The sequence below is a fragment of the Haliotis asinina genome, chromosome 5 (genome assembly GCF_037392515.1).
Source record: "Haliotis asinina isolate JCU_RB_2024 chromosome 5, JCU_Hal_asi_v2, whole genome shotgun sequence".
Classification (NCBI taxonomy): Eukaryota; Metazoa; Mollusca; class Gastropoda; order Lepetellida; family Haliotidae; genus Haliotis; species Haliotis asinina.
The window spans coordinates 15325717-15386664 of record NC_090284.1 but is presented as its reverse complement, the minus strand read 5'-3'; the positions used below and the strand labels follow the sequence as shown (position 1 = coordinate 15386664).

The 60948-nt window shown below is 38.2% G+C and overlaps 4 protein-coding genes across 13 annotated transcripts in view; 2 read left to right on the top strand and 2 right to left on the bottom strand.

The window, feature by feature from the left end:
* The first annotated feature begins 845 nt into the window (after positions 1 to 845).
* LOC137284062 (nuclear factor NF-kappa-B p105 subunit-like) lies at positions 846 to 31378 on the top strand. Of its 2 annotated transcripts, none has more exons than XM_067815722.1 (21): positions 846 to 1077; positions 8329 to 8460; positions 9463 to 9602; positions 10412 to 10560; positions 11671 to 11804; positions 11934 to 12092; positions 12434 to 12538; positions 13890 to 13984; positions 14198 to 14336; positions 15039 to 15221; positions 15554 to 15598; positions 16164 to 16631; positions 17287 to 17446; positions 17780 to 17897; positions 18839 to 19061; positions 19728 to 19897; positions 20787 to 21026; positions 23237 to 23420; positions 24128 to 24309; positions 26134 to 26236; positions 26978 to 31372. In XM_067815722.1, exons 2-21 carry the CDS (start codon positions 8331 to 8333, stop codon positions 27070 to 27072), a joined length of 3222 nt encoding a protein of 1073 aa, XP_067671823.1. In that variant the 5' UTR covers positions 846 to 1077; positions 8329 to 8330; the 3' UTR covers positions 27073 to 31372. The 2 variants fall into 2 exon arrangements, with proteins under 2 accessions (XP_067671823.1, XP_067671822.1); XM_067815721.1 differs by lacking the exon at positions 846 to 1077 and adding an exon at positions 1125 to 1347 and having other exon boundaries at positions 26978 to 31378.
* Positions 31379 to 32380: 1002 nt separating this feature from the next.
* LOC137284065 (uncharacterized) lies at positions 32381 to 47080 on the bottom strand. 6 transcript variants are annotated; one of them, XM_067815730.1, is made up of 3 exons: positions 47036 to 47080; positions 35278 to 35711; positions 32381 to 33429 (listed from the first exon to the last, which is right to left on the bottom strand). In XM_067815730.1, exons 2-3 carry the CDS (start codon positions 35708 to 35710, stop codon positions 33023 to 33025), a joined length of 840 nt encoding a protein of 279 aa, XP_067671831.1. In that variant the 5' UTR covers position 35711; positions 47036 to 47080; the 3' UTR covers positions 32381 to 33022. The 6 variants fall into 6 exon arrangements, with proteins under 6 accessions (XP_067671831.1, XP_067671826.1, XP_067671827.1 ...); XM_067815725.1 differs by lacking the exon at positions 47036 to 47080 and adding an exon at positions 36937 to 36997; XM_067815726.1 differs by lacking the exon at positions 47036 to 47080 and adding an exon at positions 36748 to 36984.
* Positions 43440 to 54865, top strand: LOC137284067 (zinc finger CCHC domain-containing protein 24-like). 4 transcript variants are annotated; one of them, XM_067815731.1, is made up of 5 exons: positions 43440 to 44239; positions 45799 to 45996; positions 51163 to 51327; positions 51766 to 51789; positions 52071 to 54865. In XM_067815731.1, exons 1-5 carry the CDS (start codon positions 43910 to 43912, stop codon positions 52182 to 52184), a joined length of 831 nt encoding a protein of 276 aa, XP_067671832.1. In that variant the 5' UTR covers positions 43440 to 43909; the 3' UTR covers positions 52185 to 54865. The 4 variants fall into 4 exon arrangements, with proteins under 4 accessions (XP_067671832.1, XP_067671835.1, XP_067671833.1 ...); XM_067815732.1 differs by having other exon boundaries at positions 43865 to 44239; positions 45799 to 45987; XM_067815734.1 differs by lacking the exon at positions 51766 to 51789 and having other exon boundaries at positions 43815 to 44239.
* Positions 54866 to 60051: 5186 nt separating this feature from the next.
* LOC137284063 (microsomal triglyceride transfer protein large subunit-like) overlaps positions 60052 to 60948 on the bottom strand; it is a 41186-nt gene continuing 40289 nt past the window's right edge. The window contains exon 19 of the mRNA XM_067815723.1: positions 60052 to 60261. The gene's annotated coding sequence lies outside the window, so the exon portion shown is untranslated. The remainder of the gene's footprint in view (positions 60262 to 60948) is intronic.

The window sequence follows — 60948 nt, the reverse complement described above, 5'->3', positions numbered from 1 at the left end:
AGTAAATAGATACACAAATGAATGAAATACATAATTTATTAAAAGTCCTGCATTAAACGATTTTTTAGTCTCAATTATCATGATAATGCATAAACCTTTATGGGTAACAACTTTTTGTGTATTACACAGAGTGACTTCAGTGTAGATCTAGATTCTTACACCGTTTTCAAGGTTAAATGTGTTTAAAGATTCACGTTTAGCTTGAAAATGGTGAAATGGTGAATCTACACAAAAATGTTGCCCAGTACAAAAAACAAGAAGTCGTTATCGATGAAGTATGCCTTATTTCTGGCTCAGCAACTTCAAGGATGCTGCATCATGATAGTTAATAGATACATAAACACATGAAATTCATTATTTACTGTAACCTCTGTATGTGCTGCACAGAAGTTTTGGAAATATTTGTTCCAGTCTTAGGTTGAACATTGGAATGCAGGATGAATATTTGTATCTTTCATTCCTTGATATGTTTTCACATAAAAATATATCAATCTGCATAGATTATCATATGAATCTATTGAACAACATGTGCATTTAAGACACACTACGGAATAAAAATTCCATATTTATGCACGTCAAGAAATCAGATTAGAATACTGGTACACGTATTAAATCGGTTATATCGTGCATATGTCTTTTTTCCAGAAAGAACTTCACCCACGCTTCGTTTTCGACTGACTCACAGCACGTTGGTGTTGATGATTTGGAGATTTTACGTACGCTTTCCGACATGACGCGTACTTTGCACGCAGCAGACTAATGATTCTATAAATAGAACTGATCGTCTCATGGACCAATCAGATGACAGTCACGTGGTAGGTTTGGGCCAATGCACGAAATGCGGGGATTCCCCGATAGGAATCCCCAATGGCGGATGCAGAGTAACGACCGCAAATACAAATTGTAATTACCAGATTTCATAGCGCTGAGAACGTTTCGAAATCACAACATTTGCTAGTATTATCGAGTGAAAAGGGAGACATCATCCCAACATTAGATGCGCCCACTGGGCCTTCTGTACATCAAGAAATAAAACCATATACTACGCCCAGCATTCAGTGGTTGGTCGAGACACAGGCAAGTTTTGCTTTCATGTTCCTGCTTTGTTGCTATATTTACACACTAGACAACAGGATTCTCGGAATTCACACGTACATTTTATATACTTCGTCGATTTCGGAGGATAAGATTTGGATGTAGACCATTCATCTGTGTGTTTGTGATCAGTGTACTATGTTGACAGCATGGGTGATTTACAATTACAGATGCAACGACAAAGTTTGTTTGGCATGAAAGACGTGTATTTTACAGAATGTCTGCCACCTGCAGTGGTACAGAATGGCCCAGGTGATTTACAGTACTGACACACTTGCTTAACTTATTGTTCACAAATAATTACTGTAATCGCACGCAAGTTTGTTTCCCTTTATGAATGAGTATATACCCTGTACTGAATACCTAACATGCATTAGTTTGAATGAACCCAACCTGAGGTATATTCAGGAAGTAAATAGACAAGGGATTTGTCTTGGATTCCAAAGTAAGTGGTTACTGGAAAGCAATAATGATTTTGTTCAAAACAGAATTTTTAATGAATATCTGAATATCTGAAGTCAGTTGCAGCTTACTTGGGGCTGAAGATATGCCACAAAGATGGCCTTAGTAAACTCATATGTGGGTGCTGAATTTTTACATGCACAAAGGTTATAAAACAAGTATTGCCCCATATATTTTCAACAAATTGAAATCACCTTTGAAGAATCAAACTGTTTGGATATTTTGAGGCAAATTATTAAAATGTATGAAATTTCCTTTCTTTAATTTGACCATGCATGTACCGCTGTAACACAAGTAGGTTTCTGTAAAAGAAACTCCAATTCAGATTTAGCATACAGTAGTGTTGTCACTATTTTATTCTAGTAATCATGAGTCACCCACAAATATTACAAATTTCTACATTAGGTTAACACAAAAAATAGGGTCAATATCATGGCTAAGCGTCACTGTTTTACACCCCCCATTGCAGCATAATGCCTATCTTATCAGAGACATGACAGTTAAGGTTCGAGTTGAAGGATACTTAACAAACTGTAAGATGGTATTCTCCTACAGTTGAGTTACTGTCTTATCTGTGGTATTTTGGTCATGTGCAGTTGTAGAGTTTTTCTGCAAGCTATTGAAGTACTGACATCCACATTAGCAAGGTTAAACTACCAGTTTGTTTCCTGTCATGACATAAACTCGTGGTGCAAATTAATCCCCAGCTCAGAGGAGCTCCAGGAATTGGTAAATGCAAGGCACAACTGATTGAAGAGATTGCTAATTTTTGTTTTATTACAAATCGTATGGTTACCAATAGACACCCAAAGTTTCCTTTTCATATTTATTATTCTTTCTGCTCATTATTCCTATAGACATGACACAGAGTGTTCCATAGGAGAGGTATTCTACGGGTGATGAAACTTTTTTTAAAAAAGTGAAATTTAAATAGTCAAAAAAAAAAAGAAAGGAAGAAAGAAAGTTTCTAGATGAATAGCACGGCAAAGCTGTGATTATGTTTAATGGTCAAAATTTTTGCACTCACATACATGTCAGGGACTGAAATGCAAATTTTTAACAACTGATAAATTAAGCATGCTTTTGTGAAAAGAAGTGTGTCAGTACCATTTGATGATCATAATAGCAATTATGACATCCCAGTTTGTTGTTTTGGTATACGTCATGTAAACCCGTAAGCCTGAGTTGGATTTCCTGAACACTATCATGCTAAGAAAAGCAGTTAATTTCTCCTGGGCCAATAAAATAACCCTGAAGTTAAATTATCGTCTAAAACAGGAATTTATCTCATGTGCACTGGTATTCAAAATGGCCCACTGATTTTAAGCTGTGCGATTGGGATTGTCATCAATAAATTGTTTGATGTGGCACAACGATATGTTTTGAATTGGTCAAATGTATCACTTTATTCATTGAATAATGGTGAGAATTACTTAAATAATTTCATCATTTTTCATCAATGTCATTTAAGTATTTACCATACTGTGGAATCCAAATTAAGCACAGTTTTAATCACTTCATATTGTGTATGAGTATGTATGTACATGTATATCACTAATGTATATGATTTAGTATTTTATGTAATGTGATATTCACAAACTGTATCTCATCAGTACTGAAAAGTCAATCACATTGTCAAGTCAAGAACATAAGATGTTAGATTCCTATAACCTGTCCATCAGTTGATTGTAAACTTTGAAGTGATCACTGTGTTGCCTTTTGTATTTGTATGTTAGCAGTTGACTTTTATCCATATGAGTTGTTCTTGAGAGCTTTTAAGATATATGATATTTTAAGTTTATTACATCAAAACACTGCTTCACAAAAATTATCACGGCCATACTCTCAAAACAGACCAACAAACATTCATAAATATATTGGTAAATTGCCTATCCAACAGTTTAATATTTGCAAATAAAATTTAGAATTGCTATATTTTGAAATATTTGACATGGTGACTTATCATGATGATAAGATCAATTTCACCATTGTCCTCAACCTGAAGGAGCCAAAAGGTTGCTCTAATTGTATGTCTCAGGTATCCATTTTGAAAAACTGCATGACTGCAGTCAAAAATGACACTCACAAAATGGCAATTCAGATCTCTCACGAATAGAGCATGACTATGGTTTTATGCCACTTTTAGCCATATTCCAGCAATATCATTGAAGGAAACACCAGAATTGGACATCATACATTGTGCCCATGTGGGTATTCAAGCCTAGTTCTTAAGTGATCGTTTAACCACAAGGATACCCAACTGTCCCACATGTCAATAAGACTCATGAGGTACTCAGGTAGAACTGGTCTTCAGCAACCCATGATTGACACAAAAGGTGACTATGCGTGTCGTAAGTGGCGATTAACAGCGATTTCACTGAATTGGTTGACACATGTCATCAGTTCCCAGTTGCACAGATCGATGCTCATGCTGTAGATCACTGGATTGTCTGGTCCAGACTCCTATTTACAGACCGCCACCATATAGCTGGAATATTGCTGCATGCAATGTTAAACTAAACTCACTCGCTCATGAATAAAAGAATGTAGTCTGAAATTGTAAACAAAAAATTGATAAAAAGCCAGAACTGTCATTCCCTATACTACTGGCCCAGTTCCTTGAAGCTATCTTAATGCTAAAACAATCCTAACGCCTATACTTCAATATGAATTGAAAATGATTTGTACCAGACAGCCCTGTCCTCAGTAAGTCTTGGTGACTGTGTAGTTTCAATTCAACATTAACATATTTCTTTGGGTATAGCCAATGAGTAAGGAAAATATTTGGATGCAGAAACAAATGCTGTTTATAAGAAACTGAGACAGTCTTTTATTTGCTAACATTTCCACCCTAACTTGTTTGGTTTTAACCACCTTAATCAAATAAGGAAAACAACCACAATGGATCACATAAACAGTGTGGAGTATGACAGGATAATCTTGTGTGGGAATTACCCATGATTGTCTCATGTTCAGAATAACCGTGTTAATTTCATGTCAAATATACCCACAATAATCTCTTGTCAAAATAGTCATGATAATCTCATGTAGAAAATAGCCATTATAAATGTAGAAATGTTCAGATTTATACAAATGACAGAATCCAGTAAGACTAACACAAAGGGTTATCAGTGTCAGGTTCAATGTCTAACTGCAACATGACATGTACAAGGGATTTCCTGTAGCACTAAGGTGGGAACGGGCAAGCTCAAAATGGGACAAGTAAAATAGTACATGTATTTGGATGGCAGTTTCCAAAGGAAAATGTTTTAATCAGCAAGCAGTTTAACAGCCTTGCTAATCACTCGTGTTAAGGTGATATTATGCAATAATTAATTAATTTACATTTGTAGAGCTTGTTATAAATAACATCTTGTACAAAGCAAAAGGCAAGGCACTTTCCTTGTTATGAGGAAAATATTTTGTATAGCTCCCACAATGTTGTAATTAATATTGTGTTGCATCATACAGTGACCTTGACACGGTAGGGTAGATTTAATGAGGTCTGAGTTATTGGTAGTTATAGGAATACTGTAAAGGTAGATATACTGTAAGTGTTGAGTAGATAAATGAGTACTGGTAATGGAACACAGGCAGATGATGAGGTTGAAGTGTTATGGCTGATCACCATTGATGTTTCATGGATGGATATTTAGTCTTTCTTGGAAAGATGATGTTACATGGATATGTTTCATGAATGGATGTTGATTGATGTTACATGGATATGTTTCATGAATGAGTGTTGATTGATGTTTCATGAATGGATGTGGACTGAGGTTTCATGAATGGATGTTGATTGATGTTACATGGAGATGTTTCATGAATGGATGTTGACTGATGTTACATGGATATGTTTCATGAATGGATGTTGACTGATGTTACATGGATATGTTTCATGAATGAGTGTTGATTGATGTTTCATGAATGGATGTGGACTGAGGTTTCATGAATGGATGTTGATTGATGTTACATGGAGATGTTTCATGAATGGATGTTGACTGATGTTACATGGATATGTTTCATGAATGGATGTTGACTGATGTTACATGGAGATGTTTCATGAATGAGTGTTGATTGATGTTTCATGAATGGATGTGGACTGAGGTTTCATGAATGGATGTTGATTGATGTTACATGGAGATGTTTCATGAATGGATGTTGACTGATGTTACATGGATATGTTTCATGAATGGATGTTGATTGATGTTACATGGAGATGTTTCATGAATGGATGTTGATTGATGTTACATGGATATGTTTCATGAATGGATGTTGATTGATGTTACATGGATATGTTTCATGAATGAGTGTTGATTGATGTTTCATGAATGGATGTGGACTGAGGTTTCATGAATGGATGTTGATTGATGTTACATGGAGATGTTTCATGAATGGATGTTGACTGATGTTACATGGATATGTTTCATGAATGGATGTTGACTGATGTTACATGGATATGTTTCATGAATGAGTGTTGATTGATGTTTCATGAATGGATGTGGACTGAGGTTTCATGAATGGATGTTGATTGATGTTACATGGAGATGTTTCATGAATGGATGTTGACTGATGTTACATGGATATGTTTCATGAATGGATGTTGACTGATGTTACATGGAGATGTTTCATGAATGAGTGTTGATTGATGTTTCATGAATGGATGTGGACTGAGGTTTCATGAATGGATGTTGATTGATGTTACATGGATATGTTTCATGAATGGATGTTGACTGATGTTACATGGATATGTTTCATGAATGAGTGTTGATTGATGTTTCATGAATGGATGTGGACTGAGGTTTCATGAATGGATGTTGATTGATGTTACATGGAGATGTTTCATGAATGGATGTTGACTGATGTTACATGGATATGTTTCATGAATGGATGTTGATTGATGTTACATGGAGATGTTTCATGAATGGATGTTGATTGATGTTACATGGAGATGTTTCATGAATGGATGTTGATTGATGTTACATGGATATGTTTCATGAATGAGTGTTGATTGATGTTTCATGAATGGATGTGGACTGAGGTTTCATGAATGGATGTTGATTGATGTTACATGGAGATGTTTCATGAATGGATGTTGACTGATGTTACATGGATATGTTTCATGAATGGATGTTGACTGATGTTACATGGATATGTTTCATGAATGAGTGTTGATTGATGTTTCATGAATGGATGTGGACTGAGGTTTCATGAATGGATGTTGATTGATGTTACATGGAGATGTTTCATGAATGGATGTTGACTGATGTTACATGGATATGTTTCATGAATGGATGTTGACTGATGTTACATGGATATGTTTCATGAATGAGTGTTGATTGATGTTTCATGAATGGATGTGGACTGAGGTTTCATGAATGGATGTTGATTGATGTTACATGGAGATGTTTCATGAATGGATGTTGACTGATGTTACATGGATATGTTTCATGAATGGATGTTGATTGATGTTACATGGAGATGTTTCATGAATGGATGTTGACTGATGTTACATGGAGATGTTTCATGAATGGATGTTGACTGATGTTACATGGAGATGTTTCATGAATGGATGTTGACTGATGTTACATGGATATGTTTCATGAATGAGTGTTGATTGATGTTTCATGAATGGATGTGGACTGAGGTTTCATGAATGGATGTTGATTGATGTTACATGGAGATGTTTCATGAATGGATGTTGACTGATGTTACATGGATATGTTTCATGAATGGATGTTGATTGATGTTACATGGATATGTTTCATGAATGGATGTTGATTGATGTTACATGGAGATGTTTCATGAATGGATGTTGATTGATGTTACATGGAGATGTTTCATGAATGGATGTTGATTGATGTTACATGGAGATGTTTCATGAATGGATGTTGATTGATGTTACATGGAGATGTTTCATGAATGGATGTTGATTGATGTTACATGGAGATGTTTCATGAATGGATGTTGATTGATGTTACATGGATATGTTTCATGAATGGATGTTGATTGATGTTACATGGATATGTTTCATGAATGGATGTTGATTGATGTTACATGGATATGTTTCATGAATGGATGTTGATTGATGTTACATGGAGATGTTTCATGAATGGATGTTGATTGATGTTACATGGAGATGTTTCATGAATGGATGTTGATTGATGTTACATGGAGATGTTTCATGAATGGATGTTGATTGATGTTACATGGAGATGTTTCATGAATGGATGTTGACTGATGTTACATGGATATGTTTCATGAATGGATGTTGACTGATAGTTAATGAATGGATATTGACTGATGTTATTTGTGGATGGATGTTGACTGATGTTATTTATGAGTGGATGTTAACGCGACATTTCATGGATGGAAGTTGACAGTGGATGTTGAATTCATCCATGGATATTGTTAAATGGATGTTGACAGATATATGTAGACTAACATTTAATGGATGGATATTCCTTAATGATTCAACCCATAAAGATCTGGGTTAGACATGATCTTCAGTAACCCATGCTTGTTTTAAGAGACGACGAACAGGATTCGGTGGTCAGGCTTGCCGACATGTCATCGTATCCTATTTGCATAAATTGATGCTCATGTTGTTCTCCACTGGAGTATTGCTAAATGCGACATAAAACTAAACTTAATCAATCCTTAATGATTTAGCATTGGATCTTGTCCGAAGGATGTTGACAATCAGACTGTGACAAAAAAGGATATCAGATATTGCCCAGTGTTTCATAAATTGGTCTTTACCGATGTTTTCAGGGATGGATGACGCTGGCGACTCTAATGACTCGGTGGAAGTCCCACTAGAGCAGTCCCACCTCCCTGTTGACCTCCAGACCAAATTTGTCGACAATGGCGACTACCATATGATGAATGGAAATGGGGCATTGGGTAAGTGATGATATACACTATCAAAGTATAAACTTCTTTTAATATTGAAATAATACCTTAATTTGTTACCATGGCTATCCAACCATCATCACAGAATCCTTTGACATTGCAGTGGGAATATCCTTGGTAAAACCATTCATTCCTAAAACCCGGGTTGGATTATGCAAATCGGTGCAATATGTTAAGCTAATATTTTGTGTTCCCCAACTTGATAAACAGGAATATTACCAAAAGCTGTGTAAAACAAAGCTCACACATCATGTGGTAGACAAAATACGAAAGGATTGTGAATTTGAAAGAAGACGCTTGACTGATTCTGAGTCAGCATACCCAGTTCTGTCTGAGTCAAGCCAGCATATCCAAGGGTTGACTCTTGTGAATTCCTTTCAATCTATTAGCCTCTGATTTAGATATGCTGTGGCTAGTCCATACAAAGACTAAAACATACTGACAATTTTGCCAAGACACCAGTATTTAGTAAGTAAAGAAGAAATGTTTGCACAGGAGACAAAGATTGTGTCCCATCACACATGTGACAACCATTTTACCAGCTGTCGGTTGTAATGGGTATTAGTCAGACATATATGGTTGTTACTGCCCAGCAATGTTTCTGGAACTGCCTACATATTTCTTTGTCTCCAAATCTGCTACAAAATTACAGTAAGCATTAAAGTTCCTTTACCTGAATATATTCAACTAATGTCATCATTTTACACAGGTGACTATTTATTCCTCTATAATGTTATGGTATATGCTTACTGATTTGATTTATCACAAATTATGCTATTGGATCAAACACAATGTTTGAATTCCAAAATTTTGAAAAGTGTGATGATAATCACCCGAACTGTCTGCCAAGGTGACTAAATAAGCTCCTATGAGTTTTACTCAGCTGATGTCACGTAAAATTTCATTCAGTCATCTACTTCTGAAGGTGAGACACAAGTGCATGTATGATTTGGTATTATTAGTGTGAGTCCTAAAAAGCTGTTATGTGTCCAGAGTTCCAGCCACACATCAAGATCATTGAAGAGCCCCAACAGCGAGGATTCCGCTTTCGCTATGAGTGTGAGGGCCCCTCCCATGGGGGCTTGCAGGGGGAGAAAAGTGAGAAGAGCAGGAAGTCCTACCCCAGCATCAAGGTAGGGGTTGTCATCACAGGTTGTCATGACAGTTCTAAAGACAGGGTATCCTAGCATGTATTCATGCAGCAAGGTAGGAGGTATTGCCTCAAGGGTATCCTCAGAAAGAAAAAAGATTGGGGTTCTCACCTGTGGGATATTCATGCAGCAAGGGAGGAGATGTTACCTCAAGGGTATCCTCAGAACAGCAAGATAGGATGTGTTACCTCAAGGTTTTCCTCAGAACAGGATAGGGGTGTTCACTTCAGGTATATTATTGCAAAATAGGGCATCACAAGAGTATTATGGTCATATGCTGTGTCTCAATGGTCAGTGGACAGACTTTCCACCTGGAGAGCAGAAGGTCAGATGATAGCAGATGGAATTTGTTGTTGCCCTGGCTGAAGCTTCTTAACTTGCTTAATGTAATAAAATTGGACTTAATGGGACTGCATGTGGAGTGTATGAGTGGGGTATCAGTGTTGAACTGTAATATGACATCTCAGTGGTGGCACTGTAAAATACAGACAGTACAAGCATGTGATGTATCATGTTGCCATTACATTCAGTAATTTTGTCAGTGTCAAACCTCATCATATCTCACCTGACCAGGTGTTAGTCATATGCTCGTAATCTAGTTTCATATCAATATTGGTGTGATGGGGTACCCAAGTGATTAAAGCATTCACTCATAATACCAAAGACCAGGGTTTAATTTCCAACATGGGTATAATATGTGAAGTGCATTTCTGGTGTTTCTAGTCATATTACTGGACTATTGCTAAAAGTAGCATAAAACCATACTCATTTATGTCAATATTTCATGGCAGATTGAGAACTACAATGGTCCAGCTAAGATTGTGGTGACCCTGGTGACAGACGAGGATCAACCAAAACACCATGCCCACAAGCTCGTGGGAAGAAACTGTCAAAATGGAATCTGTGTACAAGAAGTACAGTCAACCAGTGGCACTATTTCGTAAGTGTTTCATGGTAATCCATCAGATCCTACTATTCCCCTATACTACAAGACACAAACAGTTGGAGTCACAGAACAAACCTCCACCATGTTCTCTCTCAATGACAAGACACTGACTGTTTGAATCACAGGACAACTCACCATATTCCCTTGTTCCCATATCCCATGACATGACTGCTTTGTCTTTTCTGAGATACGAAGTAAATAAGTTTGGACCAAAAACACCTTCTTCCTCAGAACATCTAATATGTCCAGTGAACAATGTATCAATTCTTTGAAGGGCAAAGACATGATGAAGGAGCAAGCATCCTCTTCAAAGTGTTATTCAAAATAAAGAAGTTGACATCCTTAAATCTTGCTTTTCTTTTTATGTCTAATTGTGAAAATGAATAAATATCAACATCTTTTTAATTACTTTACAGCATAGGCAATTTAAAGGCCACGTACAACCCAAAAATCAAACATAATTAAAACACAGTTGTTCAAGATACTGAAACCAGTCAGAGCAGTTGTGTGTGCACTCATGTGTAACGATGCCCTGTCATTGGCCACTAGTTCATTTGCTGATACGCTTATCTGGCTTTTTGTTTATGGCTTATAAACATGATAGGTGTTTATTTCAAATTGCATGTGGTCAGTGATTGAAGTTGTGCATGGTATATTGTCATTAGCAGGCAGACATATAGGTGTCAATAATTCAGACATTGAGCCTGCGAATTACAATCAACACGTTTTTTTATGTAACAAGTAGATTATTTACTTGTTTATGTACACAACCAACTTTAGACTACTGCTCTCAACCTCATACTCCAAGCAGGCATATAGTTTCAAGCTCTGCGAACATACTCACGTTATGAGTGCAGCATTATGAGTGCAGCGCAGCATAGCTGTTGAAACCGCTTTTTCCCCCAGCGCAGGACGAAAATTACTGAATCATTTGAAGTCAGATTTCGCGGGCTTTTTTCATAGCACTATGTTTCAACTTGGTTGAATTGGCATTTTTGATGATTTGTGCAAGCACCAACTATCACCCACCCCCTCCCTTATTTCCCCCGAAACATTGTGCCACATACTCAAAGTGATGATGCTGAACTCTTTTCGTGTTTCCAGCTTTCCCAATCTGTGTGTGCTGCATGTCACACGGAAGAAGGCGACTGAGGTGTTGGAGGGCCGCATTCTTGAGTCTCTCATCCTTGAGAGGAAGGTCCAGCAAGGGCACATGAATGCTGATATAGCCATCACAAGTAGGTTTGGGCATTGTGGGATGATTCAGCAATAGACTAGGAGGTTTTTCTTACAAACACATGTGTAGTAGTCTGTGTTGATTATACAATATACAGGAATACTAATTCTTATCCTTGTGTATCTGGTAGAGGAGGACAAAGACAAAGCCCGGAAGCAGGCACAAGAGCAGGCCAAGAACATGTCACTCAACGTGGTGAGGCTGTGTTTCCAGGTGTATCTGATGGATGAAAAGAAAAACTTTACTAAACATCTGCCGCAAGTAGTATCCAGGCCTATCTATGACAGCAGTAAGTAGCTCCAATCAGACTCAGTGAACTTAGTTCATGTTTTTTGTCCCTGCTTTAAACCAAGCATGGAAGTCAAATGATTTTGATGGTTTAGAAACCCCAAGACCCTAAAACTTTCTCATTGACTCCCTTCTTTCCTGTCTGAGGGTCAGTGAGGGTAGCCTAATGGTTAATGTGATCGCTCTTCAAGCCAAAGACAAAAGCCAGTTCCCTACATGGGTATTGTGTGTGAAACCAATTTCTAGTGTCTCCCCACTGTGACATTTCTGGAATGCTTCTAAAAGTGGCATAAATCTGTACTTACTCACTCACTCACACACTCCCTTATTCCCTGTCTGCAGAATCCCCTGGTGCATCTGCACTCAAAATCTGCAGGATGGACAAGTACGGTGGCTGCTGTACTGGCAATGAGGAGGTGTTCCTCCTGTGCGAGAAGGTTCAGAAAGGTGGGTGCTTTCTTCATAACAAAATGTGTTCTGAATTAAGTGTTTATAAGTATCGTGTTAGCAGTATTTTCAATTATGAATTGCACAGTATTGTTTAAGAATGTTTTACACCATGCCTGAGATTAAAGACAGGAAGCATTCACTTTCAAAATCAGCTGATAAACTGTTATCATTGAGCATCAATCATCTACAGATTTATTATTATGCTTTATTTTATATTATGTCAATCCAATAGATTTTTATCCCCCCGGCATAAAATGCCGGGGGATATAGTCGAGGCCTTGTCTGTCCGTCCTGCCTGTCTGTCCGTAATTATTTTGTTTCCGGAGCATAACTCATAAACCGTTCAATATTTTAGACCAAACTTGATAGATATAGTAATCTCAGCCTATGGTTGTGCCTGTTGCTATTTGCAGACTTTTGGCATTAAATTTTTTTTTTTGTTTTTCCATGGAACATTTTGGTGTTAGTCTTATGGTGGGGTGGGCTTTGTTTCCGGAGCAGAACTCAAAAACCGTTCAATATTTTTCTGTAAGACTTGGTAGATATATCACTCAGAACCTGTAGTGGTGCCTTTTGCTATGTACAGGATCTTGTGATGTATCATTTTCTCGGTTTCCGTGAAACGTTTTGGACCTAGTCTGAAAAGTGAGAGGTGTGTTTCATTTCAGACCAGAACTCAAAAACTTCTTAATATCTGTCTTTAAAACTTGGCAGATATGTGTGGCGGACCGCAAAGTGGTGCCTTTTGGTTTTTAAAGGTTTTTGTGATTTATTTTTTTCTTGGTTTCCATGGAAACGTTTCAGACTTAGTCTCAAAATGGAGGGATGGGCTTCGTTTCCAGAGCACAACTCGAAAACTAGTTCATATCTTTCAACAGATCTTGGCAGATACATGAGACAGATCTTGAAATTGTGACTTTTGCTGATTACAGATATATGGCATTTATAAGCTTCATGAATTCCATGGAAACAATTCAAACTTAGCCTAAAAAAACAATGAGTAACAGTCAGATGATTTGTCCTTTCAAGCATGTGGGGGCCAGGGGGATATGTTATCTTCTGATGACTCTTGTCATAAGATTTCATAGAAAATATTATCTCTCAGGATATCAGACTGTCACTTATAGTAAATATTAAGATCATTTCCACGGTAATGCTACGACTGGAAACTGGACAGTGAATATCGGATGAGCATCACGGGTACAATAAATTGTATCAGTCTTATGTCTAGCTTCTCATATCCCACTGAAACAGTGCTATAGGCTTTTCTCTACTTATAAGACAGAGCTAGAGTCAAATGTTTGATGTCATGTGATTGAGGGTAGGAAACCTTTTGATGTTTTCACAGATGACATCTCAGTGAGGTTTGTGGAGTTCAGTAAGGATGGGTCAGTCTTGTGGGAGGCTTTCGGTAACTTCAGCCCCCTTGATGTACACAGACAGGTGAGAGATTTGACAGTGGATTTACATAAAAGTGTGCACACTGGTTTTTAGGTGAAAATGTGAAGACAAACCAGTCTGAAATTGGTTTCTTTTATTAGTGTCATTTGCAACAGTGTGTTTATGTTGACAGTGTGCTCACAATCAGTGTTACAAAATGACAACATAGATGGTGTATGTATGGCTGTGTGATATGATGCTGACTTCCTATTACAGTATGCCATCGTGTTCCGCACCCCTCCTTATCGAAACACATCCATTGACAAAGCCGTCAACGTGATGATAATGCTGCAGAGGAAGAGTGACCAGGAGACAAGCGAAGCCAAGGCCTTCACATACTATCCCCGCAATCTTGGTAGGTGCCATCATTGTCTGTATCAGTAAGTGCCCATCACTGTGTTTATCTCAGCTGGTGCTCATCATTGTGTTTATCTCACCAGGGGCCCATCATTGTGTTTATCTCAGCAGGTGCCCATCATGGTGTTTATCTCAGCAGGGGCCCATCATTGTGTTTATCTCAGCAGGGGCCCATCATTGTGTTTATCTCAGCAGGTGCTCATCATTGTGTTTATCTCAGCAGGGGCCCATCATTGTGTTTATCTCAGCAGGTGCTCATCATGGTGTTTATCTCAGCAGGGGCCCATCATTGTGTTTATCTCAGCAGGTGCCCATCATTGTGTTTATCTCAGCAGGTGCTCATCATTGTGTTTATCTCAGCAGGGGCCCATCATTCTGTTTATCTCAGCAGGTGCTTATCATTGTGTTTATCTCAGTAGGTGCCCATCATGGTGTTTATCTCAGCAGGTGCTCATCATTGTGTTTATCTCAGCAGGTGCCCATCATGGTGTTTATCTCAGCAGGGGCCCATCATTGTGTTTATCTCAGCAGGGGCCCATCATGGTGTTTATCTCTGTAGGTGCCCATCATTGTGTTTATCTCAGCAGGTGCCCATCATTGTGTTTATCATAGCAGGTACCCATTTTATATATGCCATGTTCTGGAAACGTACATGTGTAATATCTACATGTTTGTATCATATATTCTGTTCTGTCCCCAGACAAAGATGGTATTGCAAGGAAGAAGAGGAAGGCCATGCCATCACTGGATGGTTTTGGGGGACCATACTTTGGGGGAGCAGGGGGAGGATTTGGCAGCTCGAGGGGTGGGGGAGGTTTCGGTGGGTCTGATGGTGGTGGGGGTGGAGGACAAGTACCACACAGGGTTTTACTGCCTAATGGAAGTAAGTACAATCGTCTATCTAGAACAATTCTTGAGATCTAATGAATCTATTCTTCTATATGCAGAATAAGTTGTGAATCAAATCTGTGTATTATTTAGTGTTGTTTATTGAACTTCCACATTGTTTAATGTTTATTGAGATAAAAATACTGAATAGTTGTTTCCATGTCGCTTGATGGACCAATTCCATATGTTGATGGAATTTTGCTTCAGTTATCTCCATGTCTTGGACCGTCTTATATATGAAATAAGTATCATATTTTTAATCTATATGTAAAATTTGCTGCTTCAGGTTTTATATTTTGTTAATTTGTTAGTGCCTGATATTTTCAGATGTGGTGTACCAAGATGGAAATGTTCCATCCACCATTGAACAAGGTAGGAACAGTCAGCTTTCCTCTGCAAGTCTACTTCTGTATCTGGTAGTGGACTCACTCGCTCAACCAGTCACTCAACCACTCTCTTACTCAACTCACTCACTCACTCACTCACTCAACCACTCAACTAATCACTACCACCTCCATGGTGTAGTGGTTAGAGCATCCGCCCAAGGTTGTGGGTTCATTCCCCGGTTGTGTCATACTGAAAGATGTTAAAATATGGTACTTCATTGTCCTTGTCTGGTGCTCGGCATTAATGGTAGCTAGGAATGGTTGACTTGGAGTCAGTATAATGTGTCTGAGTGGGGTATTGTGGCATGGTATCTCAGTTAGGTAGCACTATTACAAGCAGCCACACATACACATTCATGCGCCTCGTCATGTGAGCGAAATATTCTCAAGGACGTTTTTGTTGATGCTTCTGATGCTATCTTTTGAAATTCCATTGTTCTAACCCATGTATTTGAATGAGACCTCAGAAAAGAAGGTTTGAGGAAGTGTGCAATGTGAAGATTATTACAACATTGACAACCTCTTGAAATCTTGTATGTTTGGAATTACAGCCATACAAGAATGCTACGACAGCCCAGTCAACAGTCCATATCGCACAGACTTGGATGAACTGGACAGTCCCTATGCTGATCTGTCCATGGACTGTGAGCCAATAAAGACATCCCATCACACAACCATCACAGATGTGACAAAGCCACATTCACTCAAACAGAAGGGACAAAGTAGGGGAACCATAAAAGTGGCAGACATCCATGATGCAACAGCCAAGATGGCTGCAGTAAAGCTGAGTGACACACCTAAGAACCCTGGCAGTGAGCCAACAGAGAAAGGGTCAGAGGATGTGAAGGACAGCGAGGTCAAGGACTCAGGGTCAGACACCAGCAGTTCTAATGCACCCACAGAGGGAGCTCGAACGGATGAGGGATTCTCAGAGTCATCCTCCATTCCTGGAGATTTGTCGCCGAAGAAGGCACCTGATGGTGATGACAAACCTGCCCCTCAAAGAGACCCCAAACAAGGTTGGTAGTAGATTTATGCTTTTGCACATAAAAAGTGTATTTAGCAACAACATGCTGCGTTTGATTTGTTTATTTGTTGTTTAGTGAGGGACACTGCAATAGTCCAGCTATATTTCGGTGGTCTGTAAGTGTCTAGAACTGACATTCCATTGATTAAATCCGTTACATTGATCCATGATGGATGTGATGATGTGTCTACCAAGAGAGCAAACTGGACCACCTTTTCCTGTTAGTCCTCAAGCATAGGTTGTTGACGACCAACTCAAACCAGGATCTCCTTAGGTATTTGCCATTGTGCAAAGTGGTTTCTAAATTTTTCTGGTAGTGGACTCCAGTATGCCTGAAAGATACTAGTCCACAAGATAGGTCACAAGCCCGAAATCTGAATGCAGTCATGGGTATCATCATTAAGCTGCTAATATGATAAACATTTTTACCATTTTTATAAACTTGCATGATTGAAAAGTGTATTGTAACTTTACAAGTCGGAGAGCGTGATATATGTACATAACAACCCAATGAAAAAGAACTAGCCAGTCATGGCAGTGACTATGGGTTCCGACTGGATTTTTATAAATTTTGTGTCACAGAATAAAGATGTGGTTCTGAACAATGATTCTAAGCCACTATCAAATACCTGTTACAATTTGTTCAGTTCAAGGCAAGATAGAATTGAGCAAGAGGAAAGATGAAGCTATCCGCATGGCACAGCGAACAGCTGTTGCCCTCCGAGAATACGCTGAGACAGGGGACATCCGCTATTTGCTGCTGGTACAGCGCCATCTAGCATCCATACAAAATGAAAATGGAGATCTGTAAGCATTGTTTGTTTCTTTAAAAAAATCAAAATAACAGTTCAGATTTTGCAAGATGTCATTTGCAATTGAAAATTCCCCACCACAATACATTGAGAGGAAAACTATTCATACGATGTCAACAGACGTTTCAAAGATATGAAAAAAGTATTGATGTCTTATTTTGGTATAAAATGTAATTTGGCGTAAGGTGACAAGACTCCCCCCTTGATCTGTTTTGGTGATAGACAGGAGTTATCCCCCTTCCTTGTACCAGCAGGTGTTGTTGATGAAAGCATTAACTCATACATATACATATTTTGAAACTCATTGCTCTTTCTTGTACCTGTACAGCCCAATTCACCTGGCAGTCATCAACAACCAAGTGATAGCTTTGCAGTACCTGCTTGACGTCATGGGAACACTCCCAAAGTCTAGATCCAGGGTCAATGCCTTCAATCTCCTCCGACAGGTCAGTTGCAACATCACCAACTACTTCCCAACACACATTTCATGGCAGTCAACATTGTACTTCAGTTCTTTTCTATTCTATCCACATGATGTTGGTAATTTATTTATTTCTTGTGTGTTGAAGCCAGTTCTTATAAATTTTGTGCCAACGTTGTTATGCTTTACAAAAATCATAGAAAGTTTTTCACAAATGAATGTCCCAAAGTGAGCTGAATTTGATGTTCTTGTGATTTCAATGATTGCATTGCTTGAGCTATATCAGGGGAGTATGTGTGCAATCAGAGTGCACAGACATGTTAATCGGTAGGGCATGTGCCCAGTCGCTGTCATGAGAAGTTTTATTGAGCAAATTAAAGTCTGGAAGTTTAGTTATATAAAAAGCAAACAAACTACATCCTTATTTACCCAAGATCATTAGCAGCATTTCAGACACAAAATAAGTTGCTTGTATAACAAAAAAAAATGGCAAGCAAAATTCAGCAAGATCAGTCGTCTGCTAGTGACAGGCAATATATAAATAGGAGGTCATGTGATCAAAACACTCTCCCACAGTGCGGAGAGCTGCAGTTCACCAATAAAATGCCATCAATGCTCTATATAGGAAACACTTGATATTTCCATGTAAAATAGATGAACATACCCAAACACATTATAAATAATGTATTCTCAACATTGTTGTTAATACTTGTCCCTTAACATGCTTTGTAATTGCATTATTGCATTATTAACGCTGACATAGCTGAACTATATGTTTCTATGTATAATTACTAGTATTGTTTGGAAACTACAGTGATTTTATTGTTCTTGTGTGGCATTTTAGAAAATACAGTTTACTTATGTCAGGTATAGATTTATAAAAATTGTCAGAAAAATTTCATTAATTGCATGATAAGTTTTGCATGATTAATTAAGTATTTTCCTAATTTTTGTTCACACCCACAGACTGCCCTCCATCTAGCTGTCATCACAAAGCAAAAGAATGTCATTGAGATTCTTCTCCATGCTGGTGGAGACCCCAGCCTCTGTGATCGTCATGGCAACACACCAGCACATCTGGCAGTGTTGAGTGAGAATATAGACTGTCTGCAGTCTCTTGTCAGATATGTTCAGCCAACAGCCAATGTGAACAAACCATTCCCTGAGTTGGATTATCTCAACTATGAGGGTACGGATACTTATCCACCAGGACATGGTGCTATTTATTTTCAGCAGGGTTGCATCAAGTGTGTAGAAAAAATGACTGCTTACTCAATACAAGCGAATTATCCACTGATTCTTAATAAAGGCTTCAAAATGAGTTCATTTTACCTGTTACTGCAATTGAAGGTCTGTATGGCTAAATGTGTATTTGTTTTCCTTCAAAAAATAAGTATCAGATAGAGTTTCATGACCAAATCTGCTAAGTCAAAGGACAGAAAGTTTGTATCAGGCTTTCATCGACAATTGCCAAGTTACTGTAATTTTATGCAGTGATCTTTATCTAGTGTTATGATGTTTACAAAATGTTGATGTTCTATCCTAATTTATCAAAAGAGTAAGCAGTGTTACACTGTGAGATTTTATCCTATGTTGTCAAATTGTTCTATCCTATGTTGTCCAATTGGTAAGCAGATTTACAGTGTGGCATTCTATCCCATCTAGTCAAATTGGTATGCATTTTTTACAGTGACATTCTCTCCTTGCTTGTCAATAGGGTAAGAAGGTTTATAATGTGACATTCTTTCCTATCCTGTCAGATTAGTATGCAGTTTTACATTGTGTCATTCTATCCCATCCTTTCAAATTGGTATGCAGTTCTACAGTGTGACATTTTCTCAATACTTTACAACAGGGTATGCCCCCGCCCATCTGGCAGCTCGCCGTGGCAATGTTGCAATGTTGAAGACGCTGGTGTATGGCCAGGCGGACATGAATCTCCAGGATGGCAAAAGCGGTCGTACTCCACTCCACCATGCTGTTGAAGTTGATGACTTGCCAACAGCAGGGTATCTGCTTATGGAGGTCAGTTGATCAGATGATAATGAGTGTGAATACACACTTGCATTGGTTCATGTACAAGTGCTGCTGTTAAGCAAAGGCATTTGCAAGGCCAGGGGCTCCTTTCACAAAACAACCTTTACTAAGGTTAACCTTAACTCCCATTCCTTAACATTGCACTGAGGTTACCTTAGTGACTTACGATCAACTTAGTGATTTGTGAAAGGAGGTCTTGGAGTTGAGGACAAGTATTATGTATGTTCTACACACATACCTGGTATATTTGACCCGTGAAGGTCCCGGGGTAGAATAGGCCTTCAACCACCCATGCTTGCCATAAAAGGTGACTATGCTTGTAGTAAGAGGTGACTAACAGGATCGGGTGGTCAGGCTCGCTGACTTGGTTGACACGTCATCGGTTCCCAGTTGTGCAGATCGATGCTCATGCTGTTGATCACTGGATTGTCTGGTCTGGATTATTATAGACCACAGCCATATAGCTGGAATATTGCTGAGTGCGGCATAAAACCCACTCACCCATGTATATCTATCTTAATGTGCAAAATGTTACATTAACAGTTACAGTGACTGTGACTTTGAAGGGAGCACTATTATTGAGTGAGTGAGTGAGTGAGTGAGTGAGCTTAGTTAGTTGAGTTATACAATCAGCAATATTTCAGCTATATGGCAGCACGTCTGGACCTGACAGTGATCAACAGCATGAGTATCCATCTGCAGCATCACTATTGAACAGTGACCTCAACACTGACAGCCACAGCCACAGACTGTGCCAGTAGCAGGAACAGTAACTGCAACCATATGCCATGATTATAAACATCTTTCAAATGTTTCTGTATGTACTTCCCTTCATGATGAATCTGTGCAACATTCAACAAAGTGTCTGTACTTCCAGACTGGTGCTGATGTGAATGCCCATTGCTTTGACGGGAACACTGCACTACACATTGCATGTGGGCGTGGGCTGGTGGGAATGGTGGCGCTGTTGATGACAGCTGGTGCCGATCCCAACATTGAGAACGAGGAGATCCCGCCATTGGGAGAGGAAGGGGATGATGCAGAGGAGAACAGTCTTGATTCCTGGGGGGAGAGACTCGGCATGAGGCCAGCAGACTATGCTCAGGAGAATGAGAGGGTAGGTGGAGCACGTACAGACCCATGCCGAAAGTATTTGTCACTTGACATCATCACTTACACTTTAATTTAGTGTAGCATAGATATTTTTCTTGCATTTGATTTTTGCAAGATCGTATTTTACACATTTGTGAGGTATCACCTTACTTACAGTCTCATGGCTTCTGTTTAATATTCTGTTGCAACAGTAGCAACAATTAATCAACATATGTACAGTGCTTCAAACTGCTTCAAAATGGCAGACTATGGGATTGTGCGTCTTGGAACCATATATAAGATGATAAATGTGATGTCATGAAATAAAGAGTGGTAGGAGAACTGAACTGTATTTGTGTGCACAGAGCAGAGATGATTTTACATTTGCCTGTCAAACTTGACAAAGATACATCCTAAACTACTTCATGAAAATTATTAATGCTACACTGAAATAAATTGTAAGTCTATGGAAATGATGTCAAGTGACACATACTTTTGACACCGATCTATAAAGGAAAACAGGCAAGGGTATGTAGCACATAGGTGAAAACAATATAGGTTTTATAGCATATACAGTCAGGCCGCGTTAGTCCGGACCCCGACAATCCGATTCCCGCGATATCCGAACAATAGCTAGCTGTAACCAATCTTGTTTACTATGTAAACTCTTTGCCTGTTGATTCAGTAATCCGGTGCTTCACTCTCCGTATCCGAACGTTAATCAGCGGTAACAGATTAGCTAATTACACATAGTTTTGCTTCATTAATCCGGCGGTACATCAAAAAGGTTGGGATAATCCCTTCACACCATGAGCCCCATTCAGTGGTAATTGTTAAGTGACACTTGCGAGTTGAAGATGTCGTTAGTTTGTGATTTTGATCAATTAGTAGGTCTCACTTTTGGTTAGTTGGAGTAATACCTCTCATGCTTACTTCCTGTATAAAACACTGATCGTGTCAAAATGAGATCACCTGACGCTTGTCAGTCATAATGGCAAGTTCCGCCCCTAGGCGTAAAAGATGTGAAATTACTGCAGCACACAAAAAAAGAGAAAACCCTAAAGCCAATTTTGATCTTATGTGTAAACATTTTGGTCAAGAATTCAGACAGTCTATCGGCAAGAGCACAATTTCGGACATTGGATATGTTTTGTGAATGGCTGTGATCATTTGACAGACAGATGCAATCACGTGGTTGACACGTGATCTTACTTCGTAACAATGCTGCCAGTCACAAGTATGCCAATGTCAAACTGACCAACGTGAAAGTTGATTTCTTGCCCCTAAACACCACATCGCACATTCAGCCAACTTGTATACGTTCGTTTGTTTTTGTATTGTCATGTCAAAGGGAAGTAAACCTACTGTAGTTGTGTTCATAAAAGTTCATTTCAGTAGTCCGTACGCTTCACTATCCGAACGTTTTTGATGAAAAACAGAAGTGTTCGGATTAACGCGGCCTGACTGTAGATGTATACAGAGTAGATAGCACGTGTAGCACAGAATACTGGCGAGGGTATATAACATACTGGTGAAAAGAAGATATGTTTTATATCATATAGATGAATACAGCTTAGGGTAGATAGCATATAGGTGAAAACAGAGTAGGATTTATAGCACATAGGAGTGACTGAGCCTGTGAGTTTAGTTTTACGCTGCACTCAGCAATATACCAGCTATATGGTGGCAGTCTGTAAATATTCAAGTCTGGCCCAGACAATCCGGTGATCAACAGAATGAGCATCAATCTGCTCAATCAGCAACCGTTTACTTGTAGCATATTACATGTAAATACATACTAGCGTGTATAGGTCTTCTAACATACTCCCTGATAAAAGCAGTTTGTTATCACAATCAGAGTGAATACAGAGTAGGGTATAACACGCATAGCTGAATACAAAATATGATAAAGCAATTATGTTAATGCATAATGAGCAGGGTAAATAGGACACCAGAAAATACAAAGTAGGATATTGCATACATGCCAGTAAATACAGACAAGGCCATATAGATGAGAGCACTTATTACATACCCATGTAAACATAGGATTGTATTACATAAAAAGCATTCAAATACACTGGCATGGTGTTCTAAATAGATACAACATATACATGAATACTGGATATGGCTTAACTGACCCCCTTCATCTGATAAAAATCCAGTGGATGTTATTGTTTAGTAAATAAAGAGATTTTGTACAAATTCAAAAGTGCTTTCTGTGTTCATGCAACCCAGATCTTGAGCATCCTGCAAGGTGAAATATGCACTCCACAAGAACCCATGGATGATCTGGAAAACCAGGACCTTCAGGAAGACTCGGTGCCCTCAGACAACCGGGAGACCACGGAGATAACATCCATCTACTCGTGCCGTAATGAGAGTGGAGTTGACAGCATGAACTTCAAACTGTTTCAGCAAGGTAAGCCACAACCACATGAGTTCTATGCTGCACTCAGCCATATTCCAGCTATATGGCAGCATTCTGTTAATAATCGAGTCTGGACCAGACAATCCAGTGATCAACAGCATGAGCATCGATCTGTGTAACTGGGAACTGATGACATGTGTCAACCAAGTCAGCGAGCCTGACCACCTGATCTCAATAGTCGCCTCGTACGACAAGCATTGTCACCCTTTATGGCTAGCATGGGTTGCAGAAGGCCTATTCTAACCTGGACCTTCACGGATTACAACGACATGAAAGTGACATCTTGTAAATACTTAATGACACAAACACTCATTATGAACAGGGCCCTCTTCCACAAAGTGTCCCATACTTCAACACAGACTAAGAAAGACATAGTGCTAACATTGCCTTGTTCAAAGGGGTGCTGGTTGTTATTTCACTATTAGGTCATTATGTATATGCACTTACAATATCCCACTTCTGCTCAGTCATGCCAGGATCTACTGCTTGTGGGTTTCAATCCAAGTTTGCCAGTAGCAGAACCTTTTTTCATTTCAATTAATCACCGTCCCAGTGCCTCTAAACGTCTGACTCATTGTTGCTGAAATACCTTCAGTGAGATGATAACCAACATTCTGTCATTTGTATGTAGAGGGGATACATGTTAATTTTTACCATTTTTTATTGAACTCTTATGGCTACAACTTGGTGTTACTTAGGTGACCTGGAGAAGTTGGATTTCCTGACACGAATCGAGTTGGCAAAATTGCTTGACCCGATGCAGCCTGGGCGGGATGTTTTCTCTCTGGCCGAGAGGCTGGACTATTTTAATCTCCACCATGCTCTGGAGGCAATGAAGGAACAGTCCAGTCCTACTCGCTTCCTGCTTGACTACTATGAGGTAGGCCAGGCTGTTACTATTGATGTCCCCAAAGATTAATGATTCATTAACTGTCAGATGTTTCAACTCGTGACTAAATTCTGATAAATGTTCTTCATGCATGTACCACAGGAGATATCTGATAGGTTAGAGCAAGACATTTTTTGTGGGGAATGCAGGGTAGAACGAGTTATACCATGTCTGGCGTAAAAGAGTATCAAGTGTTATATATGTCCATTCGGTTACCAAAGATAGCATTGATCCATTCACAATCTTAGCCATGCCTTGAACCTGATTTCTATATGACAGTGGTATAAACAGTTATCCAGTGAAATTACTCACATGAATGAAACATTCTGTACTCAGTTAGAGATTGAGGAGAAGACATTTAAGTGTTTAACCTTAACCCTCACCCTCTACTAACTTCCCGGGGTTGGTCAAAATAGAATGACGGTAGCCCAGTTTGCTAGTGTAAATTTTCAGTGTGTGAAAAATTCTCTGCATGGCCTTTTTCCATTAAAAATTTCTTAATTCTTTTAGTATTTTGGGTTTTGTTTTCAAGCTGACAATTCTGAGCTTATTGAATGTACACACGAAGTTGCAATTCTAACCCATTTTTAAAACGTGTCGTGATAAGAAGTGTTAAGAAATAAACACCAGTCAAAATAGGCGATGCATCCTTCATCATTTGCAAATGGTGCCATGGTGTTGTTTCCATTCTGACTGACTGACAGAGTGCTTAACTGAACGGTCACTGTTCGAATAGTTATAAACCTGAAATTTGTGCTGAATCATCTGGTCTTGACAAAAAAAAAATTGAAACATTGATTCAACTTTTACTTTTAACTTTATGAAAGAAATAATAAATAACTACTTTTGAGAGTTTTCTATCTCTATTTAGTTTGGCTGATAAATTTTCATTCAGACTGGTAACTTTTAAAACGTTATAGCTCGGTTTGCTAGTGATCCTGAAAAATTATTTCATACACTGCCCAGACCCAGCCCTCAAACAGACCCAAACTCAGCTCTCAAACAGACCCAGCCCTCAAACAAACAGTCTTAGTCCCAGAGCCCTTGCCCTTTTGGCCAATATCTCCTGGGTGTTTATATTGAGAAAAATGTAGAAATAATGAGGAAAATGAAATTGGAAATAATAAGTGATGTAATGGCTGCAGTCATACTGTGAAGGTAAAGACTGTCACTCTCAAGGAAGGAACTTGCCTGTTGATGGGAGGTAACTTTGTTTACTTAGTTATCTCCCTTACATGGGATCCTGAGGAAGAATATACTCTTAAAAAAAGGGGGATCTTCATTTTTTTATCAGAGATTTATCAGAGTCAGTCATTGTTGTTATGATATTATTGAATGTTTTGTGAGTGCATCACCATTTGCACTTCCTTACAACCATAGTTATTTGAAATGTAGTCGCTTTTGAAAGATGGTTGTTGTATGGCATGTAATTTTCATTTTATAACAAACGACTAGAAACAAACACTAACAAATATGTGATGCAAGATGAGTGTCAAAATTAACGTTCTAAGTGACCTTCCTGAAAAAACGTCAAAATCAAGAATGGGACCTCATGCACGTGCACATGCATGTCATGCGTTGTGTTTAGAGGTGGTAACAAAGTAAAATGGTGGTGTGTTCATAAGATCCCTATTCTTGAAACATTTGCTAACGTTTACACGTCCTATCCAAATTGAAAGTTCATTATCCCCTACTTTTTTTGCAGAGTATATTTCTATTTGTGATTTTTCATAGCAACAGCACTGGTATTGTTTAATGTCAGAGGCATTAGACATCATACCAAGGATATCAGACTAAACTGCTTGTTCTCTTCAGGCATCTGATGGGACCGTGACAAAGTTACGCAACTCTCTGCAAGTGATGGATCGACAGGATGCTGTCATGATCATCGACACAGCCCTGGCACCAGACAAGCCTGGTGGGTACACAGGAAGGGAAAAACCCTCAGTGTAAATTAGGACATAAAGTTTCCATATTATGAAATGAAACGTTTTAGTGACAGGGAGGAAGTGTGTCACTAAATTAAACAGGAAGCAGACTGGATGGTAGCTGAAACTAACAGCCAATGGTTTTCCAGGTCTTAACTGAAATAGCTCACAAATAGAAACTGAAATTGATAGAATGGGAATATTGCTAACTGATGTATGTATCAACTTTCAATCATATCATAAACTGCAAAGGCAGTTTAATTCAATTTAGTTTTACGCCACTCTCAGCAATATTATAGACTGTGAAGACTGTACTTATGGGTGGTTTATGCTTGGGAAAGGGACGGGTTGGATATTTTCAGGAGAGTGTGAATGAGTGTCAGGTAATGCTAGACAGTGAACATGATATGAACATGGAGACCCAAAAACCATATGTGTTGTGAGTGGACAAAAATAAATTAAAGAGTGTGGTAGGATCAAGAGGGTTTTGTTTTTGTAAATTTCCATTCTGTTTTGATTATGACAGCTTATATAATTTATGTGTATTAACAGTAATGATAAATTAGTTCAGGTGGGTAGAAAGAGATTTTTACTAATCAGCAATTTGAAAAAACAATCAATAGTATTACTTTTTTAGGTTTTAAATATTTTTAGTCAGTAGATTCATAAACCAAGTTTAAATACTGTTATCAGGAACTGTAGTAGAAATGAATCCTAAATTTATATTTCAGGTGACAAAACAGTTACAGACACGCGTGTAGACTCAGGGATGGAGAGTATGGGGGGAAAGGCCCTCCCGTCACGCTGCAACCTCACAACATCATAAAGAAACATCCCTCCCTCCTGATCACTACAATCTATATCGTCCATTATGTACACTCACTGAGGATCACACTTTCCTCTACACAGTGGGACAGGTAGACAGGAGAGGCTGTAATCAAGCCTACCCTACATTTCTCTGTTCACTGATACATGAGGATAGTGAAACTTTTATTTTACTTAGAATACTGAAGGCATTCATTTAGAGAGAAAATGTTTTTTATCACATTTTATCTGTTTTATATTAAATTGAATAGGCAAGTGAAGCAAGCTCTTGTACACATCCTACATTGATGTATCTGACAGAGACACAAGTCCAGCTTATGGTGTTGACGTACGAGGAACGCCTCGGCAAAACATGTGTCATCATTGTTTCCACTGATGTCAGCATCATGAATGTTCCCTATTTGTTATAGTTTAATATCTTAAGTCATGTTGGCATTGTTTTGCAGTGATAGTTTCCATGTTCCTCCATTTCTTTTTGTTTCCATGTAGCAAATTATTCTGTATAGATTCCATGTATTATGTGTGTACTAGTACTCTAAGCACATTCTTAACACATGATTGTCTAAACACTCTCCACCTACCAAGATGGTTGAACATCAGCAGCCTTCTCCAGATTGACTTCTGCATGATAACAATAATGATCATAATTACAGTAATGATCCTGGCTAGCTGTTCCCGAAACGTTCGTAGCGCCACAAACTTCTTAAGCCCATTCTTAACACATTGGCTACGATCAAAGTTAAGAATTCTTAGGGCTACAAACGCTTCGAGAATAAGGGCCCTGAACATCATCACCACTCATCAGCTCTAGACTAGATTATACTGGGGTTAGACTTCCTAAATATAACCCCAGTTAACAGGTTTGCATGCTCATATCTTCTGAACTCCCTATGGAGTATCCTGTAATCTTTAGAAAAAGACCCTGCCAGTGATTCTGGATAAGAATTGGCCCATCACCCTGTGCTATCTGTATGAGGCGATGGAGCAGTGGGGTGGATTAGTGCTTTGAGCGTTCACTCGTCATACCAAATATCCGAGTTCGATTCACCACATGGTCCCAATGTGTTAAACCCATTCCTGGTGTCCCACACATTGATATTGCAGAATATTGCTAAAAGCAGTGTAAAACAATACTCACTAACTGACTAGGAGGCAAACATGCATAATCAGGCTTGGTGACTTGCTTGATTGTTTGTCATCATTGATCATTGCTCACAGTATCAATCACTGGTTTATCTTGTCCAGATACACATATTTACAGGCCACCATCATATATGAACATAAAGAATTTTCTGGATTTCATCTTCTTTTAATTCTTTAATACAATATTTCGAAACCTGATCCAACCCCATCATCAGTTTTACCTGATGATGGGGCCAAAACAGACCCAAAACATCATATCGAAGACTTGTATACTTGGGGGTCCAAGACGTGAAGACATTAGTGGGATGTCACATGAACAGCTGACCACAAAAGATAATAAGCGTTGTATCAAAGAATAAAGGGAAGATCAGAAAATTCTTTACGTTCATCAAGTAACAGCTTCTAAAATGTCAGTCTCGCATCCATTTTCATATACAGACAAATCCTGATGAGTCGAATGCCGGCATCTTGAATATTATGCATTACTCTAAGTCCCTTTCAGTCAATCCTGACCATTTTTTTCTACCCTCATAGACATATGTCTTGAATACATAGATCAGTCAAATTTATTATTTGGTTCACAGCGATTGTACTCATCAGAATCTGACTGTAGTTTGAATATTATAAGTGGATCTTCAGCATAAAGAAACACATCGAAAAAAACGTGAACATGACAAAACATGAATATGAGTGACTTATCATCAAGCAGCTTCGAGATATTGTCAAGGAAAATGAATGTACCTTCAGGGAGATCAGTATACATGCTGTAGTCCCTCTTCAACAGCCATGATACCCAAAAATGTACAGCCATGCATTGGTTTTTGTACAGTCAGCTTTTTCCCCTTTCTGAGTGACAAGAGGAGTATGTTTTATGTGTTTTAGCTTAAAAGATTCACCTTTCAGATATCCCTCATCACAATCTGGTACACTTCCCAACACTGGAAATTTACTTTGTTCATACAAGAAATATGTATATATTGAATGCATAAATGTGCACTGTTGTCTGAAAATTGTGCAAGTGATTATCTTGTCATCCATTAGAAAAACTGGAACCTTACTCTTGGATCATGAACTTTATAGTTATTTCTGAGTTGGGGATCGAGGGGATATTTATTTTCACCCAAAAGCTTTGTTCGGAAGTTATTAACAAATTTCAGCCCCATTTCAAATATTTTGGTTCTGTTTTCTTAAAGTAGTTTTATAGAATAATGGCAGGAGTTTTAAGATAAAGTTTAACTGGTTGGAATTATTAAATTATCATACTGGTGAAGATAGTAGAGCCACTGGCCGAATCCGTTGGTCTGGTAGAGACATTTTTCGTGTTTCCTAGCATTTTACATATTTTAGGCTTGAGAATTGGTTGGGTTTTTTATCTTTTCACATTTCACGTTTTTGGTACAAATTAGATTTTTCAGAAACTAATTTAAAGTAAAGGACTTTCTTTTATATTATATCAGTTAATATGTCTGTCTATAGTGTAACTCTTTTCCACAAACAGGCACGAGATGACTCTTTAAGGGGCATTATGGCAACCTGTGTACTATGAAAATATTTTGCTTGGATAAGTGTTGACATATTTCCATAGAAATGTATTTGGGGTCTGGCATTGGAACACTTTCTGTGGAAATAATTTAGTGTTATCAAGGGAACTGTTTCTGTGGAAATATATTTTAGATTTGATATTCATTCAGTTTCTATAAAAGATTATGCGAAGTTTTACATTGGCAGTGTTTCCATATACATGTATCTGAGGGTTTACATTCAAACTGTTTCCTTAAAAAGCACAAATCTTCAGACAGCTCTACATTATGCTTATATCATTACCATAGTAAGAATTTGACCTTGATAAAAGAGTTGCCGTGTTTGTTCTGACTTAACACTGTCCATCTTAAAACATAACTAAGAGTGTTCTTTGATGCTGTTCACCGATTCTTGTGTTATTGTCTCTGTAAAATGTAAATATATAAGTATATCACATTTTCATCTGTCCATCCATGTGTACAAATTGTATTTGTTTTAGAATCAAGTTGATTCTAGTGCCTCTCACACGTAGCTAAGTAGATAATGACAGACTGTAGCACAGAAAAACGTTCATCCATATCCAGGGCTCTCCATTCTTAAAGGTACAATGACTGCAGTAATTTCATTTGAAATGATTAATTTGGTAATAAATTTTTGTTATGATTGTACTACGATACAGCTGTAATGTGAAAGATTTGTGTGTAAAATTCTTTCTTAAAAACTAAGAAGGAACAAACAAAGAAGGGACAGCCAAACTTTTACAGAAATGTTCTACAACATTTAGAATAGTGGTGGGGATGGAGCATTGGTTTAGAGTTTGCGAGCTCCAGGTGTTGTGTACCCAGATGAATTCACATTTTAGTTTACATTCAAGTTCAACACGTCAATCAGTGTGACTGGCCGTTGTCCATCGTTGCTGATCCATCCTTCCATCTGAACTTGAAACAAAATTCCCTGACTACTGGACCTACATGTGACATATATATCAAGTACTTGTTATAGTTATTATGGTTTCCATATTGAACAGTTGATGATATTGATGTTGATGTTGATATTGATATTGATATTGATATTGATATTGATATTGACACTGAATCAAGGCAGGGAGACATGCAGGACCTCCGAGAAGAAATCAGAACATCCAACATTATCCAGTGTAGTTATCTCCCTTGTATTATCACAAAAGCTCTGGACTCCTATTGGTTACTGTAGCTATTTATGAAGAAATTTCATCACTTCCTGTTATTACACAGAATTTCCCTCTCCTGACACTAATTTGATTGGGGGCATTTTTTTTAGCATTATGACTTGTGAGCCAAAGAAAGCAAAGTACATGGATCCAGATTACTTTGCAAATTACATCACACTGAAAAATCAATCAATGAATCAATTTTGACACCAACACAACTGATATTCGAAACAACACAGTTTTGTTCGTATCTCTACGGCTGTTTTGGGTGACTCCATTTTGGTAAATGTTGTGTTGTAGTGTAGGTTTTGGAAGTTGCAACTGATGCAGATGAAGGAGGATGATGCAATGACATTGATGGTTAGAACTTGTTGCTTGTACATGCTATATTCCAATGCAAAGTGAAGGCTTCTATGTATCCTACTATTAACCAGTAAACTGATTTTATCTTCAAGTTTTTGTTTGTTGCTTTTTTAGTAATAGGGTAAAACAGGGGTAAGCAGATGTGAAATCCAAAATCATTAAAACAGAAAATTTACAGAAAATTGTATGCTTGGTCAAGAATGACAAGTTTCAAATAATTAAATGCGATTATTTAAATAATTGATTAAACTGTTGAAAACTTTTTGATTTTCTGCCAATAGCATTTCTAATTTCATTTGGGGAAGTCCATATCAGTGGAAGGTGCAGTAGCTGAGTGAGTTAGATGGGACTCAACCTTACAAAAGTACTAGAATCTGTACTTCACTGAGAACATGTAATCCCGAATATTGTACATCTGGCCACTATGTAAGTGGCATTGTGCATTTGTATCTCAGTTTTACCGAAGCTGTGCCATCATCCCACACGTCTGTTCTTATCTCACCTCACACGAGTCTTGTTTTCTGATCAGCTAAATGCTCTTCTGTTATTTTCAGTGTACCCCTTTTACAAGCGAGGTACATAACAATGTACCCCTCTCCAAATGGCAAATCATTTGGTACTTCGTTGTAGTACTTCTTTATTTTGAATGACATTGAATCATGTATGATGCACAAAAATTGCTGATGTTTTGTAATGCAAATCGATGGAAGGGAAATAATTCTAATTCTGTTTTTCTTGTGTCTGGAAAATCTGTGAATATCCCTCTGAAAATTAAGAAGGGGAATTACACTGCAGCGACTTTACTAAAACAGCACGATGCAAGATTCGAATCATTTGATTCACACAGGTTGGCTGAAGTGTACAATCCATTACCCATGCTTCAAACAGTCAAAAATTAACATTGAGGTGTTCAGTAAGATAAATACATTGCTCACTGGTCCTTCGGGGCCCATGTACCCTCAATTTTTGTTTAGGTTCCCTGAGACTGAAGGGCGAGGGGAACATAAACAAACATCAAGGGTACATCAACCCATGCCCAACTTGTGACCAGGGAACAATTTATAATGTACAGTAAACACAACTGACATTGTTGTTTCATTGCAAGATTTATTAATATGATATTCTACAAATATTCTGATAGAAACAACAAATTTAATATCTTTCAACATAAGAAAACAAAAGAATAAAGTTAAAAGGATTTACAAACATGTAAATAAAATGTGAGTGAGTATGGTGTAGTGCTCGTTTTAGCAATATTTCCAGCAGCATTGCAGCCAAATGTACCAGAAATAGACTTCACGCAGCGTACTCCTGTCAGAATCAACCCAGACCATCAGCATTATGAGTGAATGCTTAGACCACTTGGCCAGCCAACACTATCTTGTACCAGCTCGGCGCCCAGGAATATTTTGAGTCTTTGACTATCTTAACAGGATACACCATGTCTCATGTTAATCTGGTGTATATCTGTATTTACAATATGTCTATACTTTTGTAAAACTTTTGTAAAACTTAAAAAAAATTGTAAATAAAAATCCTAGTAAATAGATGCATGTTATTGACCATGCATGTCATTATAATTCATGAATATTGTTTACAAACACTTGTACTTTAAAATGACACATGTGAATTTAATTTATCTTTTTACTAAACCAATACCATATACAGAAATCATGGTTGTCATTTTCCGTGAATGAAACCACTATTATTTCACGAGAGAGACCAGGGTGGCAGATCAGTCACTAAACACATAATGTTCCAGAATTCCCCCTGTAGATATAAATTCAGAATAACCAATCCTTGGTGCTGTGTAGCCTGCCGCAGCAAGCGTCAGTGCAATTGGCAGAAAGTGTTCGATACGAGGATGTGCTTTGGGAAATTCCCTCTTGCTGACACAGCCAATCAGCTTCCTCCGTTTGTCTTCTCGTGAATATTCTGGGTTTTGCAAGATGTCATGCAGCCATTTCTGGTATTCCAGCACCCACTGGGCTGGGGGACCATCGTCACCAATCATGTTCTTCCCATGGGTTGTGAAGCCGCTGCCAATTATCAGGATACCCTCTTTCCGAAGGTCAGACAGTGCCTCCCCAAGGTCAAGGTGTTTTTCCATATTGAGGCTGGACATGAGGGAGAGCTGGTATACTGAAAACAAAAACTAGCACTGATACAGTGTAATCCAAAATATCTCACATCTAATATTTAACCTCTTTCTTTCTAAATCTTAGCTTTTGGCAGTGGACACCCACTTGTCAGTGGGGTACAGAGTATGCGATCTAGACAATCAGTTGTTACACTTCAATTTATGTGCTAGCTGTGAGGTCTGATTACGCTAGATTGTTATCTTTGTGAACTGGCCATTTAAATGCCTCAGTCTGAGAGTGAGGTTTCAAATACGTAAATTATAATCTCTCATGAGAATAATTTGATTTGGTTCTCTAGCAAACAAAAATTAGTTTAAAGTAATATCGATGTCCATTTCAAAGCAGTTCAGTTCTTTATCAGCCCATGATAATGACAATGGTTGGTTGGTTTGTCATTTATCAGCCCATGATAATGACAATGGTTGGTTGGTTTGTCATTTATCAGCCCATGATAATGCAATGGTTGGTTGGTTTGTCATTTATCAGCCCATGATAATGACTATGGTTGGTTGGTTTGTCATTTATCAGCCCATGATAATGACTATGGTTGGTTGGTTGGTCATTTATCAGCCCATGATAATGACTATGGTTGGTTGGTTGGTCATTTATCAGCCCATGATAATGACTATGGTTGGTTGGTTTGTCATTTATCAGCCCATGATAATGCAATGGTTGGTTGGTTTGTCATTTATCAGCCCATGATAATGACTATGGTTGGTTGGTTTGTCATTTATCAGCCCATGATAATGCAATGGTTGGTTGGTTTGTCATTTATCAGCCCATGATAATGACTATGGTTGGTTGGTTTGTCATTTATCAGCCCATGATAATGACTATGGTTGGTTGGTTTGTCATTTATCAGCCCATGATAATGACTATGGTTGGTTTGTTTGTCATTTATCAGCCCATGATAATGACTATGGTTGGTTGGTTTGTCATTTATCAGCCCATGATAATGACTATGGTTGGTTGGTTTGTCATTTATCAGCCCATGATAATGCAATGGTTGGTTGGTTTGTCATTTATCAGCCCATGATAATGACAATGGTTGGTTGGTTTGTCATTTATCAGCCCATGATAATGCAATGGTTGGTTGGTTTGTCATTTATCAGCCCATGATAATGACTATGGTTGGTTGGTTGGTCATTTATCAGCCCATGATAATGACTATGGTTGGTTGGTTTGTCATTTATCAGCCCATGATAATGACTATGGTTGGTTTGTTTGTCATTTATCAGCCCATGATAATGACTATGGTTGGTTGGTTTGTCATTTATCAGCCCATGATAATGACTATGGTTGGTTGGTTTGTCATTTATCAGCCCATGATAATGCAATGGTTGGTTGGTTTGTCATTTATCAGCCCATGATAATGACTATGGTTGGTTGGTTTGTCATTTATCAGCCCATGATAATGCAATGGTTGGTTGGTTTGTCATTTATCAGCCCATGATAATGACTATGGTTGGTTGGTTTGTCATTTATCAGCCCATGATAATGACTATGGTTGGTTGGTTTGTCATTTAACATCATACACAGCAATATTCCAGCTATATGGCAGCGGTCTGTAAATAATTGAATCTGGAGCAGACAGTCTAGTGACTGACATGAGCATCAATCTACATAAATGAATGCAACTAAGATATGATGATATTCATCAACCAAATAAGCAAGGCAGGCTACCCTATCTCCTAGAAAAGAATGGAGTTTGATTCCCCACACAGGTACAATGTGTGAAGTCCATTTCTGGTGTCCCTTGCTGTGATATTACTGGAATATTGCTAAAAGTGGTGTAAACCCCAACTCACTCAATCACTCAGTAATCACCATTACACAAAAACAGACATACCTGGAATATCAGCTTTAGGGTACATCAAGAGAAGTGGGACGAAGACGCCATGGTCAAAACCTCGCTCCTCATCAGTACCACAAGTAAACCCCTTAGACTCCAGCACCTGTCTGGTTTTCTGAGCCACTTCCGGAGCCCCAGGGGAAGGCCATTTCAGCTTGTATGTGTTGCTAGGAAACCCATAGTAGTCAAAGTATAGGGGTGGGGAAGGATTGGTCATGACTGTGGGGTGGCGCTCCTCCCAGTGAGCGCTGACAACCAGGATGGCTTTTGGGTGGGGAAGCTTCTCCAGCTTCACCATATTCCTGAGGTAGTCTGCAGCCTTGGAGTCCTTGTCTATTGCCTTGAAGGCAGGGAAGTCAGCCTTAGACATGAAGAAGGAGGGGCCACCGCCGTGAGAGAGGAACACTACTGGCTGTAGAGTCTCAGACATCCTGGAACATGGAGGGAACTTTGTAGAAGCACAGATGTTTACAAAAAGATCGGTCAGGTAGCAGTCCAGTGAGGTGAGGCGAGGTGAAATGAAAAGTAGTTAAGAACATGTGACGACATGCATGTGTGTGTATGTGTGGCTCCTTGTGCTAGCCAAAGTTGGCTTTATATAGTGCTAGCTCACTGAGATACCATGCCGCGGTTGAGCACGAATTCACACCCCACTGACCTCGGCCGATCAGTCCTTGTTGTACCCATTCATGACGAGCACCAGGCAGGGACCAACAAGTACCATAATTTGATTGGGATCGAACCAGCCACCTTCCACTATCCAGGCGGACATTCTAACCACTACAACACAGAGGTGGCCAGTTAGCAGTCTGAGCAGAAGGACCCTTCTGCAAGTTTGTCATTGTAGAATATTACTGCATGGTCCTGTAATCTCAATCTGAGTGTCATTCTGTGAGTTAAATAGGATTACCCAATAAAACTAATGATCAGTCGATATTTTTCCTTACAAACATATTTCCTGAACTCAGTTTTGATTCATCGACCATTTTGTTCATTTCAACTGCATCAGACTTATCCAAAAAGCTGCACCTGTGCTTGTAGACAACAAAAAAAGCTATCGGAAGGGACGTAACTCTTAATTTTAAGAGCAGTCAATTCAGTCAACCTGTGAGAATGTACCCAACTCCTTGTTTAAGATACTTCGGCATTATCTGAGCCAAAACAAAATAATAAGTAACATATTCACCGATCTCTTTTCGAGTGTCACACCTTACTGGCAGTATGCCTACACTATCACCGACCCGTTTCTACCATGTCAATAAATGTCCACCTTTCTTTCGGTGTTATCTCCACCCCTACCAACCTTCCATCACGGATGTCACTGTCAGTCGCCATTTCACGTATCTCGAACACCAGACATCACCCGTTTTAGTATATATCCTCTCTAACACACTACACCCCTCTCCGTATCATACACGTGTAAAATCCCTAAATCATCAGTGTTGCGGTACTAAAACTACACCCTACCTGTACAATATATCTGCCGCGTCGATCAGTCAGACAGTGCTTGTTCGGTGGTTGTAATGTATGCAGGGATATCACCGTATAACACTCACTTGGTGGTACGTCACATGTTACAGACTGAATACTTTATTTCTAGGACAAACAGGATTTCAAGGAACCCAAGATCGCAAAACGCGGAGTCATGGTGCTTACGTCATTGTTAGTAGGAAGTCCCGTCTCCTGACAGATATTGTAAACAATGTCATAGGAGGAGATTTGTGGGGCGCTTCCTTCTCTTACATTCAACATCTGAGGTTTGATCGTTGGTCGCGTGCTGGGTTTGAGTACATCTGTCTGTGAGCATGGGTTCTAATCCCGCATGGGCTCTAATCCAGGATGGGATTCAAGTCCCAAAGTAGTTCAATATGTACTTTGTGCAATCCAAAATATAATATGTATTAATGTGACCTCTGTGTAAAGGACATTGTGCATCAATACTTATTCAGCATTCTTCATGATTAAATTTTTACGGTTGAAACATTACGGACAAAAAACCCACGTAAATTAGTTTTTACTTCTAAAATTTATGGGATTTGGGGAAAATATACCTCAGTCAAAGTACAGCAAATATCAAAGAAAATATTACTCTGATAGCACATGTATTGCTCACCTAAACAAAACACTTTCGTAGCCTATAGAGTGCTATAGACATATTTTAGAAGTTTATAAATTTCTTCTCCTAAACCTCATATCATCCACTGCGTCTTTTATTGGATGGGTGGGTAATATATGGGTGGAAGGGTGGATGGACGGATGGACGGATGGACGGTAATGGATGGAAGGGTGGATGGATGGAAGGGTGGATGATAGATGGGTGAATGGATGGGTGGGTGACACATAGATGGAAAGGTGGATGGATGGATGGCTCATAGAGAGAAGGGTGGGTGGATGGATGATAGGTGGATGGGTGATAGACTGAAGGGTGGATAGATGGGTGGAAAGGTAGGCGGATGGACGATAGATGGATGGAAGCGTTGATGGGTGATGGACGGGAGGTGCACATGGACGAGTCGATGGAAGGGTAGGTGGATAGGTGGAAGGATGGAAGGTGAATTGATTGATGGAGAGGTGAATGGATGGGTGATAGATCATGGATGGATGGGTTGGTGGGTGGGTGATATATACATGGAAGGGCGGGTGGATGGATGTGGGGTAGATGGGTGGAAGGGTAGGTGATGGCTGGATGGAAGGGTTGGTGGGTGGATGGATGGATGACAGATGGATGATAGACTGCACAGTCTTTCTAATATGTTTAGTACATATAGACATCTTTGATGCTGAGTCTTTATTTCCACTCATCAAATTTAACGTTGTTGAACCACTTGGGGGAAAAGGTTTTGAAAACTGTGCTTTCGAAAGGTTATACAAATCTATGTTACTCTCTCACTTACTTCAAAGGACGTAAATTTTGAATGATATACAGTTTAATGTGAAAGGTCCGGTGGAAATAATAAGACTCATTCAAAATGGAAACGATTTAGTTATCAAAATATTATTTATGTTTTAATATGCCATGGCAATACTAACATTTCATCTTTGAAATGAACGTATTTCACACAAATAAAGTGTTAAATAAAATGTGTAAACTATAATCTAAAGGACCCCACATACTTTCCCATCTGGACTTGTCACAGATAGATTTGATCGGGCTGCAGTGAATTAATGTGTTTTAGGGTCTGTATAACCAACTAAATCAGGGTATTGTGACGTACTGGCCTGAAGCCTACCTCCAAATGACTTACCCAGGGTAGGTTGTGGCGGGCTTATAGGCTACGTTATGCTGTTCACACACGCGTTACCTAAAAACGGCACAGTGTCTTATCATCTTCATATATGAGAAACACTCTATGAAGTACGATACCGTTTGTGGATCCCATCGTAATTAGAAATAGGGACGGTGGAGTAGCCTAGTGGTTAAAGGGGTCGCTTGTAACGCCGTAGACACGGGTTCGATTCGCTACATGGATACAATATGTGGAGCCTATTTCTGGTGTCCCTTCGCGATATTACTGAGATATTGCTGAAAGCATTGCAAAAAAACCTCACTGACTGTAATTAGAAATAACAACTCTCTTCCATATCACTTGTGTAAATACCACAACCAAACATCAATTGGCAAATAATTAGTCCAAAATGTCTGTATTTCAATATTCTTCAACAACCATATTGGATCAGTCTCCAGAACAATCATGTTATGTATAGAGAAGATTAGTGCAACTTCCTCATGAACTGGAAGTGCTCGTAAAATATCCAGAAGGTCCGACAGTGTCTCTTTTCTCATTGGTAATTTGTGACCTAAAGATCACCGACTTTCTTTCGCTTGGAGGGTTGCATCCCTGGAGCGTGTCGGGATCTAGTTGTTGTTTATTCTAACCCTAGATTCGCCCTGATTGTGATTTCCGATTTGTCAGCCTGTATTCTTGGACATCGCTTTCCTCTATGAGAAGAGTATATGGAAGGCAACTTGCATAACATGTTTCTACTTCTTGTCCTTTCTTCGGGTTATTAAAGGGACAAGACGTAGCTCAGAAAGGTCATATAATACAATAAAAGAAGTTGCCATCCATATACTCATCGTATGTATCCAGTACCTTCTAAAAGCCTCTCATCGCTTGTTTAATGGGCATTCTAGAAGTTAGTGAGTCAAAAATGATTTTTACTCTCATCGCTTCACTCACTAACTCACTCAAACAGTGTCTCGTCAGCTGTCTTGTTTTTTCATGGCTCTTTGATGATTCTCTTAATAATTCCCCAGTACATATATGACGCATACAAAATACACAAAACCACAAATAAAAAAATATACGTGAATTGAGCTTAGAGTTACATTTCATTAAACGAGCACATATATTGGACTTGAATGATTTATCTAATCGTAATAACCCTTTGCACTATGTGATATACAGACATTTATTCCATTCTGTGTTTTTCAACATTATTGTTCATTTGAACTTGTTTGTAGCACACTGTACAGAGACATTACCCGGACCGCAAAATATCAAAGACCCCCAAACAGATATCTTTATTTCCATCACGGTGTTCTCGTAACCAAAGAGCTTTTTAAAGTTCTAATTCGTGAGAACGAACTATATATTTTTGTTCAACGGCACACTTCTTCAAATAAATATGCACATTTACCTGTGCCAAAACCAAATTTCTCTTCCATCTTTGAAATATTCTTACAAAACAGTTGCAAGACAGGAAGTGCATGTACTGATTGATCTAATCTATTGATGTAGTGCGTACTGTCCGTCTCTTTGATGTTTGCCGACGCACGGTGAAATCTGATTATTGGATTAGAGGATCAGATCTCCTACATGAGAGGACCACTCGAGATGTTTATTGAGTGTTTGGTTATGTAATTTAGTTACCCCACAACGTATTCTTTACACACACTTAAAATAATTCACTGTTTTTATTCGCGTGAGATTTTGTGAGTGTTTGTGTTTTTTTGTTTGTATTTTTTTTTTGTGTGTGTGTTATTTTGTTTTGTTTTAACTATGGTGAGAAAACAGCTGAAACAAGTTAAATGTGTTTCAGTATGTACAATCCTAAACCTGAACAGCTTGTATCAATAATATAGAAATGCAAGGACAGCGGTTCTGGTTCTGGTAGAAAGCATCCTGATGTTCCATCTGCTCTTGGTATCTAATTACACAAGCTTGCAACCACCTGTTGATTTATAAGTCCAGGGTTGCAGCAAGCAAATGGTTTTACTTATCCAGTCATTTTGAGTTGTCAATAAATATGATTTAATTTAAAGATTAAGATTACGCGTGGAACCTATGAAGAGTGTGTTATTCATTACCATGTAAGAAGGTCGAACACAAGCGCTTCTACTGAAGCTTGTATGAAACGATCAAAACATAAAGAAAACATACAGGTATGAACCGAAAACAGCATGTCTTAGCAACCTGTCAATCAGAAGCTGAACGGCTTTTTATTCGTATACATATTAGTATTTCAAGCATGTGTTATTCATAAAAACATACTCTATAAATGGAGCTTTTTTGAAGGCCGTCCCATACACAAACACATTTACCAGAAAACACAGAAGCAGATGACACAATGATGATGTAATTCTTTTTCTATCGGCAATCATAAAGGTTCATATCGATTCATTTGTTTAGCAATCAATATCAAAGTATTTATGAAATATCAGAGCGATCAGATTTCATTAGGTAATCATAGATTTCAATGGTTTATGGATGTCATGACTGATGAACAACGCACATCCACATAGTTCCGTGCTGACACAAAATCCCTTTAAATAAACAAAAATATAATATTTGGCTTAATTCCATGTATTTGTTGCATGTGCAGAAGCAATATACAGCATTTTCGATTGGATGACCAAATGAGCACTTTGGGCTGTCGATGATATATATGCATGGTTTAAACATAGTTTCTTTCATGAAAAAGCAACGACAGAAGTGGATTGGTCGACAAGCTCAAGCGAACGTGTATGATGACCATGACATGCATATTCGTCTCTGGAATATATCAAAAACATTATTAATACATTTCCGCGATTAATATACTTGCTTTCTCGAACTGTTATTAAATGAGAGATTTGTTGCTGTTGTTGATGTTGTTTGTGTTTATTGGGTATTTCCACCCCACCCCCCACCCCCCATGAATAAATAAATAAATAAATAAATAAATAAATAAATAAATAAATAAATAAATAAATAAATAAATAAATAAATAAATAAATAAATAAATAAATAAATAAATAAATAAATAAATAAATAAATAAATAAATAAATAAATAAAACCCCGCTATTTCTTTATATACAGTGCGTATACAGGGGGATACACAATCCAGTGATCAACAGCATGAGCATCGGGGAACCGATGACATGTGTCAACCAAGTCATCGAGTCTGACCACCCGATCCCGTTAGTCGCCTCTTATGACAAGCATTGGTGCCTTTTACGGCAAGCATGGTTTGCTAAAGGCCTATTCTACCCCGGGACCTTCACGGGTCAGATTTATCATAGGATTCATGCGTGAACCCCATTTAACGTTCCCGCATATAATGAACTATATGCGGAGAAGCACTGACATAGGCCTTATGACCTGTTTGCTCATCCCATTTCCATTTTTCTGTGTCATGGAATATGAAAAATGGTAACATTAATTAAATAAAATATTTTTTAAATCAACGCTGTAGGTTTTCCAGTTGAACTGAAGCATTATAGTTATCCATACGCTGATAACTGATCTATTTATCTTTTAATAACTACCAAATATATCACCCAATAGGCAATGCCGAGATTCAGATGACCAAGGTGACTCTATTCATGGAGGAATTGTGATTTATGATCATATTTAGACAATTGGGATTTTTTCCAGTGACATTTTCCTGGCAACAAATTGTGACTTTTTATCCGTGATTTTTACCATTCACTGTCTGTATGTGTTTAGAGAAGCATAGGATACGCACATCGAAATAGCAAATTCCTTTCACGTCGTTGTGAACACTACCATTAATTAAAAAAAAAGAAAGAAAAAACCATGTACATTTATACAAATGGATATGCTTTCACAGTGTGGTATTGTTAAAAAATCAGTACACGAAAATATAGAAATAATTGAGTGTCTACACTGAATCTACTTAGAATCTGGCAGATTTGATTAACAATATTATTTTATACTTTACTGATCTACTTGTAATCTTACGAGTATATTATTGTTCGTAGTGAATTCGTACATAGCGTTAGCAACTGTTTCAATCCATAGTTACCTGTGTATCATGCGTCATACAATATGTATGCATGTCTTCTTATTGAATATTTCAACACGTGTTTAAAACTACTTCTTAAATTGGCATTTAGAAGTTGATCAGCATATCAAGATTTATCCACCTTGTTCACGACTTCATATTCACGACACGGAATGGGATTATGTACAAGAATGTTATGCAGATATACGGCACTACCGAAAGCATATGCCAGCATTACACAATTATCAGTTTACATATGGTATACATAAAGCGTCGGAAGCGTATTTAACGAGATATTACAGTGTACGAAATCTGAACCATTGTCAGTATCATATGATGTCTAAATGACAACATAACAACAATTATCAAAGCACGTTGTATCACTGAATTTTAACCTGTGTTCACCCTTACGAGGATACATTACATCACTTTACACTATTCCAAGACGTTGACATCCATAAAATTCTTGACTTTTTGTGCATCACTTTCACAGACAATTCCAATATCAGATATCGCATGCGTTTGCTGGCCATGGATATAGTTTAAACTATATGGAAATGTCATAAATGGAAATCAAATGAAAAGTAAATTCATAAATACTTCGATACTAAACTCTGTACTTTCATGATATATTCGCACAGATTTGATAAATGATTAATGATGTTCTATCGGTAGGCTGCTTGCGCTCCTATACATGTTATGCTGTATTTGTTATTCACGTATAAACGTAATGGAGGCACATTTAATAAGCCACAACGGCTTGTTTACCAATCTGTGTTCAATCTATTTCTGAATACAAATATGTTTACATTATTGTATGCCGCGTTGTGGAGGCCCGCCATTGTCCCATGATAAACTATTGTCTGCTCGTCATCACAAAGACACGTGTGGTGTAGAGTTGTGATGTATGTCAAAACACAACCCAGTGAGTGTATTTGTCAACTGCTAAAGATATTACAGCTTTCAGATTGGATTATGTAGACAACTAATTGGTAGTGCCACACCGGAAAAGCTGGACTCTAATATACAGGAAACTCCTCCACAAACCCTTCTGAACGGGTTAATGAGTTGTTAATTATTTTCAAAGCAATGTCAAAGATGTTAACTTATGAGATAATCCCGTTACCCGAACCCCCTCCCCCAGACCCAGCGTCTCATCGCATCTGGATAAAAGAGGGGTGCCACGGACGGGGCAATAACAGTCATCCGGAGGCAATTACCATAGCAACAAGTTGACGTATTTTGGGGCGCGTGCAAGGGCACCAGGAGGCGGGACTTACAGGGTTGCCGAAATTTGATTGGCATCTTGCTGCGGTCCATCCAAGAAAAGCGTAGTTTTGCTAGCAGACTCAGTCAGACCAGCGACTTTTCCAGTGGCGACTGGCCCAGGGGAGAATCATGAGAGAACGTGACATGACGTCTTTGGCGACGATTGACACAAGCGCCTCAGTGTATCAGCCGGCACAACTTCTTAACTGGGTGTACCTTACCCTTGCGGACTCCCACCCTTCTAATGTTCAAACTGGGCAGTCCCTGTACTCCGATCCCTGGTCAGCGAACCAGGTCTCAACCCAGGCTGTGTCTTCCGTGAACACAGTCAGCTCCCTACTTCAGAAAACTGGGGGGACGCAGAATCTGTATGGTCTCAACGTACACACAGAGCAGCACCCCTGGTCCAGTCCAGCACTCACCTCCCAGCCGGCTCTAGCCACCAACATCAACAGCACTGTAAGTCCATGTAATATTCCCCATCATTTTATCAAATAGTAAACCATAATAGCCAGTATTCCTCACCTGTATACCAGTGTATGTCAGTGTTGTTCATTGCTTCCATAACGAACGCTGTTGAAAAAAGAGGTCACGGTGACGGATCCTTCTCAAACAAAGATAGGAACAGCCAAATCTTTGTATTCCCAAAGTTCCGAAGATCTGTTAAATGTCAGAGTGTTCTTACAGCTGGAAGTCGGTCAGATAGATTTCTGACGTGGAACGTCACAATCTGTGTTCTCTGCGCTCTGTTAGTCTGGTATCGTGGTCATCATAGTTTCAACGAATGTTCAGATGAGGTTCCAAATGTGTATCAATATGTTAAAGCAGTAAGATTGCCTCCCCAGCTCTATAAACCCAGCTGTGTCTCTCTCCGACCTGATCGTATCGCGTTACGTTGCCTTTAGCGTTCAGACATACTGTCGCCATATGCTATGCTAAGCCATCTCCCCCAGTTTTAATTTTTTTTTTTTAAAAAAAAAATATGTAGTAGGTATCAAGTGTTCCATAATGTTGTTTGGTATTACTTGAGTTGGACTTTGGACTGACACGGCCATTATTACTGTGCTCTGACCACGATGTCTCAAGTAATTAGATCAGCCCTAGCTTGCCCTCTCAAGTTGCAACATTGCTTCCTATGTACAGCAAAGGTCTAAACATAGCACATTTTCATAAGAGCTTTCTGCAGACAGAGTGTTTGTTTACATGTGACCTGCCCATTATTGCAAGTATTGGAAGGAAGTTTCTGTGGATGTCCATCTAACCTGAACTTCTGTCAAAACAGAAATGGCCGCCATGTATCCCAATACATACACTTACACAATCTCCTGCTGGCGCTAGCTTCAGGATAAAAATCATTTACCAAATCTCGCCCAGGAAATGGACAAACCTTGTTGGCAAGGGTTCTTGACAGGCAGTTGTTTAATTGTTTTGACACCAAATGACATGTTTCAGCTGCAGGGGAGGGAAGTCAGCCTCAAAGTCACATCTGCCTGTGAATGTGTACACGTGTGCAACAATTGCAAAATGTTGGCTTTTAATTCATACATCAGTATCCTAACATTGGTTTTTGGTCATGAAGTACTTTTTGTTTTGTGTTGTATTTGCATAGGATAAAGGAATGTGGAGAATTTCAAGTAAAGCTTTTCTTTTTTCATAACATTATAAATAATACATTGTAGCCATGTTGCCAAATATTTACAATACTTTGAAAACTCATTTATTTACATTTACTGGATCATTCAGATCTTTAGATCTACATCACATGGCATGCACAAACATCAATATTTTCCAGTTTAGTTGCAGATCAGGTGTAAAATTGAAATACAGATTTTGTAGTAAATGACATACGTTATATTAGTATGTTCATTTTTCTACTCCTGCAAATGTTAATATGAAATCCACAACTGGACTAGAAATGTTCCAATGGAAGAGGTCCAGATATATCCATGACTGTAAAAAAAAATATTTTGCATCATGTTCAAAACCTGTTGACTGACAGACCTTTGTGTTTTTTCCAGAACCACTACCAGAATGGCAGCTTGTCTGGACTGTCAACGACATCACCTTATGGGAGTATACAAGATCTTGCCGACCACTTTAGTGACCTATCTCTGTCCATGGAACGCAAGCCCAGCAAACGTCCCCCCTCCTCCTACCTGTGCCACCTGTGCTTCAACAAGGGCCACTACATCAAGGACTGTCCCCAGGTAGGGAAGGTAATGCACAACTTTCATTACTTTCTCTCATACGTTTGAAACAGGTAGTGTTGTTCGTTACTTTCTCATTGACCAACAGATAATATGTTAGTCTCATGGTCATACCTGATTATTTGGGTTTTGGTGATCAGGTAAGGCATTTGAACCAGACAAGGATCATTGAATAAGGTCTTTGTCCACTGTACTGATTCTTGTCTTCCCCAAAAATGAAACAGGACTAAGTCCTTGATAGGGCAGGGCCTGCTCCTCAAAGCGATTGTAGCACTAGGACAGCCTGTGGAAGTCATGATCATCTTAGAGCCATGAAGCTTTTGAGGAACCAGGCCCTGAACATGAAAACATGAAGCTTTTGTGGATAGTGGCTTTATTATTAATTTATCAGAATGTTGCAGCTGATAAATCATACTAAAGGGTTGAAAGTTAAGACATCTTTTGAAAAAAATAATGTTGGAGTTGTTCCACATTAACAAGTTCATGTTATGGACGTCTTCCTATCATTTGTAATGCAACAACTCTAGCCACATTGCGTACTCGTCACATGATGTAATCAAGAGTCCACAGCTCATCCTGCATCTGATATCTTCCAAACTTCCACACTGGATGAAAGAAATACAAAGCAGTGACCCAAACAACCAATTCTGGTCAATCTGCTGACATGGAAAGGCATTTGTGGTCAACAATGCAGATATTTTATTGTACCTCTTGGTAAAAAATGAACCACTAAACAGATACTCCTGATCCAACCAGAGCATCTAGGCAGAATTAGGTCCCCTTCTTTTGTAATACTCTTTCTAAAACCAGAGTTTGTTTATCATGGTCTTGATTACTTTTGTTTCTGAAGAACATCACACAAGGAAGAATGAGGACTATTTTTATGGGTATACAACTTCTTTATTCTGTATAGGCGACAATTTGACATTGATTCCAATGTCATTCTTCATCTACCCAGCTTCTAGAATGTCAATCAAATACCACACAAGGTGTTAGATGATGCTGTTATCATAGATAGCGAAAATGTGTACTTCATAGTAAGACTTACCCGTGGTTGGTCCTTTCAAAACCTGTAAATGGAAATGCCACTTGGCCTGACAAAATGTGTCCAGACTTCGTCGACGAGCCAGCTGGTGAAACCTTTTGTAAAGGCCATCTTCATACATCAGACATGTTACAGGATATTAGTTCTATTCAACATTATGTTATTAATGTTTTTCAAAATCATAAACCATATCAAATGAAAAACTGTAAACACATCATTGTTTGAAATTGATGAGTATGTGTGGGTTCTGCCTGTGACAGTTTTCACATGTTACTGTCAACTTTAGTTCATTAGTTAACTGAAGTGTTCTATATGTGTGATGTACAGACATCAGATTTTGTCAGTTTCTGTGATGTTTGTTTGCCAGGATGAAGGGTGATGCTAGTTATCCAGTTTTCATCAGTTGAAGGTTCTGTCCCAGGGTGACAAATATTGGAATGCCAGATGTTATCAGTTGAGAGTTTCCTCCCTTGGGTGAAGGATGAGAACTTGTCATGAGTTTCAGGGTCAGTTCCCGGATGACAAATATCAGGTTCTTCTGCTGAAGGGATTTGTTCAAAGGTATACCACATATCACATGCTAGTTGTCATCAGCTGAAGGTTCTGTCCTGGGAGACAAATATCAGATGCTAGTTGTCATCAGCTAAAGGTTCTGTTCAAGGAGTCAATATAGATGTTAGTTATCATCAACTGAAGGTTCTGTTCAAGGAGTCACATATTGGATGTTACTTATTATCAGCTGAAGGTTCTGTTCAAGGAAACAAATATCTGATGTTTTGCTGGTGTTGAAGGTTCTGTTCAAGGAGTCAGTATAGATGTTAGTTGTCATCAGCTGAAAGTCCTGTTCAGGGAGACAAATATCAGATGCTGGTTGTCAACAGATGAAGGATCTGTTCAGGGAGACAAATGTTGGATGTTTGTTATGATCTAGGTTTTGTTCCAAGGCAACATATATGATGTTGTCATCAGTTGATGGTTCTTTTCAGGGAGACAAAAATCAGGTGTTGTCTTCAAGGGTTTTGTTCCAAGGTAACAAATACCAGATGCTAGTTGTCATCAGCTGAAGGTTCTGTTCAGGGAGACAGATATCTGATGTTCGTTATCATCGGCTGAAGGTTCTGTACAGGGAGACAAATATCAGATGCTAGTTGTCATCAGTTGAAGGTTCTACTCAGGGAGACAAATATATGATGTTAGTTGTCATCAGCAAAAGGTTCTGTTGAAGGAGTCAATATAAATGTTAGTCAGCTGAAGGGAGGGGTGAAAGATACATTGATTCATTGACTCATTAGGATTTCTGTACTGAATTATGAATATGAAATGAACATATAAATGTGTGAGTGATTCTAATAACAATAGAATCTAAATTGATGTTTTTAGATTCGAAAATACAGTGAATGTAAAACATGCAGAAGAAGACATTCAGTTTTATAATATCTGTTGATGCTTTGGGACTATAACACCAGAAATGCCTAGCTGTTTACTGAGATTATATCACTGCTGTAAATTGGAACTATGACATTTTTTTCTGAATGGCATAATTCACAATACACCAAAAACATATTCTCCGTCTTCCTTTCTCAAGTGCATTTGAAATGTATATTCGTTACCCACTCTTTTTAATCTTCATTACCTCACCTGCTTGCCAAATATCTTGGAAAATGAGGCCATTTGAATTATTACAAACATTCAAGAATTCAACTGTATGTTGAAGTGGAACAAATCCCTCTACAATAGTTTCCCTGGAATCTCCTGGCAGACCCATAGCTGGTGAGGCAGCATGACCCACAGTAAGCCTGTCCCAATTAACATTAATTATAAACCCACTGCATTAGGTAATAGATAAGAGGTTGATTGAAGAGCCTATGTTGTGTTCTGGGGGGACAAAGCAAGAAACACATGTGTTCTCCATCACATTGAGGGAGGAGGGAGGATGGGGTTCTACTTCTCAGAAGATGGGGATTAGGTTACCAAGAAGGCATTGCCGACAGGGGGCATCTCAAAATTGAATTATATAGATTCAAGGAGAAATCAAAGAAACATTATCATGGGATTTATGACAATTTTCATACCAGCCAGCAACCAAGATAAGTAATAAAACACACATGAGTATGTTTGATGTTTTATGTTTTTGAGGATTTTGAGGATTTTGAGCTTGCAAAACTTCATTATAAATAAACTTCAAAATAAATATTTTTTAATAGTTGTCAATGATCGTAGTGAATTTGATCCAACATGTAGCAGAACAAATCGCCAGATGCATAATGGATGTGAACAAGTTCTTATGGCATAGCAACTAGAAAGGAAAAAAATGTATGTGTACTTCTAGACAGGGTGACTGCTAAAACAGGGTTTCAATAGCAGATGTTCATCTCGTTTTTGATAGTGACTGTATTTGCTGTAGCGGAGGTTTATGCAGTCCCCAGATGCTGCCCCATTCTGTATCACGTGTTAGTGCAAACAGTCAGCATCAGTACCATTACCCATCCCTCCACCAGACTGACTTATTCATAGTGGGAAAGATAGAAATAGCATTGCGAAACATATGACCAAGCCATTTCAATGGTCAAGAAATCACATGTCTTATATGGATAACAATTCTGAGTGAGTGGCATGGTTATATGCCGCTCTTAGCAATATTCCAGAAATATCACTGTGAGGGACACCAGAGGATAACAGTACTAAGTGAAGGAGCGAGAATTGAATCTGAAACATTGTATAAAGAGTGAAAAGAAGTTGGTATCCACAAAATGTTTCATGTATTCATGTTCGTCCAACTTAAAATACTTCTCAGATAAAACCATTTTGTGTGGTTCTGTTAATGCGGTATTATTAATAAGTGTCTTACATATTTATTGCAATGAGGTGGCTCTATCAATGTACTGATATAATGAGTACAGTCTGTACATATATATATATCACCCAGGACAGTGTCAGTAGGATGAAGGTAAAGGTCATACCACACACATGGTAGAACTGAAGGGATTATTAATATGTATTGCCTAAAGCCATTTGAAAAGTATAAAGAGCTCCTAAGTATTATGACACTAGGTGAATGTCGGATGTGGGCTTGTTGGCAGACAGCCATATCAATGTTTTTTGAGTGCAGTCTGAAGCCATGATAATGTTGTAGGTCGCCAGTAGATACACTGCACTGGTGCAATGCAAGCTGTCCACCATGGTGCTGCAACATGCAGAAGATTTGGGAAAGGCAAAAAAATTCTGTAAAATAAGTAGCTTCATGTTACACAAACATGGCATTCTTGTAAAATATAGGTCTTGTAGGCACAGAAAAAAAGCTCAGTGCACTGGTACTGTATATGTATTGGGATTTGGGTAAACATAGAAGTTTCTTATATGCCAGAGGCTATTTGAAATAGTTCTTTATCCATCTATAGATCATGGGGTCTTCATGCATACCATGTAACCACTTTTTGATGGTGTTTTTATGGTGATGTGATAGGTTTACATCTAGTATGGAACAACTTGGCACATAAGACTGGTCTTCTGATATAACTGGAAGTTGACCAAGAATTTTCTTGTGTGACCACAATGGCCACAATGAAGCAATAGACCTTCATGTACCAGAAGACTGGGTTGGTTGGATTTTGAAATTAGCAGCTGGGTCTTTGAAAAACATTTAGGAATACCAAGGAACGATAGTTCTGTATGGATCAACATTTTTATTATCGAAGAAGCAATATTGTCCAGGTTAGCAATGAGTTAGATAATGATTGTCATTCTTTGAGTCTGGGTGGCTGACTTGATGGGTTGCCATTCTTGTATGCCTTTACCCAAGCACATCAAGCACAAGAGTTAGAAATGTAGCTGCTTGCCGAAGAGAACTTGTTAGTAGTGTAGCTGTCACAGCTGTTGGAACGGTTACATCTATATTCGTATTATGGCCATGGGTCCCCTTGTTAAGTCCTTAGAGGGATTTGTTTTATACTCTAATCTACTCTATATTTAATTTGTGAAGACTTGTGTCTTCTTGTTAGTATGGAAGAACATCGTGCTGTTTATGACCCTCTGAAAGAGCTTCATAGCTCATAGATCCATTATGATGAACAATAGATGTGACATTTCCATTGACCAGTACATTTTGACACTGTGTTGCCTCTGTATTTCAGGCCCGACCAAAAGGTGAAGGTCTCACACCCTACCAGGGTAAGAAGCGATGTTTCGGTGAGTACAAGTGCCCAAAGTGCAAGCGCAAGTGGATGAGTGGGAACAGCTGGGCTAACATGGGACAGGAGTGCATTAAATGTCACATCAACGTCTACCCTCACAAACAGGTGAGTGACTTACTTCTACATTCTCATAACTCCTTCTAATTCATCAAGCTTTCTAATGCTCATCACATAACCCTACAACCCATTTTATTTTGTGTGGCCTCCACAAGTTGTGTTCTTTTTGAAGTGTTCTAAATGGCTTTGAAATAATATTTATTTGTAAATTATTTTAAGTTTTGTTGCACATATGTGCAAATGTTTGCATTTTGAAGTTTAAATTCCTGAGAAAGCATGCAGCGTGTCAGATATGGTATAAACCAGAATTATTCATTAATGGAAAATTTTGAAAATGGATGGATCTATCCAATTATGTACTAATGTCTGTGTGCTTTATAAATAGCCTCTACCCAGCTCATTACTCTGCATGCTTTCCCACACTGGTTTGGTATGTTGCACTGTTTGACTTGGATAAAATGCAGTGTGTGCTTGTGTTTATTTCAGCGACCCTATGAATTCTTGGAGAAGGTAAGCACACTATTTACATAAGTCCAAATTTAAAGCGACTCTGTCCGTCATCCTTTCACCATATGCGGACAGTCGCAAAATAATCCATGATCCTGTTTACATTTTCAAATAATCTTTTATATAGTGACATATATGTAATCATAATAAATTATGCAGATGTTGATTGTTAATTACTTTGTTGTGGAAGCACCCCTCCTTGGCGGACATTGTCGCTTTAAGTGTTGTGTGCTGTCCAGTATAATTGTCAGTGATTTCACCATGTCCTGTTGTCGTTTGATCAGCGTCCACTGGAAAAGCCGGATGGCCTGGATGTTTCCGACCAGAGCAAGGTCCACCCCCAACACCTATGTGAGAAGTGCAAGATGCTCGGCTACTACTGCAGAAGGATGAACTAACTCGGGCAGCGTCAGTGACGATGACGACGACATCATCTGCAACTATGGTGCTACGAAGACTTGCATGACCAGCTTATGTGTGTGGTGCCTTTCCGCGTGCCTTTTCTCTGCTTTTTTGACCAGGTTTATTGTGATTTACAAATGCCAACCTCGGCAGACATGTTTGAAGTTTTCTGGTTATCTTTCGGCAGAGAACTGCTTTCTATGCAACCGATAGTGCTCAATCTCTTAGTCTCTTCACAAAAGTGGAAAATTATCCTCACTTATTCACAAGTGGATTTGATTATGCAATATAGTTATGTTATGTGCCAAATTTATTCAGGTATTTTATTCTGTGTACGGTTACACTTTTAAAACCACATTTTTCTAATATTGACATACAATATTTGCACTCCAATGTATCTGAGGGATTTTTATTGTAAGAATGGAGGTTTGGAGTGATGCTTTGATGGACCAGTCCTGGAGGGAGACCTGACGTTCTCATCCATGTTGGTGAGAGTCATTTTTCCCACTCGGTATAATACATTCGACCACTGACCAAAAGTCCGCTTTGATCTGTACATTTCTGATTTTTTTGTTCGTTTTGGGGGTTGTCACTGAAATATTCACTGACTTCCAGGTACGTATACTTTGTATATATTTGTGCATTATCCCTTGCTAAGCAGAAACTGTTTGAAGAAATTGTGTGTATAATTTTGTTCCAATTTACTAAGATCCATGGAAGGAGCTTTTTAAGCACACATGGTCAAATATTCTTAAATTCCATCCACAGACAAGATATGGAGTTGATTTTTAAAAGAATTGTTACTCATTGTCAGCCATAAGAAGAGACTTCTTCTGTGTATTTCGCATCATAATAATCATCAATTGTTTTGTATAATTTGGTTAATCATGGTGCAATCTTCGAAGAAGCACCGTTTAGTTCCATCAGTTTTGTGTTTAGCTGCGTGTATTCCATTATTAATGACCGTATCATTTGTGGATTCATGTTCTATTGAAATCTTTTAGATGTATTGAAGATCAAATGTTGTTGCTCTTTTGCTGTGGAATCAAGGCCGATAAGATGCAATATGCTTGCACATTAGAGTAGAGTCTGTACTACTATATTCAAGATTGATTGAACCTGACTGAATCTTACTAACAAGAAGGTTCGTCTCCATAGTATCAATGTCCATTTACAACTGTAACCGTGACAACCTAATATATTCACAGCCTTTGAATAAATTATTAAAGAATCCTACTTAATGGCTAACATACCATTTTAGGATGGAGTTGTTTGAATGCCTGTGATTTTGCAGTCGTATTACATATCTTGAGAGTATAATCTGTATATCAGCCTCTATAACTTATGTCAAGTTCAATCAATTGGTTCCATATATTTAAGTATTTCGTACCCCTAGCTGTTGATGTTTGCAGAATAATGCAAAGCCCAAGGGGCTTACCTTAGCTCAAGACTTTTGAGGCTGTAGATTTTGAACTATCATTATTTAACCCCTGATGTTTATGTGTATAATTTTGGTTTGGCTTATAGAGGTAGTTGTTCCTCTCAGTTACGTTGTTTCACTGTATATCTTGTAGCTTTTTGTTTTATTGAACTGGTTGTCTGCCCGTGATATAAGGGATGCTGTTTAGGGATGTAATGCCATGGTGATACAGCAAGTCTTCATAAACGAATAATTGTACTCATTCTATTGGCTAAATGTGAAAATTTACATAATGATCAATTGTCTTTGTTATAGGGTGCAACAACATAAAGCTGCCATTTTACATCTTCAAAAGTACAAACATTTATGTTTAATCATTTTTTAAGAAATAAGTATTATTTGGTTGCATTTGTATTACAGAAAAAATGTTTCTGATGTAGCTGGTAGTTGTTAGGGTGATAGTGTGGTATGTCTTGCACCTGTGGCTTTGCATCCCTGACAATGTTTGGTCATAGCATGACTGTTATCCCAATGAAAATGGCTCAATTAGCATTACTGAGTCTTGGACTAGAGTATCATTTTTATAAGACATTTCATATCAGTTTATGTTTGTCATTGATAATAAATTTGCTGTTATTTTATGTTCATCCTTTTCTTGAAGGCTGCTTAAGATAGCTCTGTTTTGTATTTTGTAATCGTAAAATGCCAATATTTTTAACTGGAGTATTTTTACAAGTTAAAAAATAAATCAAGATTAATTAGAAATACAATATAGAGTTATCTTGCCTTTCATTTGGTCCTCTGCATTCCTGACATTGATGTAAGCATTAAGTGTTATACGCTTGTTCTGTGTGTCCTGACTGGACAAAGGTGGATGGATTAAGATATGGGTCATGACATTCTTGTCATAGGAACCAGGCTTTTCTTCAAGTATTCATCAAGAATTGCTCATATTCCTGCCCCACTAGTCTAGAACCAGCTGTTCTCTTGATGTTCTAAACATACTATTAAAAGCTGAGTAATGAAATAGTAAGACATTATGCCTGAGAATATGTTAGTGACATTGGTGTAGTATGACATGCCACCATCTTGACTGCTGTATTGTGGGTGATTCGATCCGGTATGAATGACATGAATGTGTTGGAGGTGTGTGCTTTCTATTGGTGCTGTTGATGTGAAGTGTGTGATAGGGGCGTGGCTTTCATCCACATGTGCATGAGTTTGTAAACTCTTTCAATAAAATGTGTTTGCTGTGAATTCTTAGTTTTCTGTGGTCTTTGAAGCTGAAGACAAGGATTCATTTTTCCTGGTTACATAGATCATGGATCTTTGTTGGATCATGGATGCAGTCAAAATTAGAACAATTTATGAATAATTTACAGGAGTATTGATATTGACATCAATGATAATTGTTTGATTGGCACTCTAAAAGTTGGTGATGCATACAAACAAAACCGACAGAAATGATGCATACAACTTCTGGATGACAATTTCTGCAAAGAGTGGTATTTTGTTAAAATACCAACTAAACGCTTAATCTACATTGAAACATTGCTTTATGAATATTAAATTATTTGTCCTCAATAAAATTGTATGCTTCACGTATGTTACTTGTATTTACATTCATATTGTGCTGGACCAGATTCTGCCCTGTCCTTGATGGTTCTGACTAGCAAATACGATCCAACAAACACCATGAAAAGGTCATTTGTGAAAACAGCACATAGGAACATATTGATGAACATATTCACAAGTCAAGCTGTACTTTACAGACCAAGATTTTAGGTCATGTACGACGGCTAGGGCTACACTATTGGCTAAATGTTAGTGTTGGTTATATATTGTAATCACCTATTTTGACGGGGTTTCTCCAGTTTTTTCTAATTAATGATAAAGTAATTATTCTGTTTATGTATACAACTATTCATCAGCATATGTCATTACATTCACAATCAATATAAAATTTATTTATTGACAGGTTACAGCAATATTTACTGTAGTGATGAATACAAAACTATGAATACAATGCACACAGCTTTAGGCTGTTGAGCGTATGTTTTGTTCGTGCATATTTAGTTTACGTCATTCATACAATCAACTAAATAAGCTACACTGCATATAACTGTTATGGTAGATATGAGGATGGCAGATAAGTTCTGAGCCTAACTGGGATGAACCACGCTTTTCCAACATCATGCATTCATTAGGTCCTCATGCTTCTGCTAACACGGCTGGAATATCTTCATGTCACTGGTAGAGAAGGCTTTCACCAGGGTACAGAACAATCACAACTGAACCTATTATTTGCCACTTACATAGTTTTTCAAGTTCGAGAAAGAGGAATCAGAAAGCTTGGAACCTGGAATATTGAAATCTTCTTAAGCCAAGTTCATTCTTCAGTATGTAACCTGAAGAAGGGCCTGCTGGGCATATGAGTCACTGATAAATCATATCACATGTTCTGAACATTTTAAGACTGGGACTTCTTGGATCGTCTCTGAGTCTCTAACCCCTATCTAGAAACTAGTTAAGAAGCGTCATCCCTACTGTTGACCCGTTGTCTACATTGATGAGTGTTCAGGCCTTAAAGCCGTTGTAATCTTTTAGCAGAGCTTTATGACGGATGTGGAAAAGGTTTATGTGCTTTTATTTATCTCAAAAAAATTCTTTTTGTCCATTTCATCCACAGAGAATAATAAGTACCTTTCATGCTGGCAGGAAAGTCTGTGTTTGGATGAAATGAAAGGTATAGATTGTAGATCCTTCATAGTAAAGCCAAGGACGTTTCAGTAACCCAATGTATGATCGACTATTCTGAGAAGGCACAGTTTGTTTTGGCATGAAATCTGATAACATATTTTGGTTTTCAGCCTAAAATAACCATTAATGCTTCAGATGAAAGACATGAACCCAAGCTTAACCTTAAATAAAATTCTTGTATTCCCTCTGCTGAAGAACTTATCAGACCTTACTATGCTATTTCCTTTACTCCATATGAATCACCTATGTGTCTTTTTGAACTAAAAGAGGTACACATAAATAGCTTATCTCATGTTTCCTTCCCAAGAAACAAAATCTGAAAATGCTGATGAAAAAGCTTTAAGTCTGAAATGATTGTGCTTATCTCAGATTACTTCAAGGCAGGCTAGCAGTAGGGTTCTCCCCCACTTCCCTGCCATTACCATGGCAGCCATAGCAACATACAGACGTCAGGATTATCTGACAAAGGCAGCTATGGAGGTAAAGTATATTCCTGGATCCAGCTTCATGTAGCTGATGTCAGAATTTAAAAAACATGGTAAATAAGACAATTGAAATATACTTAGTGTAATTTATTGTTAAGCAAATTGATTTGATGCACACATCAGGGTCATAGTTCTACATTCTTTAGAAATGGACTTTAATGGGAACCTACCAGTTGTAATCAAATCATTCTAACTTTGCTCCCTCGTTGTGTATCATTAAAAAAAAGTAGGGGATATTCCACTAGGCAATGCTAGTGCATATGAGAAAATGTACGATATATATCCATACAGATAAAACATATCCAAAGGAATCGAATAAACTGTCACATTTTCCTTAATTTCTCTTCATCATCTGTTTCCTCTTTGGCTTCATCATTTGCATTTTGCAAATCTTATATCCCCTACTTATATTAATAATATATTAAATAGATATATGTAACAATTCATGGTTTTATGTCAATGGTTTCACACCAGCTACTGAATATGTCTGGTCATAGACTGAAATTTGGCAAATATTGTTCAGCATAATCCTTCAGCAAGTATATTTTGAAGACTGTTCTTGGTGAAAGAAAAGGTATGCTTTGAATGCATAATAAATGGTTATATGTTTTAGAATCTAGTGTGAAAGGGATTGGTGCTGTACATTGTGTATGTTTTATTGACATGAGTTTAGTACAGACAATTTATATTCTTACCTTATGGATTTAGTTGACTTATGTGTCATAAAACTTTGCAATTAAAAAGACTTTGAATATTTCACACAGTGGTTGGCAATATCCCAGTAATGTTATAACAGTATGTAAACAAGCAAACATAATTGCTTGGGACCTAGAATTCAGTATAAATAACATAAAATGCCTCATAAGACTCCCAGCTAGGGTTTTCAATATTTTGTAACAAACCAATATTGTGCAGGCTAAAAAAATAACCTACATCTTATATGTTTACTCTGGGCCTGAAAATGCCATACAAGGATGAGACGTTTTCATGGAACTTTGTGGTTTTGATCTTGTTTTGGTCATTCTTGTGAACAGTATATGCCTGTGGCTCTGAAAGGGCCCTGACTCATTTCCTTTTTTCACTCATACCAATTCTCATCCCTGCTTGTAAATTAGATCCAAACTCTGACTAAATGCAGTGATTGCATCTTATTCATATGGATATAAAAGTACATCCTAAATTACAGACCCCAGTAATAGTCAGATAATAATAACCAGAGCTTTTGTGTAAAAATATGCAGTTATACAGAAGATCAGGACACTTTCGGAGGGCACAGATGACCAACAGGACATTAGTGGACAGATATCCAATACAAAGGCACTGCCCAGGGTGTGTGTGTGTGTGTGTGTGTGTGTGTGTGTAGGGGGGGGGGGGGGGAATGGAGGTGATTGTCAAGGGTCAAGGTCATGAGATATCAACATCTTGTGTGTCTGCCGTTAACTTTTCAGTCTATGTCTATGGGCATACTTTGTGATTCCATGTCAATCCCACTGCCACACATGCTCCATGTAGTCTAGAATTTCTGAGCTGAAGGAGGCATTCACAATCCATCACAATGTAAACTATGTGCACCTTCAGGATTACAAAAATAGTGTTTGGGGTTATTATGTTGTGTAGCTCTTGTGTAAGCTTTCTTATGTCTGAGTGGGAGATTACTACGCAAACTATTACACTGTCACCTCCAGACCCATCAACCTCTTGTATGCAGTTATGTGCTAATATTTTTCATATATATGTGTGCATATGTATCCATATCAAACTTTTATTAAAGATAATAGTTCATCATATACATCATAGGAATACAGAGATCACTACAGCATTTGTCTGAAATCTACAGATGTTCACGTGACATAACACATTCTTAATGACAATTCCTTGTATATATTACAGATTGTGAAATCTGTCATTTTGTGAAATGACTTAAAATTTCAGGCATTTCATGAAATGACTAAGAGGGTCAACCATTTCACGTCATTTTTGTGTAACAACAATCAATATCCTTCAGTCATCACTTCTTGTCAGTAACCGTTAAAACTATTGTGGCAGAGACTGCTGCACACCAGCTTGGCTTTGAAGCATTTACACCTGTCGATTTGACACTTGCTGTGTCCAGAGCACTTCACAAACCCCTGTCTGCCACATATAGATGAAATGAAATTTCATGAAATGACTGAAGTATATTGATTCTTAATACACAAAATGGCGCAAAAATGGCTGACCCTCTTCATTTCTTGAAACGACTGATTTCACAATGTGATTGTAACGTATATACTGGGATGTAACTGTGATAATATTCGCATGATAATTTCTTATCAACTGGTTTATCAACATTTGATAACTGTTGAAGTTGTATCTTTTGAACTATTAGTTCCATTCCCAAGATTCTAAGTTCTCTTTCTGACAAACTACTGTGAATAAAAAACACTGATTAGTTGAGGTGATATGGGGTTTAGTGTCGTACTTGAGAATATTTCACTCATATTATGCCATGCATGAGCGTGTATGTGTGGCTGCTTGTACTAGCCCAGACTAAATCTGGTTTTATAGTACTAGCTCACCGAGATACCATACCACAGTAAAGCATGAATACCCCACAGACAAATTATATTAACTCTGAGCCGACTAGACCTTTTTGCACCCACTAATGCTGAGCGCCGGGCAGGGACCAACAAGTGCGTTATTTTAATGTCTTTTTGTATGATGTGGCCTTCTGGGCAGACACTGTAACCACTACACTACAGAGGTGGTTAGCTAAACACTGAATAAGGGTCCTACAATATAACAGGAAACTATTTTTTGTACAGTTTTTGAATGGTCAAACAAGTGATATCTCTACACAGGAACATTATGTGCAGGAGACATTAGAGGACACATCCTCATTTTCTCACGTACATCATGTTCCTCAGGAAATGTTTTCTTCTTTCTACAATGACACATTTTCTGCCTGATTCCATTTTATTCACGATCACTGTGAGTGAGTGAGTGAGTGAGTGAGTGAGTGAGTGAGTGAGTGAGTGAAATGTTCCAGCCATATCACTGAATGTAAAACCCTGGGACTTTCTTTATTTTTTATAGCCATATCCTATTGATGTACAAATATATTTTGTGTAAATGGGCTGGCGAAGGAGCCATTTACTACAAACTGACATAATCATTTAATTTCAAATGAATGATTAAACAACACATAACAAGACAAAGTTGAAAAAACAAAAACATTTATTCTTTAAACTGATCAAATAAATTTCATCAGGAAAAGTAAAAAGTAATCATTAAAACATTCATTCATATGTACAAAAGCAATAATTATACATTTGTTCAGTTTCCTATGGTCCTTGAGTACTTCATTTTTGGCACATCAGTATATACAGGGTGTTGTTGGCACAATCATCATGGCAGGTTGTTCTGAATCTGAAATAAAACAATAGTAATTAGAATGTACACCTGAACCCTGGTCTTGAATCAGACCAGAGAAATAGTTACTTCTGTCCAAGGACGGACACACCATCGTTCCCAAAAAACAAAATGTCGAAATAATTATTGTCAATCGCTTCATACAAATGAAAAGTTAACTAAACAAGTGTGTACTCAAGTATGATGATGATAACTGCCAAATAACACAACGGAGGTACTCTGAAAAGGGAATGTAACATTTGTTCAAACTGGAAAATGTCAACATGCAGTTGCAATTTCTTCTTCCATGAGCGCATGTGCAAAATCGAATTTGCAGGCTTTTCGTTTTTTTGCTCCAGTTTTAGGGATTGGAGCTTTCTGCATTTTTCTGCACAGTGAGAAAGTTATCTGTGGTAGGCCTGTGTATATCACCCAGTTCTGTTTATACCATGTTTACCATGTGATATGCTTCTATTGAGGACAGAGACAGCAATGGTGATACTTACTGTTTACATAGCAAAGACAGTGGAAGAACTCACACAAATAGAAACATATCACATTACATCTTCAGGCAAGGACCTAACTAGTCTGTCTCACATTCCCTGAACCACATTATTCTCCCTTCTGCCATGCCCTTTCTGCAATGCTAAAACTCAAATTGAAGCAAGACTAGATTTCTCTGATCTCCTTGGTGCTCCTTTTCAA

What these genes read in the sequence shown, in the direction of transcription:
- LOC137284062 (XM_067815721.1), top strand. Translation starts at nt 1,245, where the DNA reads ATGGGTGATTTACAATTACAGATGCAACGACAAAGTTTGTTTGGCATG. An exon ending in CCTTCAATCTCCTCCGACAG is followed by an intron (nt 17,898 to 18,838) that starts GTCAGTTGCAAC and finishes TCACACCCACAG; the next exon opens with ACTGCCCTCCATCTAGCTGT. An exon ending in GGATTATCTCAACTATGAGG is followed by an intron (nt 19,062 to 19,727) that starts GTACGGATACTT and finishes ACTTTACAACAG; the next exon opens with GGTATGCCCCCGCCCATCTG.
- LOC137284065 (XM_067815725.1), bottom strand. Translation starts at nt 36,989, where the DNA reads ATGACATTGTTTACAATATCTGTCAGGAGACGGGACTTCCTACTAACA. An exon ending in GACTTCCTACTAACAATGAC is followed by an intron (nt 35,712 to 36,936) that starts GTAAGCACCATG and finishes TCCATGTTCCAG; the next exon opens with GATGTCTGAGACTCTACAGC. An exon ending in CCCTAAAGCTGATATTCCAG is followed by an intron (nt 33,430 to 35,277) that starts GTATGTCTGTTT and finishes TTTTGTTTTCAG; the next exon opens with TATACCAGCTCTCCCTCATG.
- LOC137284067 (XM_067815731.1), top strand. Translation starts at nt 43,910, where the DNA reads ATGAGAGAACGTGACATGACGTCTTTGGCGACGATTGACACAAGCGCC. An exon ending in CCACCAACATCAACAGCACT is followed by an intron (nt 44,240 to 45,798) that starts GTAAGTCCATGT and finishes TGTTTTTTCCAG; the next exon opens with AACCACTACCAGAATGGCAG. An exon ending in CCTATGAATTCTTGGAGAAG is followed by an intron (nt 51,790 to 52,070) that starts GTAAGCACACTA and finishes TCGTTTGATCAG; the next exon opens with CGTCCACTGGAAAAGCCGGA.